At 40.6% G+C, this 72,089-nt stretch overlaps 1 protein-coding gene across 1 annotated transcript; it reads right to left on the minus strand.

Annotated features, from left to right (window-relative positions):
• Positions 1-3,103: 3,103 nt before the first annotated feature.
• Positions 3,104-58,096, minus strand: BASP1 (brain abundant membrane attached signal protein 1). The gene is made up of 2 exons (XM_046672494.1): positions 57,890-58,096; positions 3,104-4,695 (listed from the first exon to the last, which is right to left on the minus strand). The coding sequence occupies exon 2, from the start codon at positions 4,684-4,686 to the stop codon at positions 3,985-3,987; it is 702 nt and encodes a 233-aa protein (XP_046528450.1). The 5' UTR covers positions 4,687-4,695; positions 57,890-58,096; the 3' UTR covers positions 3,104-3,984.
• Positions 58,097-72,089: the final 13,993 nt, after the last annotated feature.

The raw sequence follows: 72,089 nt of genomic DNA on the forward strand, positions 1-72,089 counted from the left end.
AATAACTTCACTGTTATTTTGCAAAATAGAAACAGCAAAATAGGAATCAAAAGGATGGAGATTAATTTCATCAATGCTGAGACAAGAAGTTGGACAACATCAAAATAGTAAATTTTATAAATTTTATAAGTAGCAGACTTTTTTCCCTACAAAAGAAACATGACTGAAATTTGCTGTATGTCAAAGCCTTATAGCTGTAAAGAACAACGTACGATGGGTGTCCAAAAGCCAGCTCTGCCAGTGGATGGTAATTGACGTGCTGAATGTATGTTTCAATGAAGATAATGTTTCAATATATTATGATGTTTCATTTAAGGAAAATTAAGATTTCGGGATGCTTTCTGAAAAAAAACCTTGTGCAGCTGCTGGCACTAATAATTTACCCTACTTAGGCAGCTAAACAACACCTAGATCTCGTCGGCAACAGATAGTTGACAACCAACTCCCTGTTGTACACTAGAACTGGGTCTTGACCCCACTGAAAGAAGACTCTGAGAATGAGGAATGGCATTCCTGGGTCGTGTCCATGTGGGGCCTCTTCATCACTGGCCAGAGATAGGCTGAAGAGGGCCTTCTCTCAGGGTTGAAGCCACGTAGGGCCACACTGGGATGCCTGGTGCACCCTGGCTCTTGGGGATTTGGGTCCATCACCATCACGAACAGGACCTTCTGGACAGGACCTTCCAGGTGGAGGGGCAAACCTGGTAACCTTGGACAAGTTCATTTCAATTCCTGTTAGTTTCCCCTGTGCACTATGCACACAGGCACGCAACCAGTGTTAGACCTGGAACTCTTCATTCTTCAAAGAGGAGATGTTGTGCATGAGGGAGTCAGTGAGCCAGTATGTGGGGAGTTCCCAATCAGTGCTGACTTGCCTGTTAAGAACAGCCTGTGCACTGCCTTCCCTTCATTGCAGATCATTTATGAGGACAGAACAATCTAGGTAAATCCAAAATTAACATGGATATCTAAGTGGTTCCCTTCCTGGCTGAGCCAGTCACTCCCACACATACGACATTTTCTGCTGAATGTACATTTCAAACTACACCTTACTTTTTTTAAGTATGGTAAAATTGAATATCATAAAGCATGGTCAGGTTAAAATTCTGATTTAAATATTTTGGTGACCACACTTCATTGCTTGAACACAATTCTAATGCAGTTAGAAAATAAATAAATAAATAAATATATATATATATAATATATATGTCATATTTTAATTCTCCTATACCCTACCTAACAAATCTAAGCATCAATAAAGAAAAATATCTCCTTGGATTCATTTATCCCTAAACAGCAATTTATATTAATAAATGTTAATGCAAGAGGCTGATTTGATTGTTCTGATCACCAAAAATTCTACTGAACTTTTTAATTTAAAAAAGAGGACACAAAGACTGTGAATATTTCACATATTACTTCCACCAAGCACATTTATCTGCAAAAATTGCATGGTATTTAATATTAGTAACCATTTAAATGGCCTCCATGGTTCACAGAATCTGCTCTCTCCCCACCACCACTGCCAACCCGCCCCCCAGCTATTTTATATATGGTAGACACATCAGCAATCATCTGGACATTCCTCTGTTGTTTTTCTCACCTAAAACAGATGCTCGGTGGTTAATGTGTTTACATATTTCTTGCATGCTGTGCTTTCAAGCATTAAGCGTTCGAATTTACTTCACCATAGAAACAAGGAAAAGCGCCAAACGTGATCAAAGACATGCATTGAACCCAACAGGTATAATATTTGCCTAATATTCAGTTTCACATTTTCTTCTTCCCCAGTATTACCCACTGGCAACATCTTAGGTGTGGTACAGACTGCTCAGAAGACAATTGGAGAGGATTCTTTTCCCCTTTTTATTTAAACATGTAATATAACCTGTAAGAACAAAACCAGGGTCATCTTCAACCACTATATCGCTAATGTCCCTTTGGAAATTCATTCCGGAATACTGGCCTTTCACAAATTCTATAGTAAAGTTCCTATGTTAGAGTATAAAACTGTACTTATTACTCTGGGTAATTACTACCAATCCCACTGCCTCCCAAACCTGCCATTTAACTGACTCAGGCATGAGAAGCCTTCATAGTGGCTGGCGTTATGTTCATTTTTAAGTGTTTTATATTTGAGATTTGATTGCTAATATCTAATTGGAATAGACCCAAATTACTAGCACGAGATCCAAGAGACAAATCCTTCTTTTCTTACTTTAAAGAACTGATGCCCATGCCTGGCCACTCCATGAAAGCCACTGCTTACACCGGTTCTCCAAACCCTTCCCCAAGGACAGACTATACGGAACCTGAGCAAAGTGAGGGTCACCATTCAAGCTTGGAGGAGAAATCAAGGGATGGAAGCGACATCACATCTGTTAGTACATACCCATCCATCCTATAAAATTGTCCCAGGCATACAAACGAACTACTAAATATTTCAGAAGTGAAAGGGGCCTTGCCTTGGAGAGCCCAGAGCCTTTGCCCTCACGTAGGGAAAGCAGTGAAGCTGGAGGTTAGAAGTGGCTTAAAAGGCACAAGTCATTAGTGCAAAACCAGGACAGGCCTCTGGTCACTAAAAAAGCCAACTCCATGCTTGCTCTCACACTGCTACAATCTCATTGCCTGCTCACGACACTCAGGGTCCCTCTGCGGGCCCCATCACAAATATGACAAATAAAGATAATTACGATAAAGCAAAATGATCATCAGTGGGTTCACAACTGACATATGTATGATGTTGTTCTAAGATCTTACAATTCTCCTTTGCCCAGCCTTCAAGATCAAACCTATTTATTGTCTTTTAATGTGTTTTATTCAAAAGATTTGTTCTTTTTAAGTAAACTAACCACACCCACATTTTGATAGGGTACATATCCATAGACACAGTAAGTTTTCAGTTTAGTCTCTTCCGAGATAATTTATTGACACTGATCCAGCTAACTTTTTAAACAAATAATGTGCACAAAAACTTGAGGATCTTGCTTTATACTTCTATCCAAATATATCCAGGAAAATGCCCAATACAGTACTCTGTTCTCTATTGAGGTGATTACCACGGAGAAAGGGGTGGTAAAAGAAAACCAATAGTCTTTATTACTTCTTTTTAATTGTTTAACTTTATTACTGTTGCACCATTTATACAATTACATATAATTTCAATGCATCCATTGTACATTTTTTTTGTTTTTTTATTTTTATTTTTTTTCCATTTTCCAATGAGTGGTGTGTTGGTGTCTGTGACACAGAATGGAAGAGAAACTGGAACTGCAATGAACGCAGACTTTTTTTTTTTTTTTTTCATTTCCACTGACCAATAAACAGAACTACAGGTGCACCCAACCACGGACATGCATTAACTCGTCATGAGAAATCTAGGGAGGCTAAGTAGGATGAGAGAATGTTTGTTACTCCCAAAAATACCTGGGGAGGAAGAATGGAGTATTGGCATCGAGATACATGTGGATAGGCTAAGTGGGCTGTCTGAAAGTCGGCATTCATCCACAACATTAAAAAAATATCAAAATAAGAAAGGCTGTAAATTAAAAAGAAAACACAGAAAATACTGCTTTCATAAAGATCTGATTGCCTTGGCACAGGCCCCGTGGGCAGAATCAAACCATCACTCCCAACTCCCCTTGCAGAAGACAAGATATTCAGATCTTAGCGGCGGAGTGCATGTAACAGCAGTTCGGGTACAAAAGATGTACTCCACTTTCAGACATTGATCTTTAAAATCCAGGACCGATTGGTAAAGTTGAAGGTATATTAGATATTTCCCCACAAAAATACTATTTGGATTCTCCCCACCCCCTCCCTCCCTTGATGGGACAACATCCTTTTTTTTTCTCTTGGGCCATACATATCATTACTTCCAATTTGAAACAAGTTAGTGTAGGAGAGAGAGAGACAGAGAGAGAGAGAGACAGAGAGAGACAGGTTGTTTTTAAGCGCTATTCTTTTTTCCATAGGCTGTCCTTGTTACTCTTTGACTGCTACGGTTTGATCCGAATTAGCTGCCGGGGCCTCGGCAGGTTTAACTTCGTCTGCGGGGGCTGCGGGGGCCTGGGCCTTGGGCGTGGAACTGGGTGCTTCCGTCGCTGCTGGGGTCTCCTTGGAGGATGCGGCAGCCTCAGTGCTGCTGGGTTTTGAGTCTGAAGCCGGGGCCCCGTCACTTTTCGTTTCCTGCGCGGCAGGAGCTGCGGGAGCCTCAGTCTTTGTGGGTTCCCCTCCCTCCTTGCTCTTGTCATCCACCTTGGTGGGGGCCGGCTCCGCAGGGGCCTCGGCCTCCGATGCCTTGGGGGCATCGCCACCCGCTGCAGGACCCGAGGCAGCCGCCTGCTCCTGCTCCCCATCCTTTGCATCCTTCGGGGGTTCTGGCTTCCCCTCGGCCGCTCCCTCCGTCTGCTCCGGCTCTGCCTTCGGGGCATCTTCCTTGGCTGCGTCTGCGTCTTTCTCGCCTTCCTTGTCTTCAGGCTTGTTGGCAGCATCTTGAGCATCCTTCTCCGGCTTCTCCTCCTTGCCCTCCTTCACCTCTGTGGTCTCCGCAGCCGCCTGGGTCTCATTCTCCTTCGGGGTTCCCTCCTCTTCTGTCCCTGCTCCTTCGGCCTTCTTGTCTTTGTCCTTGGCCTTCTCATCATTCACATTGTACCCCTTCTTCTTCTTGCTCAGCTTGCCTCCCATCTTGGAGTTCTGTAACACAACACAAACAGAAGAAAAAGGAGTTACTTGTGACTCTAGACTGAATGTTTGCGTTCCCACCAAATTCATAAGATGAAATCCTAGCCCCCAACGTGACAGTATTAGGAGGTGGGGTGGGAGGATTAGAGCCCTCATGAATGGGATCAGTGCCCTTATAGAAGAGACCCGGAGAGCTCCCTCGTCCCTTTCACCATGTGAGGACGCAGCAAGAAGACAGCCTTCTGCCAATCAGGAAGCAGGTCCTCCCTAGACACTGAATGCCTGCACCTTGATTGATCTGGGACTTCCCAGCCTCCAGAACGTCAGAAATAAATTTCTGTTGTTTATAGGCCACCTGGTCTATGGTAATTTGTTAGAGCAGCCAGAACGAAGACACTTGTCAAGTATGAAAACTAAAAGGGGCTTCAGTTTACAAAGTAAAGAGTTCAGAACACTACTGAACTGTACACTTTAAAATGGTTAACGTGGTAAATTTTGATGTATTAAATACATTAAATATATATTTAAATTCATTTAAATTTAAATTTTATTTAAATTTAATAAATAAAATTTATTTAAATTTATATATTTAAATTATATATAAATGTATTAAATATAAATTAGATGTATTTTGGCACAATTAAAATAAAAGTGAATCATAAAAAAGTAAAGTATTCAGTTACAGAGTGTCTAATTGCAGTAAGTTGAGGAAATAATAAGCTAAGATCAAAGAATTGGTGATTAAAGCCTAAGCTTGTCAATCGTAAAGAGAAGGGCAGCAGTATTTATCTGTTTCCCAATGTCCAATTCAAACACCAAGTATTGAACACTTGGGTACAAAATGGCGGTGGCAGCCATTTTCAATCTATAGCGTAGCTAGTAAAAGGCTTCATAATTTTAAAATATTTTCCCGAGAAATGGCACAGCTGTCATACAGCACAAACCACAAATTTCTAGAAAATAATCTCAAACTACAAACTCCTTTCCAACTCCGTTATTCACACATATGTTCATACAAGCGCACACATCTTCAAAGACCAAACGCAAGGAGGATTTGGCCTATCTGGTTATTAAGTAGGACCAGTTAAAGGAAATCTGTGGCCCAAGAAATGAAAAGCAGAGTCTCTAGTTACATCTGGTTTGTTGGTTGTGTCAGACTTGTATTCATTGTTTTTCAAAGTGTTCTTGGCCTAAAAGAAATAGTTGCAGAGTAATATAAAGCTGTTCTTCATTAGCAATTTCCTGATTAGAATTCACACTAGATATGCAAGTTCAACAGTCATTAACAGCCCTTTTCACTCAAAGTTAAGTCTCCAGCTTCCTGGAGGCTGACACTTTGATTCTGGCACAAGAACTTCTGACTGTATTTGACTCTTGAATTTTTCTCCTCTCATACTAAAGCATTAATCCAGGTAAATAATAAATTTAGCCCAGAACTATTGCCAGAGCTAAACAGGCATTGCTGTTTTTTCCCTTCAAGAGCATTTTTATGGCATCGTATACCAGTGAGAACTCACTGAAATGGTGCCCTTTAGAGGAAAAGTGGTTGCTTTTCCTTGACAAAGTACGGCAGAAATCACACTGCAATATTCCCTTTAGTTCCCACAAATAAGAAAGGTCCAGGAGAGAGAAAGCTTCGCCCTGGGCCCCCGTGGAGGCTATAAAGTAACAGGTGAGACCACCTGGTTCCGGTCCAGGTCTGGGCCTACTTCTGGCAGAATTATAAAGCACGCCTTGCTCAGATGTTACTTTTTTTTTTTAATCATCCATTTAGAACAGAAAATTTGCTGTTTATTCACCACACTTCTTGGAGTCATGATTCATAACAGTGATATAACCTACATTTATCTGATTTAAAAGTTGGGTGTTGGGTAAGCGATCCCTATTATTCAGTCAAAACTTGTCTCAGCACTCCATATGCTAATTTCCTGTCTGCAATGAGTTTAACAGCTGTGGGGGGCAAAGCAATAAACTGAAAGATGACTAAAGTATTGTTCCTATTCTCAAGAAAAGTCTTTATTATGTTACCAAAGAAGGAATTTCTCTTACATATTTTTTTTTTAAAGGGTGGCTGTTGGTCATAACCCACTACAGACTTCCAACGGGCTCTGACTTAATTTTTGTTTATTTCTCCCTCAGAAGTGATAGCAAACATATATGGTAAAAACACAGTTAAATATACTTTTATCCTACAAGCAATCACAAGGCAATAAATGAAAAATAAATAAATTGGACCAGTGTTTTAAATCGTAGTTTATAATTCTTTCATTTCTTAATTACCAAGTATACACGAATGGTGTATGCAAAATAAATTTCAGCTCTGTGACCTCAATATCCATTTTGGTACACTAGGTTAGAGCTAAGAAATAGGAAACCTGACAGGTCTGCCTTTAGCATCATCTCCAATTCTATAATAGAAACCCATATAGCAACTTAGAAATTAAAAGACAAAGTGTAAATGTGGTGTGCATTGTGAACATTCCATAGGAGTTCCGCTCTCTGAGACGCACGGCGTGAAATTCTATATAGCCATCCCCAGAGGTTTAAAGTCATGTTGGTTTACAAACCTAAAATCTACGTTACTAAAATTGGTTCTCTGAAACAGAGTCAGGGCCATTTTCTATTTTTTGTTCTAAGCCCAGCTGTGATTCGTGTCTGGGTAGGCAATGAATGTACATAATCAAGTTGTAAGTAAGAAAGTGTGTCTCCGTTCCTGTTTGTTTTTCAAACACAAAATTAATAAACACCCCTACTTTTTGCTAATTTTTTTGTGTTGGTTATAGTGAGGTACCAGACAGAGGCTTATAAAATCCACTAGAAGCCTGGAAAAGCAGGGTCGTCTGGTTATTTCCCAAGATAATATGGATGAAAACCTTGCCTTCACCCAGGGGTAAATTAAAATTACAATTTGAAATCCATTAACTGCTACCTGGGTGTGGGGCACAATCCTAATCCTAAACACATCACTGAGTTTTTTATGTAATCCTCTCAACAGTACCACGAGGTAGTATGGATAGATACCACGAGCGTCCTCCTTTTACCCATGTGGAAATTCTCACTGGCTGAATTCACGGAGTGGTACTGTAGGGAAAAGGCCAAGTCCAACAAAAGTAGGTAAGGCAGGAAGGCACCATCTCCGAAGTCAAAGGGAACTCCACTAAGAAGCTGGCAACTGGGCAGAGCTCTGGTCTCAGGAATGTCACCCACTCTGGGTCACAAGGTTAGTGCAGCCTGGGGTGAATTGGAACTCAAGACATTGACAGGATAAGGAAGAAATTCAGAACTTCAGGTACTCTCTGCCCCGAAACTTTTCATCACTGCATTTTCCAGAGGAACTTTATATCAAGAACCTTAAGAAATAAGAGCAAGCAATGGGTATATATATATTTCTTTTTTTTTCCTTTCTGAGGAAGATCAGCCCTGAGCTAACATCCGTGCCCATCTTCCTCTACTTTATATGTGGGATGCCTGCCACAGCATGACCTGCCAAGCGGTGCCATGTCCACACCTGGGATCTGAACTGGCGAATCTGGGCCGCTGAAGCAGAACGTGCCAACTTAACTGCTGTGCCACCGGGCCGGCCCCTTCTGTTACTACAAATTTTGAAAGAAATCAGTGTAGAAAGTTGGAAGTTGGAATTTCTAAGTTAAAAATAAAAGAAGCAGGGGCCAGCCCGGTGGCACAGGGGTTAAGTTTGCACGTTCCGCTGCTCAGTGGCCTGGGGTTCGCCAGTTCAGATCCTGGGTGCGGACATGGCACCGCTTGGCACGCCATGCTGTGGTAGACGTCCCATATATAAAGTAGAGGAAGACGCGCACAGATGTTAGCTCAGGGCCAGTCTTCCTCAGCAAAAAGAGGAGGACTGGCAGTAATTAGTTCAGGGCTAATCTTCTTAAAAAAAATTAATTAAAAAAAAAAAAAAAGAAGCAGCTAATAAAAAACACAGCAACCGGTAATCCGCCCTGGAAGTCACTTAAACCTCAATCTAAGCTACAGTGAAAGGACGAAACTCCATGTGTGCTTCTCCACGTTTAGGACATTCATGAGCCTTTGAGTGGCACAGCAAGAACCTCAGACAGATGCTGAGGCACCGAACTCCATGTGTTGATACCGATAATCAAACGCCAAAGTTCATCTCTTGGTCACAACATCTCAAAGGAAAGCAAACTTGGGAGTTGTCCCTTAAAAATACAGGAGAATTCTATGTCACAAAGGCTAAAATTATATGCTTATGGCTTGAAATTAGCTAGAAAATAACTCACAATCAATAACAAGAGAGAGAGAACTTCACTGTGCTTCCTCTGGAAAATGTTGAACAAGAATTATTTCACTGAGTTTTACTTAACCTCAATGTCCTTCCAATCTCCTGTACAATAAGAAATGCCAATCTCTGTGGCCCAGCCCAGTGGTGTAGTAGTTAAGTTTGCATGCTCTGCTTCAGCAGCCCAGGGTTCAAGGGTTCGGATCCCGGGTGCAGACCTACACACCACTCATCAAGCCATGCTGTGGAGGCGTCCCACATACAAAATAGAGGAAGATTGGCACAGATGTTAGCTCAGGGACAATCTTCCTCACCAAAAAAAAAAAAAAAAAAGGAGAATTTAAAGTGAGGCATAAGTATAATGCTTGACATTTTATGGGCTGCAATAATTGTTAGTTTCTTTCCCCATCATTTAATTTTGCAATTCTTAGCTAATTCTGTAAAAACTCCAAGAGAACAGTAGAACGTAGGTTACACACACATACACACAAGTTCTAGAATCAGGCATTAGAAGCACTGTAATTAAAAGACTATTTTAAAAATAAATACTTCAAAAAATGTCATCAAAAAGATTTTTGGTATGTGTGTTCCAAGCATGCTCCTCCTGACTGAGTGTACGTGGATAAGAAGAAGTTTGCACAGTTATCTGTTGTCACCATACGGACAATATTAAAATAGGTCTACTTCTTTGATCTGAATGTTTTACATACTAAAAGTTCTCAAGAATTTAAAGTCTTTTTTATATATTGTCTGTTATACCAAGAAATCGTTCTCCAGACAGAAGTAAAAATTATAGATTAATCATCAAATCTACTTCCTCTACTGGAGTGATGCTAGAAGAAACAGCATCTCATCTTCCCACTACCTCTTCATCACTTGATCCAAGGAAACAAGAGGAAACACCATTTCAGTCATCAGGATGCAAAAAGAATCCAAATTCTTCAGTTAAAACTCATTTACTGCCTCATAATCTATATGTGAGAGGGGAAAACCTTGATTTACACCTTTTCTTGGCTAATAAGCTAAAGACAGGATGTTTACGAGGGAAAGTAACAGTCAAATGCCTTTTTCTTTTCAACCTTCCACAGATGAATTTTTTCTTTTATCAAGACTCAAACAGTTTAATACTCTTAAGGTACTAAGATACAGTGTTTTACGTTGCCCACAACTGTGACTTATTTCCCCCATCTTATAAAACCAAGCCTCTATCTAGTTAATGAAGCCCACTTGGCTACAAACAAACACTCCAGACGAATTAAAGTTCTGCTTTTTGGGGAAGAGAGGAGAGAAAGCGCCATTCTAGCACTGATATTTGATCTAAGAAATCTGGGATGGGAAGTGGAAATATAGGAGGGAAGTGGAGAAAGGTTCGAAGGAGGATCAATGGCGGTTATCAAGCCCGCCAGCTCGGTTCTCTCATTTGCCTCCCCGTGTCAGGAAGCTCAGAAAGTTTGCATCCATGTTATATACACCCACCACCTGCCGAGACCAACTTCAGAGCACTGGTGTTAGCTTACACTACACACTCATTTCTGACACAACTTTTCTTTGTTTACTGGAAGCAAATGACTTTTCCTAACAAAGGACAGTGTGTATTTATGAACTTTCCTGAAACTTCTAAAGGTGTGTATCTCTAACGTCTTCAAACCTAAGAAGGTACATAAAAGAACAACTTCCTAGCTAGGTAGGCTAGGTAAGGTAATGATTTTTTTGTCCTCAGAAATAACTACACGCCTTAAAGTAAGAAACGGCCTAAAAATTAGGCTTTAATTATTTCTCCAAAGCAAATATTTGGAGGATTCTGTTGCGTCTTGGAGCTAACAAGTATTTCTTTTCTTTTAAAAGGAAATCTTGTTTATAAGCTAAGTTCATCTATGAAGTTGAATATTATATATATATAAAGAAAAAAAAATGTGATCTTAGATATTGCCACTCCAGCAAACCTAAAAGAAGATCAGCTCTTACCCTTGAGAGCTTAAATTTTATATAAAAATTTTTTTGGGGGATTGAGGGCAAGAAATCATTTGAAACGTTACATTGTAGTCAAGATACTCTTAAGAAACAGAGATGATCTCTTCTGCAAAGTTTGTCCAATTCTTTATTCCTTCCCCTCCAGGAATTACCAACCAGTGGTCCTGTCAGGGAACATGGAAGATGTTTCTTAGCCATTCAAATCATCTAAGTCCTATTTACTTTGTACACACAATCCCTAGGACACGCTGGGCCCAAATCACTTCCGTACAAGCTGAATTATCACAGAATTTCATTAAATGACCACAATTCTTGCAAACTCTAACAGGATCAACTCATCTAGAACTTTCCTAATATGCTCTTAAAATTTTTTCTCACCTTAAAATATACCAATCTATCAGCATAGCCTACTGAACTAAAATTTAGTCTTTCATTCTGAGAAAACAAAGGCAGATGGGCGGGGGACAAACTGTCATTCAGGAAAAATTTAAATAAATTATAAAGCTTTTCTTTAAGACTTGTGTCAAAAATAAGCCACCTAGCACTCAGTATGATGTTTGCCAAAAAGGGCAAGCACGCTGAGTGCTGGTCCCACCTGTCAGTAATTTGCTATAAGACTCTGAGCAAGTCACCTCCCCCTCTGGGTCTCAAATTTTCTATTCAGCAAGATGAAGATATTAAAGTTCATTCTCTTTCTGAAAAAGAATACGTATGTAAATATATATATTTATATATCCTATGAATGCTTATGGCACTAAACAAAATGCTACGCGTGAGAAAAACGTGGTACAACCAATGTTTTTGTCTAAATGTTTGTGCCCCCCCCCAAAATTCCTACGTTGTAACCTAACTAACCCCCAGGGTGATGGTATTAGGAGGCCGGCCTTTGGGAGGTGGTGAGGTCATGAAGGTGGAGCCCTCATGAATGGGAATAGTGCCCTAACAAAAGAGACCCCACAGAGCTCCCTAGTCCGTTTCACCATGAGGTTGGCAGTCTAAGCCCAGACAAGGGCCTTCACCAGAACCTGACCACGCTGGCGCCCTGCTCTTGAAATTCTACAGCCTCCAGAACAGTGAAAAATCAGTTTTAGTTTATAAGCTGCCTAGTCCATGATACTTTGTTATAGCAGTCCGAAGAGGCAATCAATAAAGTTCTATATTCCTGCTAATTATCATAAAAACTTACACTATCTTGCACTCTAAGATTAAATTGACAACCAGTTGGTTTATTGCTATGATTGGACTTCTTTGTACATAATTTCAACATATGGGAAGCTTGTTAAAAATTAGAATAAAAATTTGTAAAACAGCACCCAAATATTTATCAAAAAATAGATTTTTTTGATGTTTTCCATTACATTTAGGAAATGTTTGCAGAATAATGTGTCAGCAGTGTACGTAACGAATGGGGATGGAACTGAACGTTGACGACATCTCAGATGAAGACAAATGTCAGAAAACTTAGGTGTCATTAGCTTTGCTCATGCAGAACTGTTTCACAGCGTTGTACTTATAGAAGGTGCTCGACTGTTTCTCCTTCACCTACTTTCATGGGTCCTTTACTAACTGTTGGTCCTGCTTGGCAAGACTTGCCCTTTGCCCAAACTCTTTGAGAAAGACTGCTGACTAAAAACAACCAAATACTAACCATTTTCCATTTTATGCCATGCCAAAAGTACTTTAAAACTATCGTTTCAAATACAATTTAAGTCAGTCTATGGGGGACTCATCACAATTCTTACAAACTAACGTGACCTTCAGTTTAGTGTTGTGAAATGTTGAGAAAAACCAAGTGGGAAGAGTTCTTAGGTCCCAATTTATAGAACAATGTATCCACCTCACCCGCTTCAAGTAAAAAAACGTCAGCAAACTTCTGACCTAAATAGAAAGATAGTGGCATGAAACAATCACCAAGCCAGGAAAGCCATATGAAAACAATTTCCTTTTCCTGCGCTGGATCACGAGGGAACCACTTAAATACATAAATTCTGCATTTACTAATCTAAAACGAATTAATCTGCTTCCTGTATATAAAAACCGCTTATAAGACACAAATAAACTCACACAATGTGGAAATTATTTTCTTGCCACCAGGGTCTCCACGACAGTGTTTGCAAATCCTTCAGGAACACACGCTCAGTGCAAATGGAGGCCTTGCCTTCTTCTAAAGCAAGATCGTGCTGTTTTACAGGACACTATCACTCAGCACTTAGTCATAGGTGGCCTCCCAACAGCGTATTTTGTCTGCCAGAAAGCGGCTTTCACCCACTTGCTCCTGGCACCCAGCAGTGCCAGATTCACTTCTTCCCCCATAAATGCGAAAATTCTCAAGTTCCTAACCAGAGATTCCTTCATCCTCAAGAGCTGGCAAGAGATATTTAAAATATACAGGGTGATTTTATTTATACCTAAGTTAATCTTCTCATGGAAAAAAAAAGACAAAGCATCTTGAATTTTTTTGAAGAAAGTGGATTAAATTCCCGAGATAGAATAAATGTTAAGATTGTCTAGTGTCACAAAAATGGTCAAAGTTGCCAAAGTTGAAGGTTTTAGCTTCAGACTTATTCCTTTTTCCTTCCTTGGACAAGTCTAAAGGGGTTAACACATAAGCACTATTATCACCATGCAAATATACCACTTATGTTGGGAAAAACCATTTTTTTTGTTTTGTTTTTAATTGAGCCCAGGAATATTGAACATTTCTTGTAAGGAAAAAAATTTTAATTTGTTCATAAAAGTCCGTATCTTTTCATGATTCTCTTCTATCTTCAGAACCTGATTAAAAAGTTTTATCTAAGAAATCGCTCATGAATTGCTCTTTTTCAAAATCAAGGGATAATTCATTTCTACATTCATTGTAATGGAAAACCCACACAGAACAAAACTAAGAACTAAGACCTCTGACCATTTTTACAGAGCTATCGGGATGCAACATTATACTTCAAAATGTTTTGTTTCAAGTTTATAAAGTGGGAAAGAATTCCAGGCCAGTTACAGGTCTTCAACGCCAGCAGCTGTGCTTCGGGAAGGTCAGCACGAGGTCACGTTGACTTTAAACACAGTGAGGGCAGAGATTCCTCACCCTCACATGCAAGAGAGAGGGAGCGAGCACAAAAGAGAGAGAGAGAATGAGAGAAACAGGAGAGAGAGAAGGCTTCTCATTTTGAATAAAGTCTCTCTTCCCCTCCCTATACTGCTTCTTCTGAAAATCTGCTTCACCAGATCCAATCTTTTTCCGCATTTTTAATTTATGGAAACTGAAGCCAAATATTCTATCTTGTAAGCTTCTCTAGCAGGACACCTTCAAAGGCACAGAAGAATGAAAGGATCCAGCAGTATAGGATTTAAACGTTGACTCGACTCTGCACCAAAGCTAAAGCAATGGTAACAGGAATCAGGAAGCCCAGCAGAAGTTTCCCTGTTCTCCAGTGCTAAGAAAGGAGCCCCTTTTGGCAGGGGCTATTTGCTGTGGGGAGTGGAGTGGCTGAGCTGACTCGGTCCTCTGTAGTCTCTATAGAAGATGGTTCTGCCCCTGCTAAGGACTGAGGTTCTCAAATCCTATGGCTGCTGCCAAGTGAAAACACATGACTCAGCCCCACTGACTTTGGTTTCGGTCAAGAAAACTGCTAGTGTTTCAACACAAAGGAAGGCACAGCCCTATGTACCCAGATGACGTCTAGCCATTATGGAAGTTGTTCTTATGATGTTTCAGTGAAATGTAAGGTTTCTGGGAGCTATCATTTACTGTTTCCTCTCTTTACTCCTTGAAATAATACACTGACTAAATAGTTGGGTATACGCGAGGAAGAAAAGGAGAAACGTGGGATCAAATGAAGCTTTGAGTAGTAGAAACAATAGCATCGTCATCACCAACTTTAAGATTCAGTCCTTTGAGGCAGCTCTAAGTAATACCACGCCATCAGCCATCCTAGAAGAGTCCCTCTAGAAACCTGGGTCATCCATATAGCCTTCAAGAACCCTTCTGCATCTTGGTAGCAAGCAAAATTATTAGTAATTAAATGTTAATGTTTATCTCAGCCTACGTGCTGAATTTTAGATATTTTGATATGCAGATGATCACCACTTGCAACTGCTGATCGTCATTTTGGTAAGACTTTGTTGGTTATATCCATTAGTTAGTGTTGCCCAAGGCTTTGGATGAAAAATGCAAGCCCCAATATGATGAAAAATCGCATTGTTCCTCTTCAGAAAATGCAACCTTGCATAATGACACAGTTTCCAGGCATTGATTACCTCAAAACCTCAGGGGATTACATGCACGGCATTCTTCCTACAGTTACTACATACTCCATGACACCTCCCAAGTCCATTTCTCATTAGCATATTTTTACATTTTTTTGTTACTCTGTCAATGAACAACAACATGATTCTGTGACAATGAAAATCATTGGCATACGTTAACTGGTGTATAAAACAAAACAAGAAAATGAATGATATAGAATTTCTCCATATGATCCAAAAGTTACTATATTTATGACTTCACATGCTATTCCTATTTACACTTTCTGTCTCTGCATTAATAATATCTAGGCACTTTCTCTATAGCACAGTTTGAATCATACAAAGGTCCCATCCATTGCCAAGGTTATATTGTGAAAATACGAATCTGGATTAACCATTTCCTCTAAGACCAGGAGAACAGAGTTCTTAAGGATGACATCAAACAGATTACAATGAAGAAGATGACTCCAAGTCTAGAGCAAAGCCCAACATGAATATGCAGCAGTATGTGTCAGAGCCTGGAGTGTTATTTCTGGTCTGATCCCTTCATGATGTGATCAAGGCAAGAAATAGCCTCCCTTTGATTCTGTTTCCATCGTATAAGCAGAAGAAAATAGTACAAGGATGCTGAGAATGAATCAGTGTTTCTTGACAAAGTTAAATATGTGGCCACAGCATATTAACTGTATCCTGGAACAAGCCATTGTCACTGTGAATTCAAGGCTGCAAAGGTTCAACAGGTTTATATACAAGGCAACCCATTATTGATTTTTTTAAGGTAACATATAAAGTTAGGATTGATTCATGAGTTGCATCTGCAGACAAACCCATCACCAGACACATGGAGTTTATAATTACTCAGGCCTAAAGAACTCAAGAGATTGGTCAAACCAGCTGAAGCAAATGTTGAGACAAGAGAAAGGGAAAAAAAGTTTTACCTTAAGGAAAGAATTTAAAAGAATGAAGAAACACAACAAACTCAAAAAATATTTTCAATAAGAATAGCAAAAAGAAATTAAAACATTAGGCTATGTCCAACAATTTTTATTTTCGACAAATGACTGGACCTTCTCTTTTAAATGGTCAAAGTTTTTGTTCTAAAAAAGGAGAATGAAATAAAGACAAGATAGCCTCTGTGTAATTTTCGTATTCCTACCAGGATGTGTTCTGTCACAAGGATTTGCTGCCAGGTTTTATCAACGCCTAATGATAGTTTCCATTGCTGGAGTTATTGTTCTCAGTGTCTGATTCAGTCAAAGCTTCTATTCAGCAACTGTAACATCACCAACATTCAGGGGATTGGAATGTCCTTTGGGGAGAAGGAACTGTAGTAAGAATTATCAACCCATGTGTAAGCTCCTAAGGCAAGCTTATTAGATATTGAGTAAAATTGTAGAGAAAACATTTTAAAGACAATTTATTCCCTTGTCACAATAAAAATGTACTGTAAGATGTGCAAGAAATATTTGGAAAAAAGTACACACACACTCACACTTCTACAACCCAATTTTCCCAGAGAAGTAATGAAGATAAGTTGGATCTACAAAGTCAGAAAGCCCTCCAATACAAAGAAGATTAATCACAAGTCACCCCTCCATCTTTCTCCTCCACAAAGTCCGGGCTAGCCCCACAGAAGCATTCTCAAAGTATCTTTGGGGATCTGTTATCAAAAACTCAACATGCAGAGTAGCTTCAGGAACTTCAGATGTTCAGAAATTATTCTATAAAAATATACTTGATCTTACTGGGAAAAGAACTTTTTTGAAGGGGGTACTGTTAGCCATGACACAGAACATAAGTGAGCAGAAAGCCTACTAAGTCTAGCAGGAAGGATGAAATATACAGAGACGATTAAAATAAGAGCAGGTTAAGTGTCACAGGAGAGAGAAAAACAAGAGAGTTTTCCCAGAAGAGATGATCTTTAGTTGGAGCCAGGGGATTAGGAAAGTTTTATAAAGAAGGTGGAGTTTGAGATAGTAGAAATATCAAAAGTAGTTATGCATACAGTACTTACTCTGCCTAGGACTGTTGTACTATTTAATCTTTACATATGTTAACCCATTAACTGTCTCATCAGTCCAATAAGGAAGGAATTATTACTTCTCCACTTTACCAGGAGGAAACTAAAGCATATGGGAGGCAAATAACTTAGCCAAGATGATACAACTAGTAGTCTGGAGATGTGGTATAGACCCAGGCACTCTGGCTCTTGAGTGAGGTTTCTTAACCATCATGATAAACTGCCTTGAAAGATAGCCAAGCTATAGATGGAGATGGGGAAGTGGAAAGTGTTTATATCACAGTGAACAAACAGGAAGGGTCCAGTCTAGATTAGAAGAATACCCTATTTACATTAAGAGATAGGTAAGGACTCATTTACCTGGAGGAAGGGATGATGGAATAGAAATCTATAAAGGTTCTCTAATAGAATGTTTGTGTTTAGGTGGCAGAAGCAGAAAACCAGCTCTTAGGGGAGTTATAAAAGGGAAAACAAAAATGTGTCAGAAATCAAAAGAGGAGAGAATTTTAGGAAGCAGTTTGGAGGAGTTATATGCTGCTGCAAAAAAGGTTAAGAAAGATAAGAAGAGAAATTGTGCAATTTGATCTGGTGGTGAGTTGTCAACTACTGACCCTGGAGTGACTCAGGTAGAGGAGTGAAGACATATGCCTCTTTGGAAAGACTCAAAGAGCATAGGAGGAACCAGAAAAGAGATCCACAATGGCCCACATAAAAGAGTGTTGGTAAAGTGAAGGCAAAACCCTGCAATCTTGTCAAGATTGAGCTTTGCTTATTTGTTTGCAAGGATCTGGAAGAACGGATAATATATGTGGGAAGATGGGATGAGACAAAGAATAAGGAGAGAAACTAAAGTGGAAAGAAGAGGGAGAAATAATTGATAGGGCAAGGTTCTGGAAAACTCTGAAAGGTAAGTCAAGATTAAACTTGGCAAAGAGAGACACTTACTGTACAGATGGGGGAGAGAGAGAAAGGAGTGAGGTAAATTCCAAACGCAAAGGTTGCTCCAGACTCAGCAACGGCATCACTCTCTTTCAAGTGAATATAGTGCAAGTTGAATTATTCTAGACCAAAGACTCAATAAGATCTGTCTGTATTAAGTGTCAGATCACGTGTCTTTGACATAGTCATTTATCTTTCGGTACTTTAGGTCTTCATTTGCCCTGTCACTTATCTTCTCAGGTTCTTTCGCATTACAACACTTAGGATTTCTCAAGTACTGGGAGGAAAAGGACAGACATTTCATCAACTAAAATGCTAAATAATTAGCATGGTGACCACTAAACCTGGAGAGGTCTCATTGTGAAACAATCGGACGTGCAAAAGTAAAGCAAATAAGCTCACTGCTTTATAAAAGGGTTTGAGAGATCCGGGGATGCACAGTTGGCGTTCTCAATGTAAGTATGAAAAGGACCTCAGTTGTAAGAACTCCTTTACTATCCTTATTCTTTCCTTATTATGTAGTCTGGTCTTGGTCTTTATGTAAGCCATCCATCTTTGGTAATTTATCTGTATCACCATGACTTAACCCTTTCATATTCTATTGTACCGTGTTGGAAGTTTTAGCAGTAAAACAGATCTAGCCTCACTTGAACAGTGACCTAAAACCTTTCTTCAGATTTACTTAATATATATCTGATGACCCCAGAAGATTGTTTTACAGTTGTTAATGCACGATGGGTACTTGATAAATATTGCAGACTCGTTACACAGATAAACATGCAATTTTCAAATTATAAACTTGTAAGATGTAAGAGTCAATACAACCAGGGCTATAAATTGAGTTATGTAAACTCAACTTCCATTTAGCAGTAGAAATACGTATGCTAAATTATAACTGAAATTTCCACTCCATTAAATGAGACAGGGCCAAGTTGCAGGGCTCACCCATGATGGCAAATTCTATGGCACTAGGACCCATCACATAATTAAAAATGAGGATGCAAAAATTACTGCAATAACATTGACAAGATACTTTTCTTTTAAGTGACCATGTATATATTGTAGAAACCAATTTTTCAAAGTATCTCCTAATTGATTCTACAAGTTTTAACCATAAAACTCTAAATTGCTGCTGCTGCTATAAATAGGGCAGAAGACAGTTAAGCTTGTCTTTGAACACAAAGGTTGACTGAATGCAGATATGCAGAGGGGTTTTATTCCTCTTTGAAATATCCTGCTACATGCAGCAAACACTATCAGAAAACATGTATTATTCATTCTCATCATAGCCTGGTATACTTTTAGAGTTTGCTATGCGTTCACATCATTATTTATTTGCACTTAACGGGTGGTCCTTTCAAAAGCACTGGTTGTAGCGTTCTCAGTTATTACTTTATGTGATTCACCTGCTCTTTTAGTCAATAATGCTAGTAAGTAAACCACAACCAGCTCAGGAAATGCAAGCTGCTGAGGTCACTGCTGAACCACTCCTGTTCTCCACAGACCCAGGAAACTAATGTCTTACCCCCACAACTAATTTAGAACCCTCAAGACAGAATCAAAACTCAGCACAGAGAAAACTTCTAGCAGTTGAGATATTTTTGCTGCTTATTAATGGACTAGACAGACCATCGTGGGCTTGGAGCCATAACAGACTCACTCACTGTAGCCTACTCGACAACCACAGACTGGCGGCCAAGAAGAAGAGAAGATCAAATGCAATTTCACTTCTAGTAATTTCTATCTGGAATCATTAAGACTTAGTTCACACTTTTTAGGACCACCTAAAATTGCCACATATTGACAACTTAAGTCTTTTTTTCCTGGCACCAATAGCAAATGTAGCATTTCCAATCCTAAAGCTATTTCATATTTTAATCACTTCCAATGAAAATTATTCTAAATTCTTTATGTGTCCTTGCTTTTTCAACAAAGAATTTGGTTTTTTTCTTTCTTGTTTTTCTCAAAAGCCCTTCTCTTCAGGATTCTTTTTTTTTTTTTAAGATTGGCCCTGAGCTAACATCTGTTGCCAATCTTTTTTTTCTTCTTCTTCGCCCCAAAGCCCCCCAGCACATAGTTGTTTATTCTAGTTGTAGGTCCTTCTGGTTGTGCTATGTGGGATGCCACCTCACCATGGCTTGATGAGTGGTGCTAGGTCCCCACCCAAGATCCGAACCAGCGAAACCCTGGGTCACCAAAGCATGCGAACTTAACCACTCAGCCACGGGGTCAGTCTCTGCTTTTTTTCTTTTTTTTTCCCCCTTTTTTTTTTGAGGAAGATTAGCCCTGAGCTAACTACTGCCAATCCTCCTTTTTGCTGAGGAAGACTGGCCCTGAGCTAACATCCATGCCCATCTTCCTCTACTTTATATGTGGGACGCCCGCCACAGCATGGCTTTTGCCAAGCGGTGCCATGTCCCCACGCGGGATCCGAACTGGCGAACCCTGGGCCGCCAAGAAATGGAACATGAGAACTTATACGCTGCACCACCAGGCCGGCCCCTGCTTATTTCTTGATGCCATGCTTAGCACAAACGGGTTCAGTAAACATTTGCTGAATTAGGAAAGAATGTACCAAATCCACAGGAGAATCTATGTGCTGTGTCTAGCTTTGAAAGCCTACCTCAATGTTGAATTTACACAGCACGGTGTAATATTTAACGTCATTTGTAATGCAACCCCCTCCTCATGAATCCAAATATCTCTCTCAAAATTTCTCAACCAAACATTCCCCCCAAGCTGTCCATGTTCGCACTGCTCCACACTCACCTCCTTCAAATTTGAGCCTCTTGGCTACTTAATGAGGCACTGAGCAATGAAGAAACACAGAAGGTTTGAGTTCCAGAGTGCTAGGAGATTTCAAAACATAACCGAGGGGTATTCCTTTCTAACCATGGAACTGCTAGAGAACAAAGTCTGTGTCTTTTACCCCCATATCTGATATATGGTAAAAACTCAATACATAGCTGTTCAATGAATGAATGAATGGGAATGAATTCTAATTGAAGCAACCAGAACTTAATACCAATTTGTCCCTTATTCATGATGTGATTTGGAGCAAAGTCACTCAAATTCTCTTATTTGGATATAATGTTTCAAACAATAATTGTGAAATTTGTGTATTCAGGATCATCTGAGGAGCTTGTTAATAATGCAGGTGAGGGGTCTCTTTCCAGACATTAATTAGCGGGTCCAAAGTGGGTCCTAAGAATCTACTTTTTAACAAGTTGACCAGGTAAAGGAGAAGTCAGTGGCTCAGAGGCCACTTGTTGAAAAATATAGACACCTGGCGTTTGCAGTGACAATGAGTCAGCTAAAGCTTTTTGCATCATCTGTAAAAACTGAAACTTGAAAAATCCCCAAGACCAATGTGATTACTGGTGGTTACAAAGCTGAAAACAAGCATGGAAGAACAACCTAGCTGGGTCTCACCTAGGGTAAAGATGGACAGAACAGGGCGGTGTCAACCCCAATGAAATTTCATCAACTACTGAGCCGTTTTGCTTTGAGTTCTCTTTGTTACCAGAATCACGAATCCCTTACAATTACCAGGGCTTATTCTCCCTCCCAGAAACTCCCCAGCAGCCAAGTGCCCCCACACCCCTCTACCACCCTCCGCCCACTCTCCCACACAGCCCTGTCATTAGTGCCTTCGTTTAGCCACGGAGGAGGCACCGCACAAGCAGCCTGCACAGAGGAGCAAGGCTCCTTACCGAAGAGCAGTTTTATCAGCTGCAGAGAAGCCTTCCTGTCTACACCGGGCCTCAGGCGGGCCCCCTGTAATTCCAGCAACTTCTGTCCCTGTTGGTAGAAACAGCACAGTGGCGATTTGGCTCCACAAACTCCCTTCTTACATAATCTGAGGCTTTGATTGTTGTTGAAGGTTTACAGCCTGCCCTGTGAGACAATACTGTTTTCAGAAGCATCCGCTTTATGTAATTAGGGTTCGAGTTTCAGAAAACAGGTTTTTCTCTTTCCGTTCAAATGGAACTTTTGGAACTTTGATGGCCTGCCAATGAGTTTTGAGCCCTGATCCAACATAGTCTGTGGGAGAAAGCGATTGGCAATGGGGTCAGCAGGTCAAGTTCAGCTATGTGAACTTGGGCAGGGAAGTTAGCCTCAGCAAACTCAACCACACCTATAACGAAAAAAGGGGAGGAGGTTGTTACAGCATCAAGCGGAGTGATTTGTAGGAAAGGATATAGTTCAGCTCATGACACATCGTAAGTATTCAGTAAATTTTCATTGACCTTCCTTTAGCTAAAACCATTTCTCAGCCCTGTTAATATACAATAGAGAGTAACTTCGAATTTCAAAATTAAGTAAAACAGAGGTGGAACAAATTACGATATTCAAAACAAGCAAACAAATGGAAATTGATTCAGTTATAATCAAAACAATAATCACTTTCCTTAATGTTTAAATTCTAAATTAAAGCCTGCAACATCCATTACATAATTTGTAGATTTTAAGAGCAAGTCAATGTTATTAAATGGGCAAAATCTTACAGTAATAAGAACAGACGCCTCACGTTGGGAAAAGATGAATGCCAACCAGAAACACCAAACGACTAAGTGAGCCCAGCATGTACCAAGGCAAAAACGTTCCAGAGAAAATCAAAAGGGAGAACGTGCCTTACAATGTTCTTTAAAGCAAGCTTGGGAAAGAGAGAGCCTTTTCCAAACTGTATTTCCATCTTACTTGCTAAGGTAGATTGAGAAGCGGTGGCGAAGGGCCATGCACAATACTCTGTTCTGCCCATTTCACCTGTTTGGAGTTCAATAATAGTTTAAAGATGGAAACATGAATAAACCTTTTCCCTAGGAATATTTTCTTTTTCACCTATAGCTATAAAATAATATGATTCAAACACAAAGTAAAGGAAAGAATGACCAAATATCCCTCCTCAATCTTAGCATAAAATTCAGGCAAGAAGTCAGGCACTTCTCCATTTTTTCCTAGAGGCTTAGAAAAAGCAAGTCAAGAAAACCCAATTGCCTGAATCCATGAGCAGTTTTCTTGGAATTAGGGAGCCCCTAGGGAATGCGGTGTTCCAAGCCACATCAATACCATCTTGGTAACTCAGCCCGCTGACCAAGTGCTAAATACCATCCCAACACGTGGAAGTGAAAACAAGGCATCTATTTAAAGCTTCAATGGAGTCCTTCTCCGTGTGTTCAAGCCACGCAGTAACTTACCCGAAGCACTCTCCTTAGAAAAGGAACTAACACCATTCAGTGTACATGATTTTGTGAACTTGAATCTTTAAACAATATCTGTTCAACTTGGGCTTGAGACTCACCATAGCCAGTACTAGTTGCTTATGGAAAGCCACTTTTACCTCCCCAGGGCTTGGTTATTTCATTTGTAACATAAATGACTAGAATTGTATCCCTTAGGTCTATAATTTTTAGTCTTTACACAAATGTGCAATAAAAATTTATTTATTTAATTAGAGCGTATTGAGCACTGAAATCCACTTATGCATTTATTTCAGAAACGCCACAAACATCCAGGCACTGTCCCAGGTTAACGCTCACGTCCCACAGATCTTTCAGGTCTAGATCACAGGAAAGCTATGCCTCTTAAAAGGGTCAAAAGCAACAGCAAATGCTTTGTGGGCTGGATTCTGATGGTGTGGCTTACACAATTTTAACAGGTACACTACAACAGAAAGTCAATTTATTTTGCAAGAGTTAGAACAGAAAACACACGGGCAGAGGCCCAAATCTTTCCTGATGAGGCTTTCTGGGCTCTCCCTGGGATGTCCTTCAAATTTTTTGTGCACTGTCTGAGATGCAGACCAAGACAGGAACTGCTAAAAGTGGGGTGCTGAAAAGCAAGCGTGGGAAGTCACGCTGGTACCAAAGAAATGAGGAACAAGTAAAACCTCAGATGTCAATAGCAGACACCTCAAGACTCAGTCAGGGACAAACTCCTTCTGATTAGTAGAGCAGGGTCCTACCCTACGCACTCACCCATGTCTCCAGCATGTGGGTGTCTGGAGTTCCCGTCTGTAAACCTACTCTGATCTGTAGGACATTGCTAAAGGGAACATACCTGTGACAGCGTGAGTCTTAAGCAATCCTGAAGTTGTGACAGGTATAGTTGAGAAGAGGCGTAGTGTCTTAATAACAAAAGTCAAAGGCAAACATCTTGTCTGTTTAAAACAGAAGGTGGAAGTGATAGAAGAGGTACTTAATGCGACAAAGTCTATCTGGGTTATATAAGCTGGCAAAACTCAATAACTACTACTCACTCCTGCCACCAACCTTGCCTTCCCACAACTTCCTACCCTGTAACACCATCAGGGTAGTACGTTACAAATTACAACATTTCCTGATTGACATGAGGCACCAGCATGGGGCAAGCGATTTCAAAACCCACAGCACGTTGGCATAGGTACCACAGATTCCATATGACTCTTAGATGTAAGGAGAGTACAGAGGAAAAGCTTGGAAACTAATACTAGGCTATGACTCATGAGTGTTTTAATGGGGAAAATCCTAGTGAACTTATTATAGTAATAAGTGGGTACATTATTTTACTATGCCATTACCATGGTGGGACTTAAATAGACTAAGTTGCAGCAGAGGGAAGGAGAATCTTTGTTAGAACAGCATCCCCCACCTCCTGTGACTATAGACCTGTCTCTCACACCTCTGGACCTTTTCCAAGGCTTTTCCATAAAACAAAAGGATTCAGCTACTTCATTTCTAAGATTTCATGTGTCTGAAACACTCATACAATAAATATCACTATAGAAAAATTTGCATGTCCCAAACTGTTTATACATTTGAAACAATGGGTCCAAATAAATAAATAAATATGTTGCTGGCTAGAATAAATTCTCACGTAACATGAAGAAAAATCAAAGCTATACTTTCAGTCAGTTGGAGGCTAAAAAGAAGCAGAGGGTGAACTGAAATTACCTAAGCCCACTCATAAACGAGGGAGCGTCTATTAGGATAAAGATCAGCATCAGAACATTGTTACTTCCATTGGTGTCAATCGAGATAGGCTGTCCAACGTGCCATCTACCAAAACAAGGACACCCAACGTAGATGACACTTTAGGGTTTATTCTCTCCATTTTATATTGGACCTCGTACTAATTGAAGCCTAAAACATCTTAGGAATCAGTACCAAGCATGATGAATAGTAAAAATTCCTTATTCTACATCACATGATTCACACTTTGTGATGACTTAAACATGGGATTTGCAATTCTTATCCAATTAAAACCTGAGCGATACATACAGTTATTTAAAACTATCATTGAGTTCTTACTCACACTGAAGATCCCTTACAAATTGAACATTTTTGTCAACTCACCTCACTTGACTTAGTCACACAGATTTATTCTGTTTATAATCTAGCTTTGAAAGTAAGCAATGCTAAAATCCAAAGTCCTGTAAGTTATGCAAAACTCTTTTTCCTTGGAATTACTGAAACTTGACTGTCATTGGTGATTATAATAGATTCATAGGATTCCCCAAACCCAGTCAAGTCTCCTCAGCTTTCCCAGTCACTCTAACTTGAAAAGACCTTTTGTACGAGGAGAAATGTTGTATTTCCTGTAAGTCATGAAGAGAGCCATAAGTCAAACAGATAAAACAATCCTCAACAGCAGGGAGAGGGGACATTTGCTAAAGGCGCGTCCTGTGTTACTGCAATGCATGCAGCCTGCTTGGGAGGGAAAAGGCACTTTTAAAGGAACACAAAGGACGAATTACAATTATTTTAGCAAAAATTTACTTTTTCAACTATAAATAAAAGAAAAATAACTGCTAAAAAGAATGGAGAACCTGCTTATGATTCTTTTACAAATTAATTATGCTCATTTGTCATAATTAGCACTTATTTGCATATATGATCCTAAAGTCTTCCTAGTTTGTTCTTTTATAAGAAAAAGGTATTTCCCTTAAAAATCCAGTGTAGTTCAACAACTCTCAAACAGTACAAATGCGGACTTGCAATGTGAGCACATGGGAAAACTAGCAGTGTGCAAATTCTGCTTATAATGTTCTTCTAAGATAGCTATATACATCTGCATAATACACATTAGAAAACACCAGATAAAGGAACTAATATTGAAAAAAATTTTTGTTCCAAAAGCATCTTAAATGTGCTAGTGGTCTTATCATTGGTGAGTAAAATGCATGAAACTTTGCTAATGATGCAAAAGAATCCAGGCTTTCTCTCATCCACAGATTCCAGTCTGTAACCCCACAGATGTCAGGGCACACGTATATGTAATCAGAGCAACTCAACGTCTCAGTTTGGCAATCAAGGCTCTCCATGATTTAGGGGTCGACTTGAAAGTATGGATTATTTTGAGAGATTTAGAAGGACCTCGATAACTCAGAACTTGATCAAGACTACACAGAAGAAAATAAAATAGAGAAACAAAATGGGGACTCTAATTTCATACTTTGCATCTGTTCTCCCAAAACTGTCATTACACTTATAAAATATCATTATAGAGATAAGTCAATTAAAAAAAATTTAACTAAATATTTGAGTTCCAGAAATGAAAAAGAACAATTGACTATTTTCACAATTTTGTCAAACGATTTTACTTGCAGGATTAAAAGCAGAAATTCTAGAATTTAGCTTTCTTCTAGAGCAGGGGTCGGCAAACAGGGCCACCTGCTTGTTTTTGAAAATAAAGTTTAATTGGAACACAGCCATGCCCATTTATTTACATCATGCAGCTGCTTTCATGCTGCAATAGCAGAGTTGAGTAGTTGTGACAGAAATTGTATGGCAGGCAAAGCCTAAAATATTTACTGTCTGGTCCTTTAAAAAAAAGTTTCTTGGGGCCTGCCCGGTGGCATAGTGGTTAAGTTCGTGTGCCCCACCTCAGCAGCCAGGGGTTCATGGGTTTGGGTGCAACCTATCACTGCTCATCAAGCCATGCTGTGCAGGGGTCCCACATACAAAATAGAAGAAGATTGGAACAGATGTTAGCTTAGCAACAATCTTCCTCAAACAAAAAGAGGAAGATTGGCAACAGATGTTAGCTCAGGGCCAATCTTCCTCACAAAAGAGGAAAAAAAAAGGAAAAAGTTTCCTGACCCCTGTCTAGAGTCTTAGACGGACATAGTTAACCAGTGACTCAGTTCCTACTATCAGATGAGAGTGTGATTCAAGCCTAAAAGATGCTACAAAGATTAATCAGGCTCTTCTGGGTTTGCAATAATATTATCAGTAAAGAGGAATGTCACATGGGAATGTTTTAAGATTGGGAAACAAAATAGTCTTTTCTTTTCTTTAACTCTCATCACACAATACTCTGTGTATTCTGACTTCCTGAGAGCAAAGAGACTTAGGTTATAGCGTCAACACAGGACTCATCAGGTCAAAAACTCTGGCCAAGTCACTGAACCTCTCAGGAGGCGTGCTGCTACAGCACAAGATCCAGACCAGAACTGAGAAACTTGCTTGGGAACCAAGCCAGGGTTCCATCCCTTTCTGCTGCACGGCATGGAGTTGCCTAACCTCTGTGAGTCTGTTTTCTCATAAGCATAAAATGGGGATAATCATACCTTTACGTGAGAAAGGATTTATGATAATTAAATAAGACAATACAGACTTCAATGCTTCTCCTGAGCAGACGGCATGGTCTTGTGGGGCCCTGCAGATTATATCACGCCTGGCCTTCTCTGAAGTCAAAATGCTCAACTTGGTAATGCTTCCACAATAGAAAACAACAGTCCAATGGTGGAAGTGAAGCTAAAGAAAGCACGGCTGTTGCCTCCCTTTAATTTTCCCTGGACCCATCTTTCTCATCTTCAAGCCCCTCTTCTGCCCATGACTTCCTTCAAAGGTTCATGGGAACATCACCCTTGGTCTTCATCAATTCAGTTGTCTTGCTTTTCCTTTGGGAGATCTACCTACTTGCACAGTTTCAGGAGTCTTCTGGGATGCTGAGGATTCCTTTGTCTAGTGTCTTCAGCTTAGTGACTGTTATTTCCTGAGCTTCAGTGTCAGGCACACAGTGGTATACCACTGACCCAATGTGGACATCCCTTGGGTACCCCAAACCATCTACTCCATTGCCTAGGCAGAAGTGTGTGTAGGGGGGCGTCTTTCTGGATCAGACTGTACCACCACTACCATCACTCTCACATCCAATTGCTTATGTCCTTCTTCCACTTAAAATCTGCTCATAACTCCACTGCTAAGTGCTAGCAAACAAAATATCATCTAAAGTGTTGTATGTACTTCTCAAGAAAGATAGCTTGGAGTTCCAGCTGCCATTATAAACCATGAGGACAGAAATCAACATGAGAATGGAAGAGCTGAAAGAGGGGCCTGGTATCTTGATAACACCAATGAACTGCCACATTAGCCCTGGAGCCCACCTCTGGAATTTTACGTAAGAGACAATTCAACTTCCCTCTCAGGAAAGCCATTACAATTTTGGATTTTCTGTTCTGTCTATGACACAAAATCTAATTCTAACAGAGAGTAGGTTTCTCAAAACCACTCCTCAAACACCAAAAATTTAGGTTCAAATATCTCAACACATTTGGCAATAAATCATGTGCATGACTCCCCCTCTGCCCACGAGCATCTCTCAAACACACACATTTCTCAGTTATCAGTGTTCAGAGCACGGTATCACTTGAAAATACTAGGCCTGCTCAGTGAATTGTCCACATAAAATATTAAAGATGCCATAAAAAATAAATAGTAACAAAAAATTAAGTTGATTTTTAATACTATAAAGTCAATGCAGATAATGTCACAAAAGAATAGACATTAAAGTACACAATTTGTACAAGGAGCAAAGTTTTTATAAAGAATAAAGTGACTTTGTATAGTGAAGTGGCACATACATCAAATTAAAATAGAAGGCATATCTCAGGATAGGTGGACAAAACAGCCCTAGCAAGAGTGAGTCTTGGCAATTAAAAGCAAAAGGGAACCCTAAAATACTTGTGAATGAGAGGACTTAGGGGTGGTCAAGAAAAGAGACTTCAATCAAGTTGTGGGTGGAAAAAAAATTAATGAAGTAGGAAGGTGCAAAGCCAGCAAAGATAGAGAAATTTTACTATACGGAAAAAAAGCCACTTACAGAGAATATGATAGCGTCTAAATGGAAGTTTAAAAGAGGTAAAGAGGCTGTGTGTAGCAAGTGATTTTAAGTAGGGTTAAAAATATGATGGGAAACTGCCTTAGCATCATTTGAATAGGACTGAAAAGGTCTCATGGCAATTGTAACTAAATAAATTTGGCTTTTCAAATTCCTTCTCAGTTAATCACACCCATCTAGACTTTTGCTAGCCCCACAGCCCGGGAGGGAACTAGCATGCGGAAGGCTCTGAACATTGCAATTCAAGGCAATAAAAACTTTGACTTACTGCTACACGTATGCACAAGAGAGGAGCAGATGACTTCCCACCTTTGACCAAATTTTCTTCTGGGTAAAAAACAAGGCTTCAGGAAGATTGACACTCACTACACACCACATAGGTCAGACCCATCCACCAAGAGGTGAAGCAATGCAAGGTGAGAAACAGAGATGATTCCTGCACCAGATCCTGCAGGCATGGGGCAAGGGTGTCTGAGCTCACAAGGGCCCTGCAAGGTCTAAAAGTTTGAGATCTCAAAGAAATGAAATAGGGCTTCCAAAATACACAAGGGAGACCTCCAGATTTTAATTAATAAGTGTTCAAGTGTTGCTATAGACTGAATGTGTGTGCCCCCACCCAACCCCCCGCCAAAATTTATATGTTGAAACCTAATCCCCAATGTGATGGTATTTGGAGGAAGAGCCTTCTTCGAGGTGTTACGTCGAAGCCCCGATGAATGAAATCAGTGCCCTCAAAAATTAGCATACGTTGTTTAAGTCACTACTCTCTGGTAATTTGTTAGAGCAGTCCAAATGAACTGAGACAAATGTTTACAGTAATAGCTACACCAGCGAGCTTCTACAAGTCAACCCATAGAGATTTATAGTTACGCAAATTATATTTAATTTGGGATGCAAGTGTGTTAACGTTTAATATGATGTGGAGTAAGCCCGCCATAATGAAGAGATGCTAGAACCCATGGAACAGTGGTGTGTGAATAGAAAACGGTAATCAAGAAGCCCTAAAATAAGTGCAACAGTAAGTAAAAGTGCTTTAAAAGCCATGACAAAGTATAACCAAAACCTGGCACATATTGTGGGGGTAAGAGTCATGCAGCGCCTTCATGTGTAATGGGGGCACCCATTAACATGCTCGTTTTAGGACACTGTTGTACTACGGGCTGGAAGCTACTCCCATCCTCCAGTGGAACACTCCTCCTTCCTTCTGAGTTTGAAAGAACACTGCAGTGACTGAACTTGATTTGATTAATCCTCAAGTTTGTGCAATGAGAATGTTCAGTCATAGAATAAACATCAAGCCGTCCTTATGGCAATGATTACCAAACACCACCATCCCCCAGAGGAATGCCTAACTCAAGCTGTAGCAGATATTTTTTTAATGGTTCTGCTGAAGTGACCTCCCGTTTAAATTCTCCAGCACAGTCACCTATAGAATTCATGCCACATATGCACCAACACTCAGAAATAAATTTTAGTTACAAAATCCATGGCAACAGCATATGATGAAAAAATAACCTTTTATTTTAAAGGATGGCATAATTGTTTTTGCATCATATCAGCAGATTAAGGTCACAATCTGATAAGCACACTGATTGGCCACTTTCTCCAGGTAGTAGACATTGGATGTGAACTTGGTCCTTTCATCGCAACGGTTTACAAACAGTGGCTAAATTTAAGTGTGTGCCAGAAAGATTGTTTTATTTATAGCTGAAGTGAGAATTCCGACAATATGACTACAGGCAACCATCTGAAATATATTTACTAGAATATTGACTAGCATGAAACCATATGTTCACGATCCCAGATCTGGAATATTTAAGTGTTTGAACAGAAATAATCATGAACAACTGAGAACAAGACAGAGAAAGCCCCAAGACCCTGAAGCCATTGGCCAGTCCATGCCCAAGACAGCTTTATGGTCTTGGGGCAGATGCAAAGAGATGCCCAATTTCTCTGAACATTAATGCCCTTTTTCCTGGAAACAGTAGGACACTGCTACTGAGACCACAAAAATGCTATTTTCCAAATCCTCTGCAATACATTTATCCTCTGATTCTCATAACACGAAGTCTATCAATTCTTTTAAGTTAAATCTAGGTCACATGAACTGCCAGAGGATTTACACAGCCATACTCATGTACTCCGTTCCTGCCACTGTCTTATACTGAAAGAGATACACTTTCTTGAATTTGACTGAGGGGTTATTCCATCAAACGCAGGCTTAAGTGCGAGCCCAGGAACTGTATAAACCACATCAAAGCTGATTCCCAACCACTGGTACCTTTTGAAGAAGCGGCATTCTTGACAAGAATTACAGCTTCAGATCAGTCTCAAAAGCCCGAAAGCACATGCAACACACATCCATTGGGCTGCCTCGTATTCAACTGATTTCTCCTATAGTTGAATGAAGATGTAACATTTATGTTTTTCAATCCTCTAAACCAAATGAAAACATCACTGTTGGTTGTATATGTGAAGTCAGGATCCAGATCCTTTAGAGAGTCTGTGCATCCCTTTCTCAGAGTGTGAGCACCTGGACCAAAGGCCTCTCAGATCCAGAGGACAGTATGTTGAAGGTCAGAACTTTAATCCAAGTAAGAACCCAATATTCAGAAATCCAAATGATATTTAAAAGACGACCCTCACTTTCAGAAATCTAAATGACTTTTATAAGGTGATACAAGATAGCAGACAGAACATTGGGTGATTCTCCTCAAGGGTCACAGCCAGAGTTCAGATCCCCAGAGGCAGAGAGGGGCCAAAATGCAAGTTTGAAAAAGGTCTTTTACAGAGAGGTTTGTAAAACGAATTGGGACAATGGGCAGTTAGGGAATAAGGCCCCTCCTTGAGATTTCTCCAAGTTACAAATATCCTTAGAAGCTTGTATCTACTTACAGAAACATGAGTTGACGTGAAGCATAGCATCATTTCTCTAATAATGAGTTGCATTTAACAAAGTTCAACTTAAATAGCAATAATTGAAATAACAGCCAGGACCTGACTCTAAATCTAAAAATCCCTTCTCACGTTTACTAGCTTGCATGTAGTTTAGCTCCTGGCACGTGAGTTTCTTTCTCCCCCTTCCACCTAACACCAGCGTGCACTGGAGAGCTGTAGATCTGGGAAGCACAGCGCTGCTCAGTAATAAGTATTTGTGCTCAGAGGAAATACCAGTCCCCCTGGCTCCTCACTGACATCATGCAGGCTCAGTTTTCAACCTAGTTTTCAGGGGTGTCTGGACCCTTGTGATCTGGAATCTCTACCTCGCCAAAGGACTTCTACAGGGGGAGTTCTGCTCTTATCAAGACGGTCGAGACCGTCCTCTGAAGAGCCTAAGCCCATCCTCAAAGCTGGGACAAGTTGTGGCTATTACTTCTGGCTGAAAGACCTCCTCCAAATGGCTTTGAGTATGATGAGGCTCCACCATGAAGACTTCTTCAATAATTCTAGACAATTCCTGCCACATTCTAGAAAATATCTCTCTCTTTCCTTTTCTAGAGTCCTCTTGACATTTTTTCCTCTATCCATACATTTCATTGATATTATTCAACTAATCGGTAATTCACTACTGTCCCCCAGTTTTAAGTTTTTGCCTCCAGGAAAGCGAACACACAAGCGCAAGCATCACACCACGTTCTGAATCCTGGTGCTTCCATTTAATACCTGAGTTATCCTGAGCGTCTCTCCTTTTGCTTCTTGTCTCCTTCATTCCTTTCTCTATTTTTGTCTTCTCCCACCCTGGCAAGTTTTCTCTTTGTCTTTTTTTTTTTTTTTACAGTGAGACAAATGGTAAAGACGAAGGAGATTCTCTGCCTAGAGGGGGGAAAAATTACGTAACTTTCTATGCAGAGCCTAGTAATTTTTAAAGGCCTATAAAACTACAAACTGTATTTATCATTCCTCTCAGAATCTCATATATTAAATTGCAGAGGTGAGAATATTGATAAAAGAAATGGAATTAATAATGGAGGCAAAGTCCTATTCACAGATTTGTATAGATTTATGTATAAACACACCATCCATTCGGCATTCAGATTCAGCATTTACAAAATGTTCGTTGGCAATTAGAATTTAATAGTGAAAGCAAATAGTGTTAACAGAATAGCTCCACTGAGACAAAATAGTATCAATAATGATAAAATAAATTCCATCTTCAAAACGAAGGAGCAAAAAAATAATTTAAAATTTTTTTAATTTTAAAACAATTTTAATATTATTTTTAAATAGTCAATTTTAAAAACTAAAAATTTAAATATTAAAATTTAATATTAAATTTAAAATAATTTATTTGATAACCACAACAGGGAAAAACGTCTTATTTCAACATTACCATTTAACTATCTTTTTAAAAACCATACTTATAGTATCTTCAATGCACATAAACAACATATATATTCGATGTCTATACTTCTATCAAGTCCCATTTAGGATAAAACATAACTTTAGGATCTGACAGTGTACACAGTAGCAGTGTACTGAATGGTAACTCATGGTCCCTCTGTCGTGTGTTCCCTCATTCCTAAAATGGGGAGTTGGAAGAGATGACTCTTGGGATTCAATGTCAGACCCTAACTTGGCAGGAGTTACAAACTAAAACACAGGTCCCCAGATATTCACTGATAACATACTCCTAGGCCAGAATGTGTTTTCCTAAAGACCATTCATGTTTGAGGTTCCATACAGTTTTCACCTGTACACACAAAGCAAATCAAATAAAAGCTGATGCTATACAAAATCCAATCTGAAGTTAAAGCAGATCACTCATAAGCATAAATCCAATTATACTGTCACAAATTCAATTGCTTGTTTGGGAAAAAAATGCACCTGACGTTGGACCAATATTTCACCTAATTACTCTGTCCTTCAAACCTTGGGAATGTATAATGTATATATCCTTATCAAGAAAGTAAATACTGGAAGTACTTAATATATAGATTTCCACCAAAAAGAAAGTTATCTTCTAGTATTTGAGAACCTACAGTATCAAGTAGAAATCTTTGATCCTGTTTTACAGTTTACAGTGTAAGGATATATTTGCAAACAATAACTTTATCTGATTTCACGTAGTACACATAGTACACAGTGCACGTATCGCACTGAAGAAAGCATACCTAATGACCACTCTGGCAAGAGCTCCAGTGCATTGTTTTCTGCTGGCAGAGGATAAATATTCATTGAGGATGTACAAGGTGCAGGGAGCTGGAAATCCAGCCAGGCATGAGACAGATCAGGGGCTGGTTGCATAGAGCTTACATTATAGGCTAACAAGGGAGATAGATTCACACACAAATAAGACAAGTTCACCAATAATGAGATCACAGGATAAGACATAGTCCATGAACAGAGACAGACTCACAAACAAAATAATTACAATTTGTCATAAATGTTTAGAAGAAAACAAGGATCTAGATTAGGAAGGGAGTGACAATAAGTACCACCCCTCCTTGAGGGCTCACTGTGCCTGGAGAATCCTTACAAACACAGCGCAGTTCATTCATGTCCAATCAGACACAGAAGTAACTGAGGCTAAGAAGGTTGGAAGAACTGACCCAAGTCAACAGAGATATAAATATGGCATGGAACAAGGATTTAAGTCCAGGTGGATCCATCATGATGCCCTTTCATCACCTATCATGAGGAGCTGGTGGAGACGTTATGCTACAAGTGTTCCAGAATGTTCTCTTGACCTTTACACACATGATCTGCTCTCATACTCAGATTTTAAGAAAGGTGCAAACTTCTAGGGATGGGAAGGCTTATGAAAATGTCATTTTATAAGCATGTGTTCACTTATTTAAAGATATGCCCTCCTCCCCCAAAACATACTTTTTAGAAGGGAAAAGATGCTTACCTTTTTTTTTGACTGAGTTGATTTTTGTTTCTAAACTTCCACTTCATAGGGATACGAACAAGTTGAACAAATATGTACTATTACAAGCAATGTTAATCATTTTTTGTTATTAAAGATTTTAAAACATGTTAATAGTCATAGTGACATAGCAAATGAACTTACAATCACTTAATCTCCCTTAAATTAAATGAGAAGTCTTGACTTGAGCATTTACTAAAAGAGAAAGTTATGACACTATAATGGTGGATATATGTCATTATAAATTGGTCCAAACCCAGAGAATGTACAATACCAAGAGTGAATCACAATGCGAACTATGGACTTTGGGTGATTACGATGGTCAATGTAGGTTCATGGATTCCAACAAATGTACCACTTTGGTAATGTTGGTGATGGGGGAGGCAATGCATATGTAGAGACGGGGGTATATGGGAAATCTCTGTACCTTGTGCTCAGTTTTGCTACGCATCTAAAAAGCTGCTCTAAAAAGTCTATTAAAAAAGAGAAAGACAAATCCACAGGATCATTCTTACACCCATTCATTGCACATATGAATGTATACTAAAATTTCTCCCTCTCCTTGCTTATTAACTGAGTCATCAATAAAATTTAAATCGAAAAAGGATCTACACATTCGCTATAGTTGATAGCAACTACTAAGACTATTAATGGCGCATCAAAAATGCCTTCTTACTCCAGGGAGCTCCATAATAGGACAGCACCTTTCTCAGATTTTTCTCCTTTCTCTGCCACTCAAGAGAGCATACAGAATGTGAGTGAATAAGAGAGACAAAGTTTTCTTTGAGATAATCACTTACCCTTAAAATGCAGCACACCTCAGATTTGGTGGGGAGACCACAGTATGGTTCACTATCTCCATTAAGAGTTCTTTTATTTGATTTTTTTTAAAAACCTACGTCTGAGTCTCAGAAAACCCCAAGTTTGCATGCTGGCGCCATGTACCAGTTTTGCAACCAGCTCCTGGTTGGTCAATGGGTCTGGAGCCTCTGTTTTGTTTTAGTGAATTGTCCCTCAGGCCCGACTCCCACCCAGCGCAGTCAAAGGGCCTGGAGGGGGCGTCTGGGACACTGGCAGCCCTCGGGGCTCACAGGCACAGTGACCGCTGTGCATGCTGGCTCTGCTCCAGTTCCGGAACAGATCAATGAAAGCTTCAGAATCTCGCTCATTTCCAACAAACACAGCCAATGTGCAGCACTTGTTGAAAGAAGTTAAAGAAAAGTTACCCAAATTGAAGGCAACAAATTCCGATCTTTTTCTTGACTGGGAAACACTTCCGGCAAGTCAAGAGCTTGGAATGTAGACCGAGAAGGGCTGAGGCACACTAGTTATGTGACTTGCTCCTTATTTCTCTATGCCTAACTTTCCTCATTTGTACAATGGGACAACAACAGTATCTACCCTCATCAGGTTGCTGTATCTTAAAATGTCAATCTTTGTAAAGCTTGGAACATTGTCTGCTTGACACATGGTAAGCCTGTGTTCAGTAGTCTGAAAGGTTTTATTCTGCAATATTATAATTAAAAGATTACGAAATGTTGTGAAATGCCATTTAAAAAATAAATCTTTGCATAGTTTCGCCTTCCCTGTAATGATGGTTTTATGTTATCAACTTAGAATCAAAATCACAACAATCCAGGCTTTTTATTTCGTAGAGTCTTTGAAATTACATACCTATTTACAGTTCCAACTACAGGACTACAGATTGAGAAAGAGAAAGTAAACACCACCAAGCTGCTGGGGTGACATTTCCGACGACTCCACTGGTACCAGGGTGGTTACCAGTAAAGTGGATTTTGAATAAGTACAAATTCACAGATTTGGAGGGAATCCAGGCTAGATGATTTTTGGTTCACCAATAGACACTTGTGTTTTCAAACATAAAAGGACATTATCAGATGCAAATACCCCACACATCTCTGAATCCCTAACTGGGTCCTAACAAGGATCAGCCTTACTTTCCACGGCCCTGGAAGGAAGATAAAGGAAGCTGTAATTAATCACTGGCCTGGGCTAGCTAAATTCATCCTTCAGGGCACTGAGGCCTAGATTCCAGGGTGAGTGTGGGGTCATTGGTTATCACCAATATGTGGCTTTCTGTTATATGTACTAATGTTGGCCTATTTTATTTGGACCCTGAGTTTAGTGACTTCAAAAATGGTTTTCCAAGAAAAAACAAAGTCAACAAGGGGACTTTTCACATGTGCGGTACCTTCTTTCAGACAGAGCTAAAGGCAGTGTGTAATATTTAGTGAAGTGTTGACTGATTATTCAGGTAAGGATAAGGAGTTGTGTGGCTTTATTCCTCAACCTATTTATACATTTTATTGGATGAAGCCAGCTAAATTGGCTTCTTATGCAGCTAAAAGGAACAAGCACTAAACCAATCCTCTTTTTCTAGGTGTTTATCAGAGAGCTGGGCAGTCCTCATTTGAGCAGAAAGATACCTAAAAGTTCACCAAAGATAACAAAAGTTGAATAGCGAGCAAGTGATTAATAGTTTACACTCAAAAAGAAATTTCCATATATTCTTTGAAAAGTCACTGTCATATCAATAGTTACAAACAATTGATAATGAGTCATGTTTAAATAGTTTTATCATTTATGCCACACTTCAGATACTTATCAGTAATTATGAACAGTTCATGGTGCTGGAAAATAGGGTGACAAACTGGAGATGGCTTGAGGCAGGAAGAAGAGATGGCAGGAGATGAAGAAGAAACAGTGGGTCAAGTTCAGATGCGAAATGGCTCTGGGACCCTTCAGTACATTCAGTTGCGACTACTTAGGGGCCACGTGAACATTTTTACTCCTAGCTTTCATGGATATCACAGAAACCCATGACCATGAAGTATCACATGTTCAATATACAATATTAATGGTTTCTGCACACTGTTCTGAAGCTTGACATTAGTCTCCATTAACACTTAACTACCTGTTTCATCAAATAAACATCAAATTATCTCCAAGATAAACATCGGTGGGTGTTAGTTGAAAGAGAGACAAGGAAGGCTCAAGCTTCTCCGGTTCCTTTGAAGTTTTATTTTGATTTCAATAAAAATTCAGATAGGCGGCTATGTAAACTGAGTTGGTTGAAAATAGTGACCACTTTTCCTGTAGAAGAAGGGCTGAGGCAATGAGAAGAATCAAACGAAATCTGGGAAGATTTTAAGGAGAAGGAAAGTCCAGTGCTGTTCTGAAAAAAGGAGACAATTGAAATAGAGACCAAACAGAAAGGCACCTAGACAATCGAATGGGTATAATTCACAAAAATATTTCAAGTCACAAACCAAATAAAGTGTCAGTAGAAGTGCCAAACTACTTAGATCCACCCAAAAGAGAAAGTGACTGAGAACTGGGAAAGACAATCATCCCCAGATAAGCATTTATATAATTAAACAGCCTCTTCACACACACGGTACATTTCGTACTGGTTTGGTGACACTACAGGGACTGACTTTAGAAAGCAACATCAGGGAACAACTAGCAAGAGCTAGGTTATAGAACCCTCATTTAAAAACACCGCATTTCCAGGGCCAGCCCAGTGGCGCAGCAGTTAAGTTCGCATGTTCCGCTTCTCGGCAGCCCAGGGTTCGCCAGTTCAGATCCCTGGTGCGGACATGGCACTCCTTGGCAAAAGCCATGCTGTGGTAGGCGTCCCATGTATAAAAAGTGGAGGACGATGGGCATGGATTTTAGCTCAGAGCCAGTCTTCCTCAGCAAAAAGAGGAGGATTGGCAGTGGTTAGCTCAGGGCTAATCTTCCTCAAAAAAAGAAAAAAACGCATTTCCAGAGTCTACACCTGTGCGCCTGCAAGTTCAACCACAGACTTAGGCACTTTTCCTTCTTTGAAATGAAAACTAGGCAAGTCACTACCGTTAAACACGGACCTTCAGTCTATGTTTTAATTCAGAAAAGCATTCCAGAGAGCTCAAGGAAGATTCTTCCTGTCCCTAATCAGACAGCCTTATCGGTCTTCCTTACACACCTCCACGGTTGTTTACTGCAGCTGTGAGCTGGAAGATTCCATTAACAAGCTTTCAAAGGCATACAGAAAAATTCCAGCTCTTAAGAATTTTAGGGAAATTACACAGTAGCACAAGCAGCTTTTTTATAGGGAGAACTGCGATTTATTTACATCAAGACTGCTTATTACGAATTTTTTCTTAAGATAAGGATCTAATTAAAAATATGCATTACTCACCACATTTGAACTATTCAACTCTTAGATATCAGGTCTAAGAGGACTTGATATAAATCTTTAATTCCTATCATTAAAATATTTCTTTTTAAAAAAAAACAATGCCATGAAAACTAAACTCTTAGGACATACTCTCAGGATATATTCAACAGCCATTTAATTATTTAAGAGAGAACATTAACAAAGAGTGAAGATTTTAATTCTTATTTATCAACCAGGAAACTAACTCTCTAAATGATATGCCCAAGACCCCCACAAATGTATACACTGGTTTAAAGACTTGTTTTTTTTTCCTTTTTCTCCCAAAGCCCCCCGGTACATAGTTGTGTATTTTTTTAGTTGTGGGTCCTTCTAGTTGTGGCATGTGGGACTCCACCTCAGCATGGCTTGATGAGTGGCGCCACGTCCGTGCCCAGGATCCGAACCGGTGAAACCCTGGGCCGCCGAAGCAGAGCGCACAAACTTAACCACTCGGCCATGGGGCCGGCTCTGCACACTGGTTTGAATACATCTAATAATAAATCATTTTTGCATTTCTCCCCCAAGATAGAATAATCTCCAAGGTGAATACATTGCTTCATATTGAGCAACTACTCTGGGCCGACTGCCTGAAGTTCTGGGAAAACAACAGTCAAGCAGACAGGGCTCCTGTGTCCAATGCGTTCCCCTGTGGGGCGGAGACGTAATTATTTGTCAATCAGCCATTACAGATGACAGGCAATATATCTCAGCCTTGGGGTGAAGGCTAGAGGAAAGATAAGAAATTCATTACCACTCTTGCGCTAAATTTGATGAGAGATTTAATAAAAATTTTTTAAAAAATCATGTTCAAGAGTCCCAGCTACCCCTGCAAGCTGTTTGTAATTCAGGAGTCAAGAGAAACTAGCAATTTAGGGCAAAAAGGACTAGATATGTAGGGAAATATAATTCCTATGACAAAACATTACTGGAAAAATCATCTGTTATCAACTTAACACCACAAACTTACCCAATTCAGGAAGAAACTCTGGAATTAATACTTTCCAAAGCAGGTTTTATCCAAATAAAATGTTTTCTTTGTATGGAGACAATTTCAGAGTCATTTCCATGCATCCTCACCTCGTGTTCCTAGGGATGACATCTCTCTCTGGAACGAAGGACAAAGACCCTTCATTCCTTGGATGCAAGGAGTAACTTCCCTAGAATAAAGATGAGAAGGATCCTGCAAACCATGTGTGCTTTTCTCAGAATCTTGAAGACAAGAGCAACAGCAATTCTTCCCTCTGTTTCTCAAGCTAAGTAGCCGACCTCATACAGTTAGGCTGGCAGGAGAGACGTTCCCCCAAGAAGTCCTTTAGTTATTCTAAGGATGCTGCCCAAGATCTGAAGCATATTCTTACTATGTTTCCAGAACTAACTTTTTTTTTAATATTTTTTTTCTTGCTGAGGAAGATTTGCCCTGAGCTAACATTTGTCGCCAATCTTCCTCTTTTTGTATGTGAGCTGCCGGGACAACATGGCCACTGACAGATGAGCGATGTAGGTCCGTGCCTAGGACCCGAACCCAGGCTGCCACAGAGGAGGGCACTGAATTTAACCGCTAGGCCACCAGGGCTGGCCCAAGAACTAACTCTTCTTAGAAGGCTTTTCCTTCCATTTATAATCCAAAAGCTCTGTGTTTAGATGGAAATTTCAGACATGTAAATGTCTTTTCTATCGAGTGATTAAGACCTTTGAACTAAATGAAATCAGTCCTGAATTCCATATGCTCAAAAGTGATATTTACATAAAACTCCTTAAATAATCGCTGATTGAACTTGGACTATCTGACATGGCTTAAAGTCAAGCGAAAAAGGTGGATCTCCTGACAGACAGCAGAACAGAGAAAGGACAGAGGTGATACTGATCCAAGTAGTTAATGGAAGAACCATCTGCTGGCTAATATGTCTATCCCATGGATGTACAGACAAACATGCGTCTCTCTGTAATTACTGGGCACTGTACTTGTTTGTCTTCACTGACTGTAAGCTCCTTAAAAGGAAGGAGACAGGTCTTTGCATCCCTCAGCTCATTCAATAAAGAAACATTAATTCTGCAATATTTTAATGTGGTTTGTATTTTCCCACATTGCATTTAATAGAATAGAAAACTCATCAGTTGCTCATTTGAATTGCTTTTAAAAAGCTTAATCTTAGAAATATGCTTACAAATGCCACTGAGCTTTAAATAAAGAACGAATTTACCACAAAAGCAAAACTTGTACCTTTAGTCACATAAAATAAATTCTTCTTTTACTTATGACTTTAAATGTGTAAGGGTTGGACATCATGTGCGTCCAACTCAATTAAGTATTTATAGAGCAGAAATAGAATCATCTTCACACAATTGAAGGGAGGTGAAGTACGCACGCACAACGGTAGACAACTGAGCCCTTGTGGAATGTTCCCTGGAGTTCAGAGATGGCAGAACCTAAACATCTACACCAGTCATGCCTTGGACTTCCTTATTGCAGCCACAGCAACTTTTCTGTTTATATTTCCCAATTTCAAAACCAAAATGACACCTTCATCCCTTCAGCCAAGTCACATCAGAGAGTTTAAATAAAATAAAGGAAAGAAAATATCATGTAGTCAACTGCCTGGAAATACACATCACAAGGTGTATCAGTCATCCAGTTACTCATTTGTGTCATAAATTGCTGCTCAACCATCGATACCGTGTCATTCCAACTAATTACATATTCCAAGTACGTAATCTACAACCTGGGCCAAGGCTTCAGAACAGAACATGAAGTTTGGTATGCAAGAAATCAGCAGTTAGCATGGTGAGTTAGGGATGCTAAATAGTGCATGGGATAAAAACTTAACTGCAAAGAACTGTCACTGCCCTTTCTTTTTTTTTTAAAGATTGGCACCTGAGCTAACAACTGTTGCCAATCTTCTTTTTTTCTTCTTCTTCCCAAAGCCCCCGAGTACATAGTTGTATATGGTAGTTGTAGGTCCTTCTTGTTGTGCTATGTGGGAGCATGGCCTCAGAATGGCCTGTTGAGTGGTACCATGTCCGCACCCAAGACCCGAACCGACGAAACCCCAGGCTGCCGAAGCAGAGCGCGTGAACGTAACCACTCGGTCACTGGGCCGGCCCCACACTGCCCTTTCTACTCTATCACTCAATTTAAATCACACTGACTTGACTCTACGGATTAGATGATAGCTAGCTGATGGCTAGCTCCTTTAGATGACATGTAAATGCCATCCTGTTTGTTGGAGGGGAGCTAAAGGAGTCAGAGCTGCAGAGAATGCCTCTGGCTAATTCATAATTTGAATTCATTTAAAATGAGACCATTTTAAGACAGTATTGATTGAATAGTAAAAGTAGCAAGAGTTGATGGTATAAATGATGTAGATGTATAAGAACGTCTTACAGCCCAACTCAACTCACAGACGTAGACTATTAACAAAGACCCCGCCCTCACCTCAACTATGACTACACTTTGACTATGTAAAAAAGAAATCTTTTAAAACAAAAGTTTTGCAAATAAAACATCAATATCTACAAATGTTTCAGAATAAATAAATTGTATCACCAGATTAGACTTGTTTACTGGAACCCTGCATTATTATTTCATAACTACAGGTTACTTTAGAAATCAATTTCATATCATTGTAAAAAATTACAAACATTTTTTTATTTAATAAGCATTCCATTGCTAAGAATCAACTTTAGAAAACTAGACACTGACCTGTGAGAGATCTCAGGGTTGACACGAGAATATTTATCTCTAATAATCTTAGTTCAAACTAAGGCCAATGATACTCTGGGACAAGACAATGATAGTTGAATGCTGACCAAGAAGCAGTGCGTGAAAATGAGGATGGGGGAGTAAATCACAAATGTTGTCTTAATTGTGTTCATCTGCCTCAAAGAAAACACTGTGATGTTTGCTAAAGGTTCATCGTGAGCTGATTCCTGGATGTGAAAGTAAAGCAGGGGACAACATTCTGAAATATGCCTTCTTTGTATAGCATGACGTCAAACGGCCATGAAACATGCCCTTCTGTGCATTCAGCCATTTGCGGGACCACAGGTTCTGTGCTAGAAACTGAGATCTGAAGAACGAAGCAAGATCCGGACCTGGAGGAACTCACAATTTAGAGTTAGTGGTCACGGCTCAGAACCAGGACTAGATTCACATTTACTTCATTAGGTTTATAATCCACTAATGTGTAAAGATTTAGAACCACATGCACATCAGGGGGCACTTCACAAAGGCCGTTACAAAAATGCGTTGGTTAAGTTGCTCAATATGATTGATTTGGCTGGACCCATGATATTCAGTTACTTGGAAGAAGGATGAGGACCGTAACTACAATCAGCCCCAGCTGTCACTCATTGTGCTTTATTTCTGAAAAGATCTCACAGTGTAATACTACTCGTTTCCCAAAAATAATATACGATTTCATTCTTCCTTGGAGAATGCACCTTGGGAGGAAGTTTAGATGCACGAGCCATTAGTACTAATTACACATAATGTCTCAGGGCTTTAGAACAATTATTACCAAGGTTACTGCCTGGAAACAGAATACTTACACTAATTGGAGTTCATCAGATATTTATCTTCACGGTAAGCACAACTGATGAGGTAAAATTTAGTGCCCATAAATGGAAGCCATCTCAGCCGCCAAAGGTGACTTTCAGAAGACATACGCCCTCCATGAATATAATGTACTGTAGGCAACATTTGATGGTGAACAAATATGGAGTGCCTGGTAGGTATCAGAAGGTTAAAGAACACTGTTATGGGTCAACAAACGGACACATCCCTGCCTCCTGGGTCTTTTCATCAAGAGGAGTGGAGACATTAAACAATCACAGCAGTTGTGATAAATGCAGAGATAAAAATGCCAAGTGCTTTGAAAGGTGTGGGGACAGTCAAGAAAGGGGTCTCTGAGAGAGTGGCATAGAAGCTGAGGAATACTTGAACAGTGAGAAAAAGATTATTCCAGGCAGAAGGAACAGTAGGAAAGAGCTTGGAGCACTGAGAGAACTGAAAGGTGGGCCACGTGGCTGGAGAACAAAGATTGGGTGAGAGAGGGAGAATGAAAGGAAGATGAAGAGGAAAACAGAAGGTGAATGTGCAAGAGCTGGAAGATCAGCAAAGGATTTGGAGACAGTCATATGCTGCATGATGACACTTCGGTCAATGATGGACCGCATATACAACGGTGGGTCCATAAAATTAGGACCATGTAGCCCAGGTATGTAGTAGGCTATACCATCTAGCTGTGTGAAAGTAGTGCACTCTATGAAGTTCGCACAACAAATCACCTAACGATGCATTTCTCAGAATGTATCCCTGTTGTTAAGCGACGCACAACTATATTTTATTTTAAATGTAAGAGGAAGTCATGATACAAAGTCTTAGGCACAGGAATGCCATGCTTAGATTTAGACAAGCATTAAGGCAGTAATCAAGGAGAGAAAGAAGTTTCACCAGGTTCATCGCTTAGAGTAGAGAGAAATGGACAGATGTGAGCGATAATTACAAGGGAGACTTGGTGGAGCTTTGTTACCAGGAAGAGCCCAGTTTTCTGGAATGAATGGAAGCAGATGCGATTGACCAAGAAAGTGAGCACGAAAAGAGGACCATGGACATTGGCTTGCAACTAGATGTAACATAAATTAAAGAGTTAAAATAAAAAACTTCTGCAGGAACTCACATCATACGTTTTATGCAGAAAATAATTTACCAGTGAAATTTCTTAGGAAAGATATTAAATAGAACCAACTTTCAATTATTTTAGGGCCAGTGCTTTATCTGATGTACTAAAACTGAATTGTTATATTCAATTAGACTGTGGATTAAGGAGGTAATCTTGTTAGAGACATAGTTAACACAACACGGTGTGGCCTGAAATTTGAAACAGAAAAGTGATGACTGAATCATCTGAGGGGGCGCAAAGGTTGTAAGTTACTTTTTTAAAGAGTCTCTCAAACGTGGTCAGAGTAGACGCAGCCACATCCACATTTGTGAAGAATGCCCCTCAAAGGATCCCTTAAGTATCACTACTTGTTTTATTGCTTGGAAAGGCCCAAAAATTCATTAGCCTTGATTTTTGTAGTCATCAAAGACTTCATGTGATTCCTGACACTACTTACTTCCCACTCCTAAGTGCCTCGCTGTGCAGAAGCCTATTAAAACTCCAACCACTTCTCCCACACCTGCTTTTGTTAAAGCCTCTATCTTCTAATGTCTTCAAGTCTCCATCCAATAAAACTTGCCCCACAGTAAGTTTCTCCATGGTGAATCCCTACCAATAAGCAAAGATGCTAGAACAGGATTTTAAACCGGCCTACACATCTGGTCAACTAGAATTAGAAGGGTTCTTTACCATTGCCACTATTGGTAGGAGATTTTAAAATAGGCATTCCCAGAATAATTCTATTTTAATTTACTCAAGATAGCTAGTTCTTTACACTACATGCACTAAGTAAATCCTTCTCTCTTCCTTTATTCACTCTCTTGTAATATTTGAGTCCATGGATAACCAAATGGCAAAGTCTTCAGGCAGAGGGAAAGCATAATAATATAATGCTAGAATGAAAAATAAGTTTCACATGTTAATGCCTATTGATTGCTGGCGACTCCCTAGAACACTGTGTTGGGCAAGATTCTGAAGCCTCTTCCACGTGCCCCTGTCCATCATGAGCACAACAGAAGGAGTGGTACCTGCATACACCCTTTGCCATCTACAGGACAATGAAGCCACAGAAATATGACTTTGAATCTCATACCAGGCTCTATCTTTTCTAGCAATGTGAATCTTAGGGAAATCAAATTCTCTGCATCTCATGTGTCAAAAGGGGACACTTATGCTTGCCCCACATGGATTCTTGTGGCTTAAACAAGGGTTTCAAGTGTATTTGATTCTCGTCAGCCACCCCCCACTTCTTAAGGGCAGGGACAAGAGAAGCAGCATTTTGTACAGGAGCTTCAAATGTTCTCCACCACAAACCACTCATCCTAAAATGCAATGTGAATTGTTATGGGCTAAGTTGTGTTCCCCTAATATTTCCGTGTTGAAGCCCTCACCTCCAGGACCTCAAAATGTGACTGTATTTGGAGACAGGGCCTTTAAAGAGGTGATTAAGTTAAAATGAGGCCATTAGGGTGGGCCTTAATCCAATAGGACTGGTGTCCTTATAAAAAAGAGATTAGGATACGCTGGAAGAGACATCAGGGATGCATGAGGGGACACAAGACCCTGTGAGGACGCAGCAAGAAGGTGGATGTCTGCAAGCCAAAGAGAGAGAGATCTCAGAAGGAACTAAACCTGTAACACCTTGATTTTGGAGTTCTAGCCTCAATAACTGTGAGAAAATCGATGTCTGATGTTTAAGCCAACCAGTCCGCGGTATTTTGTTATGGCAGCTCCAGCAGGATAATACAGGAACAAGCACTGGTGCCTTCTCCCACTTCTGTTACTGCACATGCATCTCCACCCTCTCCTACCCCTTCGCTTCCTCCTCGCATGCTCTATTCTCCTTTCTTCCCTGCAAACCTACAAGGAGGGAGTGGTGGGGCCGAGAAACAAGAGGTCATTGACTACTGATCTAGAACGCTGTAGTTTTGCTTCCTGTATCATACTTACCAAAAATCCTGCCCACGCAAGGGGATTCCAGACACTCCTGGGAACAGAAAGGAACGGGGTTCCCCTCTCTCCCTAAAGAAACATGGCTGCAAATGACCATCTGACACTTCCCTCAAGTGTAGCCATTTCCCCCTTTTCAGAGGGTTTTACAAACCTCATTGTAACAAGAAATGTATTGCTCACATATGCCTCTCCCTCTCGAGATTGGACTGTTTAATTAGGTAGGGAGGTAGTTAAATGTGTTATCAGAATCAGATTTAAATAGAAATGTGTGCCCAGCCAATGAAACATCACACTCACCACCGTACGTATTTCTAGCGGTTAGATATTTTCTCTACCAGGTAAACTATGCAAACAATTGCTAACATGTCAGGGCTTGCTGGTTTGCCATGCTGGGTGCTGCTAATACTAACAACTATCCAAATAGCCTAAGGGTTTGGGTTCTGTTTTGTTTTGTTTTTTTAAGATATATCTCCCCCAGTTCACACCCTTTTCCAACAGGAATCACGCCCAACTCCAAAGTGACTTGAGTTTTGGTCACTGCCCTTAGAAACAGCAATAGCATTTTTTGCAGTATTACATCATTCTGGACTTCTTGGCCCTTTATCTGAGATTCTTGGCTATCCCACCACAGAAACGACAAAGGATCCTCCTTTGGTAGTACGCTGATCCCATGGGGATCAATTCAGGAATGAGACTCACAAGGAGTGGGGCTCTTGGTCTAAAGAACGCAAGTTAAGTGGGTACCATGAGCACATCTGTCCTAATTTGCCAAACACTTCCTAGAACCACCACTTCTTCTCCCTTTAACATTGTAATATTTGTTGCTGGAAATAAAGATACAGTCAAAGAATGTGTTACTATTGAAAGCATGGAAGTTTTTAAAGTACCACAAAGTGATAATTTTTAAGCAGGAAGGGTTAATTAACATGGTTGGGTGAGGAGCAGAGAAGTGACGCCTATTGACATTTAAATTTACTTCTTTGTTAAATTCACTTTTTGTTACATTTTCTTCAATCAGAGTTAGTAGTAAATTCAAAATAATATCTTAGAACCATTAATAGAATTCCTTTCCCATTGAGAGTTTATTCCATTTAAAACTACAACTCTTACTTTGGTTAAACCATGTGTTATAATCCCATTGTGTAGTTACTTCTGTCTGCATCATGGCCAGTTGAGTTCCCCTTGGATGACCCCCACACCCAACCACCCAGGAGACTTAACACGGATGAAAGCAAAGCCAAGCTCTCCAGATGGTGGAAATAAAGCGAATTAGAATAGAAAGGGTGGAGGTGAATGGAGTAAACTATCGATGTTTTTGTCTCTTCCAGTAGTTAACCACTGGATTGGATGAGGCAGAAGAGTAACATTCAGATGTGAGTTACATGAAGAAACACATACCTGGGAAACCATCATCAATCTTGTATTAACAACCTTCTGGAGAACATCCAAACATTTGTTACTATTTGTCTGAAAACCAAACACTGAATGTTCTGGAACCAGGTTTCTAAAGACCAGTTGGGTGAGCCCTGGGAATTCAAAGCTTGAGGTCTCAACAAAAGATCACCAGGGCTACCGGTGAAACCCTAGTGCCACAATAAACCTCCTGTCAATAGGGTGGTATTCACCAGGTCTGGGGATCATGAGAAGCCCAGGAGCTACTGCTACCACCAACTGTTAATTGAGATTCTTTCCTTTTTCCTTAAGAAAATGAGTCACTGAGAGAAGATTTCAGAACACCTTATTTAATTATATCAATGTCTTTGGTAAATATCCAAGTGGCCACATAACCTCACCCCATTTTCTTGATGAATTGCAAGCTAAAGAAGGGGAGAACGTCATCTTGAAACTCTTTCCTGTAAATAACTGATTTCTCTAGATATTCCTTTTCCACAATCATTTTAAATGTGCCTAAGGTAAATACAGACACTGTTATCCCTTACTGAAACAGCTGAGGACATTTGAAAAGGTCAAAGACAGCAAAATATTCCTATAGCCCCTACAGTTTCCAAGACAAGCTCAGAGAAGCTTAAGACAATACTTTATGAAGACCCAACAATTCCGAGGAGACTTGTCTTCTAAATTTCCTTAAGAAACAGGGATGTTCTCACAGTTACTGGATGGTTGCTATTGTTTTCCCTTTTGATATACTATTTCCCCAATTAGAGCTTGTTAATACTTAACTTGGCTATTTTATTAGTCTACATGGTACTGGTGTTTTGAACAGCTGTCAATGGATAAATGTTGTAGGTCTTTTCAAAATCACTGTGCCAGGCAATCCAGGAGACTCGTAATTTAGAAAGCTCAGCTAGGCAAAGCTGCTCTCTAACATCTATTTCTTCATAAACTTAAAAAAGAGATTTAATTTCGGTTTACCTTAGGAATATATCCATTTCTGAACCTGCACAACTGTAGTAATTAACAGCATTATAAAAACTGTGAAGTCATTTATTTATTGCAGGTTTCCCTGGAAAAACGTAAATTCATCAAAGCTTATTCTCCACTTTGAAATGTCTAAATAGATCATTTTAAATATGAAATTAAATTTTGTCTCATCTAAAACTAAACTTTTCAGCTTCTCTAAATATAATACACATAAACAGTTTACACTGCTAAAATCAAACATCCAAATATTAAGCTTTATTAAGTGTTTTCTTAACAACTTAAGTACTTTAAGTTCCCTATTTTGGTGACTACTTCAGAAAGTTACAGCTCTTTTAATCCTCTAAATCAGCCCAAATACTATAAATGATAATTCTAAAGAAAAAAGTTTAAACCTCGTGTTTTATTCAGCTGTCAAACCCATAAGCCAGATAACACCAGTAATCGGCACAAAAGTTCATGGCCATCCATCACCTCTCCACAACACTGTGCACACTGGATCTTCCAAAAGACTCCCGATCACTTTGCTTGACTGTTTCACTTGCTCTACAGCCCCCAAATCAGTGTGAAACCAACTGGCTGTCTTTGCAAACGTGTATGCTCCATCCGCAGCCCCCTAACTCTGCACCACTGTTCATCTTAGGAGGAAAACAAAGATATGACACAAAAACTTAGTTTCATGGGTAAAGTTAGCTTAATGCATGCCATAAATTCTTTGGCATATGAAGGAAATCACATGCTTATTAAAGTAAGAAGCAAAGAGAGATGAGTCAAGGTCGAAAGATGGCTCGTAGTTAGGTAATAGGTAATAACTGGAGATAAGGGACACATGTAGTGGATCAAAAGGCAGAAGACGTGCTCTCTTGCAGGAGAGGGGAGAGGGCAGCAGGGACAGACACAGGATCAGGACTGGATTCTCAAAAATGACACCAGGGTAAAAGAATGGTAGGAATTTTTTTTAAGCTGCAGACAATGAGTAAGAGTTTGACTCAATTAGACAGAAGGGAAGGGCAGTAGGAATGAGGCTTCACTGGGAAATAACCCGGGTTTCCACTCAGCTACTAAACTAGATCCTGGGACCTTGAGTGAGCCACTAACTTTGCTAAGATCATTTTGAGTTCCAAAATAACTCATGAGTTTTCAAATCTTCTGTCATGTTGACACAAGTATTTACAAAAGACTTAGGTTGTAGTTAGGAGAGTATTTAAAAGCAGCCACCGACATTCTGTAAATGAATCCAGCATGGAGGCAGAAGGAAAACAGGTTAACCAATTTAGGGCAACTCTAACTACACAGCTGGAAGAGGGTCAAGAAGTATCTCTGATTAGTATCTCAAAAGTAGGCATTTGAGTGACGACTTTCACCCATGAAGTGTAATGAGGACAGTGAAAGGGCCAACCAAGTCCACCTTCCTTTATAGTGCTTATTAAGAGCAGCCACCATCACACCAGAAAAGAAATGACTTAAGAATATTAGCCCATGTGTACTATGACAAGAAGCATTTCTAATCTATAGGTCACAATGTATCTACTGATTAAATACTTATTCTACACTGTATCTCTTCTATGATAAATAATTTTTCATTGAAGAACTCTGTACAACTCTTTGAATGAAAACTGAAGATGTTAATGTGTTAAAAGGTTATCCATTTTATCCTCAAATGTCCGTATTACATAAGATAAAATGGCCAAGGCTTACAGGAAGTGCAGTGTAGCACTGGCAAGCAGAATAGAGCTAGCAGACATGGATTCAAATTCCATTACTTTCTATTTGCTCCACGATCTTATGTACATTATTTAACCCTCTATTCTTCAATTATTCACAGGTAAAATGCTTCTTACAATTTGTTTGAGGGGTTAAAATTCAATTAGAGCATATGACATACAATAAATAGTCAACAAATGTCCAATTTCATCCCTTAACTTCTCCAGATTTAAAAAAACAAAGAACTCTTTGATGGAGGAAGTTTTTTAAAAGATGCAACCACCATATCCAAAATGCTTTCCTATAGTGACTGCCTGACAGATAACTAAAATAAAACGTAATTTCCCTCTTGAATCCATGGGATTCAAGACCCGTTTAAAGAAACAATTAAAAAAATAATAACCAAAATGAGAATGACTTCACTTTCCTTCAAGAGCAAAATCCAGTGTCCGGAAAGCCAAAAACAAATCATTTGGGCAGATCCCTGAACTAAACACCTAAAAGATTCAAACTGATTTCAGGATCAATCAATCCCCAATACCAAATTCCAGAGAACTTCCTTTTTGTTTTTAAGAGGACATAACGACTAAAATCTCTTGGGGACAATTACTTCCAAAGATTTTTGTCAACAGGTGACATCACATTTACATTCCTTCATAATTCAAGCTTCAGTTTTACTCCTGGGATGGGGGTGGTGGGATGTGGGAAGCTGAAGGGTATACTGTGTCCTTAGAATTTTAAATATCTAAATTGGTTTACATTTATCAATCTTAGTACTTATGAGTAAGACACTCCTTTCAAATACTAATGAATGCATAGTGATTTAGGACACAACAAAGCCACGTAATTTTAGGAATCGGAATGAATTATGTCTCTACAGTTGAATCCAAGGTCATACAGTTGAGTCTAGATCTCAATATATCAAAACAGGGAACTTTTCTCTGAAGGTCTCTGAAGTTCCAAGAACTTTCACATTTTTTTTTCCGTATTATACCAATTCAGTATGGAGTCTGGGATTGCACCCACTTTGGAATTTAGAAACTAGTACAAGTGGCCTGGCAATATATTCAAGGTATCATAGCTACACACCTGGAGGATGTTTCTAAAACCACAGACTTCTGTGTTCAATCAAGTCCTGTCCAAGGCACCACCAGTGGCCAGTCTGGCAATAATGACCTCTTTGAAACAAGTATATGAATAGTTACAGACACAGAGAAGGAAGTAAAGACAGCTGGTCCTCTCACCACTTTATGGTGAATGGGCATTCTTAAGGTGCACAGAATATGTGTGAGGCATTTAAGTGTTTGCCATTTTCACTTAATCCTTTCAATAACTCTGTATTGTAACCCCCATTTTCTAGATGAGGATTGAGGCACAGAGAAGCTAAGCAATTTGCCAAAGGTCACAAAGCCAGTAAATGGCTGAGACAAGATTCTTAACCCAGGGAATCTGGCCCCTGAATCCAACTCCACCACCCCTCAGCCCTCTTAATCACTCTTTCTAAATAGCATCCTCTCTGCACAATGTACAAACAATGGCTGAAATATATATTTCACAGAAAAGCTCAAAAAACAGACCAACGAAGCCTAGTCATTCCTCCCTCATCCAAAATAAACAACAAAAAAATCAACTCAAAAATAAGTTCATAAAATGTTTAAGTGATAAGGAGGAAATATATCGCGTAAATGCTTTGCCTTCCCCACTGAACACCGTTTTCCTATATTATCTTGAAATGTTTCCTTATGCCCTGGGTCCCTGTTGTGCTGGCAGATGGTTTCTATTTCTAAATCTCTAAAACTTTCAGGAATTTATTCCTAGACTTCGAAGCCTGCTTAATCACAACCTCCCCTCTAGTCACAAAACTTCTGCTTTCCCTGTTTTTGTGCAAAAAAATCTATGACCTTTGGAAAGCCTAATGTTTTTAAGTTATTTAAATCCTTAGGGTGCAGAAGAAGGAAAACACACTATGAGACTCTCTCTGGATCCCATTTCTGACTTCCAGAGGGACAAAGAGAACACTGTTTAATCACAGTGCCTCTTAAGCTTGTGTCTTCTCAAAACTACAATTTACCTATATCCTGGGAAGAATGTGATTCTGTATCATTATCTTTTACTCTTGATAAGGTTCACTGGACAATTTTCCTCACGTGACACTTAATAGATGTCTGTCTTAATAGCGGTGGAGGGAATGACATTTAACAAAAACCCTCCTTTGGCAAGCTGGGAACTTCTGTGGTTTTAAGGACTATCCCTGTATTTTCCCAAAAGAATTTTTTAAAAAATCTCTTGAGTTATATAAGCAGCCATGGGAAATTCAACGCGGGTGGCCATCCTGGCTTCATTTAATCCACTTTTGAGAAATTCCCATACGGTATCTCACAACAGTTCAAACAGGTATGTACACGAGGACAGTAGTTAGCAATTATGATATCTGAGCATCTTTGGGATTGAAATATCCTATTTCTGACTGAATACACTGAAACCCTCAGGTCTTGATTAATCAGTGTGGAACAAAAATACAGCTCAATATACAGAAATTAGTTAGTGATATCAATCACAGTGGCTGCGTTGAAAATGCAGACTGAAAGTTCAAGCGGCCCCTAAGAGGCAGCCATTGTACTCATACACTTCTTAGCCCAATGTGTGGTCCTTATTATAACCTGAAAATAGGTATTATTATCACAATTTTACAATTGAAGAAAGTGAAATTCAGAAAGGTTTGAAGTAATTTGCCCAAAAAGGCCTATCCAGTGCCTAGAAATTTTGAACCCCAGTTTCTTTCCACTATGCCCCAGGAGATCTCCCCTAAAGAAACACCTCCTCAAAACACATCAAGAGTATTTTCTCTTTAAAGAAAATTCTGACTATTCACAGCCTCAGAGTTATTTCCTGATGTTTCTCCACCATAATTAAGCCAAAGAGTAAAGTTCATGTTGCATTGGGTTATCTAGTCTTAAAAGATGGAATAAATAGAAAGGATTGAAGGAGTTGAGAAAACTTAATAAAATGACAGATTCTGCACCCATTCCCCCGAGAATGTACCACTTGTCTCTAAACTCAGGGTTTTTCCTTAGCAGTTACCTGGTTCCCAGTTTACCAGCTAAAACAATCATTAAGAAGATAATCTTTTGTTAAAGAAGGTATAAAATGAGTAGGTGAAAATTATATATAAGAAAGTTGAGGCCTAAGCAAATCAAAGCGTTTCTTTCAATAGAATCAGACACCAAAGGCAACTGCTTTTGATAAATACTAGTGGACAGGCCTTTTTTTGATAATTTTCAAAACAAAATTTTACAAGAGATCACAAAAATAAGACAGAACAATTTTATAAATCCTTTATTTAGAAAACATCGTTTATTACAGCTTTTCAAGTTCAGTTAATAGTTCATGTGAGTTTTTAAGCCCGTAAATGAACATCTTAATTTAAGATGCTCAATGCAATCCATTTGTTTTAGGGGAACACTGGTAGAAACCGGAAACGAGCTTCTTAGTAGACTAACGAGGCCCCCCTTTCACATCCACATTTAGAAAGAAAACTGATTATTTTCCAAAAGCCAATATGAAGCACTATAAAATAATATTCTATACCAACTAGTTTAGTTTCATATCATTAATAAGATTTTATTTTATAGCACATGTATATATCCGTGTGTGTGTGTGTGTGTACACGTGTATACACATGGCACCTTAATTGCTTTAAAAAATGGTTTTTGGATTTTGCAATTTTTTGCAAAACTACAGTGAATAGCACAGACATCTTACAGTGACCAAATCTCCCCCAAATGTAAGTTTTTCGTACTCCAATTATCTTGACCATGGAATGAAAATGATTTGAAATTATTCTTGAAGTGAAATTTTTTAAAAAACACACATAAACTAAAGAGGCAGAACCCATCACATCTTAGACTATAACATGGTTTGTTCTGGTAAATCAGGAAGATTACAAAGATGGCTCCAAGGAGAGGGAGCCAAAGCCCTCAGGGCTCTCCCATTGGACATTCAAATTAGGGTGGTCTGGTGGGAGAGAAGGCTTTCTTTGGCATGCCCCCTTGAGAGCATGAGAGCCAGTCAAGGACAGAAATGCCACTGTCGACAGAGTCCTTGTTGGCGCATTTCGTCAAAAGGCCCAATTAGCTCCCTTTTTCCATCTGCTGAGACTTGTCAAAGCGAGCTGGATAAAAGAATAAGGTCACTGATCATTTTTAAAATTCCACTGAAAAAGTATCTCGCTCAAAAACATAAGACTCACCGAATTCGGAGTATATTGGTATATATTTGCTATTGAACTTGGTCTATACTCCAATGCCTCCCTCCCTCAGAAACAACGTAAAAGAAACGAAAAAAAACTCCATATAGCCCTCTAAACCATAAAAAAACCACTCCATACTAAAGAACAGAGAGCATTACCAAGCAGCGACCCTACCAAGGACAGGCCTGATACACTGAATTTGGTCAATATCAAGTTTTTATTAAAAGGAACAAAAGAGATGATTTCCATTTTCCTGCCATGTGTTGTCCTTCCACGGTATACCGAGAATACTTAAGCATAAAATTCTTCTAAGCATAATGTACCATTGCAAAAATATTAATATTTAGCTCCTATTTTATACATACAACGTCTTCTTTTAGATGGTAGAACAAACTAGCCCAAAAAGGAATCTAAAGGGCCATAAGCTGGATAATGTATCGCCGGAAAGAAAATCAGCCACCAAAGGTATATATACATATATGGCTTCTGTTAGAAATTGCCAAGAAAAGCAAGCCTTACGAACTTAATCAACCATCTTCATCCTGGCAGCCCTGGCTGCCTTCTTTTTCCCCTGTCAGTGGATTTCCATCTCCATGGGGTTCTCCTTTTGGGATTCCTAATTAAACAATGAGGTGGAAATCCAGAGAAAACAGACAGGGTTGGGATGCTGACAAGGTAACCATTTTCTCTGCTATGGGTCGTGTAGGCCATCTTGTTCGTATAAAAGCCAAAACGTCTTAATTTTTCCAACTAGTGACACTAGGGGCAATACCCACTGTCAGTTTTGAGATCAATGTCCCTTGATCAAATGACCCGCAGCAAAAATCTGTCAGACAAACGGTTAATTGATGCAAATTAAGAGAGCCCATCACTGCGGTGCAGTATGTTAAAGGAAAAAGAACAATGGAGAGCAGTAAAAAGGAAAATAGCAGTGTGCGGCTACAAAAATATTTAATCCAGTTTGCTCTCATCATAAAGGCTAAATTTTTCGTCAGTTGAAATCGCTGAAGAAGGCAAAAGATGAGAGAGAGCCTGGGACAGAAGAAACACACACACGGGGGGCGGGGGAGACTGTCACTTGCGTCCGAGGGTCTCACACAACATTTAGGGCAAACGCCTTTGTTCCTCGGCTTAGGAAAGGACTGGGTGGGTGGGTGATGGAGAGATCAGATGGGGCTGCCGGGGCCCTCCACACCCTGCTCTCCGGCGCATGCGCGAGGCCAAGACAAAGGAATAGGTAATTACAGTCCCGATTCATTCATTTTGCCCGCAGTACTGGGGATCTGTTAGCCCTGGCTGTAATCCCGGCGTGGAGGGGGGGGGGGGGGGCGGGGGTGTTGATCCACACCCCTATAGCAGGAAGACCACCTCGATGCTAGTGTTTGATTTTAACCCGCCACACGTGTGCTAGTGGCCTCGCGGGAGACCGAGGTATGTCAATCCTGTTCAAGGTACTAAAAATGCACCCATGTGCGCTGTGCTAATTTCAGCAGGGTGAAAATTACACAGGCAAAGGCTGTCCACGGAGTTCGTTTCAAGGCGGAAATGTCTCTGGGGAAGCAGATAAGGAGCCGAGCCAAGCGTTCGATGAATATTCATGAAAAGAATGCGGTTTGTAGCCGCGCATTGTGTGTGTGATCGGATCCAGGGATTCTGCAATTTTTATTTTTCGGGAGAGGGGGAGCAGTGGGGCTGGGAGGGGGGAACAGGAACCGGGCGTGGGGTTTCAGCGTTAGCGCTTTAGGCGAAACCTGCTAAACTCCAAACCTTCGCTCACTGCGGCGCTGGGCCGTTAGGGGCCGCGCGCTGTCAGGTTCAAGCTCACACCCTCCGAGCCGGGGCCGCGGGTGGACGCACTCGGTGCATTCTCTGAACCGAAGACTCCAAAAAAGAAAACGCTGAGAGGTAGCCCACAGGTTAGCGGGGAGGCAATTCAGCCACGTCCGAGGCTAGGGCTTTGATCCGCTCAGATGCGCTCCTGGAGGCACGCTGTCGTGTGAACTTCGCATTCTTTGGCCACCCCAAGCCAAGATTCAGGAGTCCCACGGGTCGAGGAAACCCATTTGCTAAACCAAAAAGCCACCTCCTTCTTTCCGATCACACCAGATTCCCGGTATTCTTTCTCCCCCTTACTCCCGCCCCACCCCACCCCCGCCCTCCATCTTCTGCCGCTGCGCCCCTCACACCAAGCGCTTTCTTCCTGGCTCTGAACGGTTCCGATGACAGATACGCTCCCTCCAGCACCATAAAATTGTTTCTTCGGGACTCAGTGCGCTTAAGGGGTTTCTCATTTGGCAATTTCCTCCTTAACTAGCAGCTTGTCTCCCCCTACCCAACCCCCAACTCCGTTTATCAGACTCGCCGCCCCCACTTCCTTCCCACCCAGCGAGCGGCTGAAGCCACCCACCTCGGGGCCCCCATCACCCCAGATCCTCGAAGTGCAAGTGGGCCCTCATGGATGCATCCCACGCCCACCGCCGTCTGATGAGGCCCGCGCCCCCCACCCCGCTGCGACGCGGAGAGAACCAAGGGCCTCGGGGGTGGGGCGGGGTGCAGTGGGGCAACGGAGGCCCCCGGGGAGCCGGCGCCCCGGGTCCGCGGTGGCGGCGGGGCCACCAGGGCGCGCCTCCTTACCGGCTCTGGGTGCCTGTGCCGCCCCTGGGTGAACGCAGTGCCGCCGAGTGGCCCGGATCGCTGGCGTCGTCCGGCCCGGTGCCTGGCCGCTGGCGGAGGCTCTCTCCCCGGCTCGACGGCGGAGCCCGGAGCGAGGAGCGAGTTGGAGCGCTGCCGCCGCCGCCGTCGCCGCTGCCGCTACTGCCGCCGCCGCCGCCGCTGCAGCCTCTGCATTTCTCGCGCTCGCGCTCCCCCTCCCCTTCCTGCCCAGCGCCCTCCCCCGGCGCGTCCGCCCGCCCAGCCTCCCTCCTCTCGCGTCCCCGCCCGCCTCTCTCCCCTCCCACCCCCCGGCCCGGTGCCCCACCCGCCTCCCTCCAACTCCCCTGCATCCCGGTACCCTCCTACCTCTCTCCCCTCCATCACGGTGGTCCCCCCTTTCCCCCTCCCCTCTCCCTCCCTCCCCTCCATCCTTGTGCCCCTCCTACCTCCCTTCATCTGCCCTCTATGCGGGTTTCCCACCCCCACCCCACCTCCCCTCCACTCCTCTCCATTCCCCTGCCCCTCCCCCACCTCACCGCCTCCCCTCCCCCGCTGCGCCGGAGCTGTCCATGGGCACTTCTCTCTCTCTCTTCCTCCCTCTCTCTCTCTCTTTTATTTGGAACGGTTGGATAAGAAGTGCTCGGGTTCTCGCTCAGACTTAAGGGGCTGCCTCGAGAATGACGCCCCCTGCCACCTGCTACCCTTCTCAGCACCCCAACCCCGTCCGTTCGCAACGTCCGGCTGAGATTCTGATACGCAGGCAGGCAATGAGGTTGGGGGTGATCTGGTGGCTCCCCTCAGCCCATCAGAACAGATGTCCGCGGGGTGGAGGGTGGTCTCCAACCGCAGGCACGTCTGGGCGGCGCCCGGGCAGACGAGGCGCGCTCGGCGGGGCGGCTCCCGCACGCCCTGGGCTGAGCCGGGAAGGCTGCGGCTTTGGGCAAGCGCGACCGCCAAGGTTCAGCTGGCGGGGCGGACAGGACAGCCTTGCCCCTGTGAGGATGCTCTCGGGACGTGGGAGAGGAAGGAGGGAAGACAAGAGCCCGAGGAAAGGGACCGTCGGGTTTTTGATGTCTGTGCTTTCATGGAAGCAACCAGTTCTCGGGAAGACAGTTAGCCGAGGAAACCCGCACAGTGCTGCACAGTCAAAGCCGCGGCCAGCTGCGGTGTGCCGGGGTATCCTGAGGGGCTGCCACTTTAACACCGGGACACAAAATAACCGCCAGGGTGGGGTGGTATGCGCACCTTGCTTATCTGTTGGCAAGAAGCAAATGAAAAATAAATAACATGACGTCGTTTACAACGGTAGCTCTTTCACTAGACAAAAGCCAATTTTACCTTCCCGCAAAACCCTTCCGAACCTTGGGAACTTTGATTTGCAGCATTTTGGCGCCCTCTGGCTGTGCGTGGATTGCTTTCATGCTCGCCTACATCGCGACACAGAGAAAACGATTGAGTTACAGGTTCTCCTCCAGAGTGGACCTGCCCTCCTGACCTGGGCACGGATTCGGGGGTAGGATTTCCTCCAAAATCAAGGTGACAAAATGTAACCATATTTAGGGGGACAGATGCCAAAGGTAAGTGCATCCGCATTCAGCTGGAGAAAGGTAAGTCCATTTTCGATTAACAGGGAAAAAAAACTTGTCAGAACTTTATATTTAAATTCAGCGGGACGGCAATGTCAACTCAATACTATCACGCTAGAGATTTTGCAGAGGAAACCCCTGACCAGCCGACTGAACAGGTGTTTACAGCACATACGCCGCAGCATCAAATTGGACCAATGCATGCAAGCTGGAAATTGTTCCCATTTTAGCCAAAGGGCAGTAAGAAAAAAGTGGGGATTCTGTTTGTTTTCTTTTTCATTGTTTCTTTTTTCTTTTTGCCATTGAAATGAAATAACAAAGAAGTAAATATGGTACAAGAACAGGGAAGCAAATTACAACAGGGGCTGCCTCCAAAGCGTTTTATGTATCTGAACATAAATGTTCAATCATTTAATATATTCCGTCTATGTCCCTCATTCCAGCACACCATCTGTGAGGCTAGATTCAGGATTTCTGAACCTCCTCTTTTGGGTGGATAATTCCTTATGGTGGAGCAAGTCTTGTGCACTGGAGGATGTTTAGCATCTTTGCTGACCTCTACCCACTGCGTGCCAGTAGCACAAGTGTGCACACACACACATACACACACCCACACCCCCCCACTACCGCCACCACTACCACATACATGCCACCAATTGTGACAACCAAAAATATCCAAAATGTTCCCTGGGAGGCAAAATTACTCCAGGTTGAAAACTACTGGGCTGTAGAATTTTAAACCATTGTAAACACGTCTCTAAGTTTTTACCCCATCAAATTAGATGAGCATTTGCAATTTTATGCTCAAGACATTTACTGAGTGTATTTGTTAGGCTATCTGAGTAGTTATTTCATTTAGCATTCAGTTTTTAGTCCTCTGATCTTCCAGGCATGGAAATCATCTTAAAATTAGTAAATGTATGTTCCTGTTTGTTTGCATGATAAGCCTCTGGATGTTATCTTCTTCCTATTTACTCTTTTTCCAACTTTTCCCCCCCAAAAAAGACAACGTAAAAGTTAATGGTCGGTACCTTCAGTGCTTCCAGCTAAATTTTCATGATGGAGAAAACAAGCCTTTCAAAGGTGTGATTGGAATAGAGATCACAGGTTACCATAGAAACAAGAGGCAAAAACTTACACCAATGAGACTGCAGGTGTCCCCAATTTTGTCTTCCATCAGATTTAGGTGTTCTCTTAAAAGAGTTTCTTTAAGAATTGTTCTTTAATGAAATAATGATGTAACTGGCTGGTAGTGCTATTAATCTTAAGAATGGAAGCTTTTCCAGAATTTATAGAAACTTACAGAAAGGCATAAAATGGCAGCCAAAATGTTACATCTCAATGCATCACTATCTAAAATCCAATTTGGTGACGTTTTTAGTCTCATTTTTAGTTGTTCATGTAACATCTTTTTAAGGTGCATGATCTTGAAAAAAATTTAAAAGCACACTTAGGAAATTAATGAATAAGCATTTGAAGCTCTGGAGTTTAAAAAATTGTTAAATTGTTTAGATTGTGGACTAATGGACTTGGGAGCATATTTTAAAGGTGCAATTTATGACAAATTTAATTACTTTTGAACATTACACTCATGAAAATAAAAACTTCTTTACTCTCCAAATGGGATGAATATATTTTTAATAAACAAAGCTGTACGTTTTAGATTGTAAATAAACTCCATTGTCATCTTCAATTGCCTACATAATTTGCTTCAGTGAAGCATAACCTGCATTACAAAAAGATTTATCAAAAAGATAAAGTATTCAGCCCCTACTGATTTTTGCTGAAGGATTTGCCATAGAATTGTTTGCAGTATAATGGACTCATTGTCACCTAAATTACTCAGCAGTTTACAAAAACTTCAATGTGTGTTCAGCTTTTCAAATCGTATTTGTTGTGTCAGTTGAGACATCTACAATAGATTATTATATATACCTCCTCTCTCCTCCAAACGTCACCCACGACTCCCCCTCGGTACCTCCCATATCACCCATGGAGGCCTGGTATCTCCCTCAGTTCCTCATCCTTTCCTCTTAAATAGTAAAAAGAGGAATAAGGTCCCAAATAAAAGATGTAGCCCAACATGAATGAAGCAAAAGCATGGTGACAATAGTGTCACTCCAGTGTCACCCCAGCCACCTTTGCTTGACATCTTTTTGGCTAGCTCTTCGGACAAGGCCACTGACTTAACCCAAACCCTTGGAGACTCACGGAGAATCTGATAAATTCAGCTCTACTAGTAAATATTGGGTGGAGGACCAAATTACTGTAATTTTTTCACAAGATCTCACCTATAAATTGCAAGCTAAAGGCCAAACAGCCACTATTACATATGAAAGTGTACAGCTTTTTTCCCTTAAACATACTGATGATTTTTAATCAAAGGAAAATATTGAAATCTGTATGTTTACTTTCTCTTTCTCCCTTCCTACCCTCCTCATGGTTACAACCTCACCCTTCACATAGCCAAAGTGAAAGGACCTCCTTTGTTTGGATCAGTGGCTCTCAGGCAGGGGCTCTTTTGCTCCCCCAGGACCTATGGCAGTATCTGGAGGCATTTCTGGGAAGGGACTGTTAGACTGAAAAGTGCTCCTGGCATCTAATGGGTAAAGATCAGAACTGCTGCTGACCATCCTACAATGCACACGGAGCAGGCAGTTATCCAGTCAAAAATGTCCATGACCAGGTTGAGAAAACATGGCTTAAAAGAGCATAAGGCTGGGAAAGACCTGAGTTTTTTTTTTAGAGCACCAGCTGCAAGGGGAAGTGCTCTTGCTGTGGTTCAGGGTGTCCTTCTCAGGCAGCAGGCTTGGAGGTACAAATATTTAACAGGTGTTCCTTTGGACAGGGGCTTGCAGTGCACCCTGACCCCTTCATTGACCGCTTTCCTGGACTATAACACAAATCTAGGCCGTCACTTGAAGAGCAATGCCAAAGATTAACAGCAGGGATTTTGAATTCCACTCTCTGTTACTACACGCTGCGTAACTGGAAGACAACGGCTTAACCTCGGTTCCCTGTTTCTCTTTGCTCTCCATGTACTGGAAAAGGATAGCTGGGAAACCTGAGCAACGTGTGTTTACTCAGAAGCGCTGGACTTGAAACGGAAGGAGCAACCTGGCCTTGGCAAGACACTAGGAGCATGTTTGCCCAAGATAAAAGGCGGATAAAAAACAATCTTATCCTCTACCTGCAAACTTCTCATTCCCAACTCTCTTCTCTCTTTCACAGACCCATAATTTCCCCGCCTATCCTTTCAGTCCCAAAATACTTTTTCTACTCACCAGCATTTTCTATTAAGAAAATACATAAAACCAACGATAAAAGGGTGTTTACCTCACTAACCAGCGAGGGCTTTTTCCAGGCAGTGCCTACCTGTTTCTACAGACACAGGGCAGGGGATTAAAGCAGAGGGACCTCAGTCTTGGGAAAACGGTTCTCATTCTTTGGCTACCTTTCCCCCATAATCACCCACTAAACCCTTCAAAGAGCAAGTTGCTTTACAATGGCAGAAAGAATGTTGTAGAACAATTATTCACGTGACTCCACTTTGACTAAATGAGACTTAGAGGTTCCAGTGTTAGATAGCATGAGCCTGAAGTCTACCCCCATTCCTGGTTACCACCTGCTTCCACTCTCAGATCAACCCCTCTTGGTAATTAAAATATTTTTACTTTAACTCCAGTGCAAGGAATGGTGCCCAAAATAAATTGGTAAGTGCAAAAGCAAGTTGCCAAACAGAATGCAGAGGATGCACATTTTTGCTGTCAATTAAGGGATGCTGCTTTGCCTACTTCTCAAGTGCAAATACTGCCAAGATTCCAACATCTCCCTAACTCTGCTCTGTGGACAGACTCCCCAACGGATGCCACAACCCTCTTGCTTCTCAAGTCCAGGAATCCCCCACTCAGAGAAGCTCAACTCAGTGTCAGAAAGAATGATTTCTCCCTAAACAAGAAAAAATAGTAAGAAATGAGAAACCCAGACTTAAAATGTATTAAGGAAAAAGCTAGTATAAATAGCTGAGGTTATCCAGAAACAAAAACAAATGAGCAAACAAAACAGCTCTTTGTGTCTGTAGTTTTCAGGGGAACCGAATGCCATCTATGACAATGAGGTGGGTCATCCCAGTGATGGACCAGGGTACTTGAAACAACAGGAGAATCATGGCTCCTGTCTTAAAGCATCAGTGTTCCTGGAGGACTTGGAACAAAAAAGAAAAGCAAGTTCATTGCAGTTAAACTGTTCATTTGATGAAAATCAAACACAACGAAAGACGTCAAAAAACTTCTTTGGTGCCTAAAGCAAGTTGCTAAGCAGTATATATAGTATTGACCCATTACATTATAAATACATGGGAAATGTCTGCCAGATTTTAGCCCAAACCCTTACCAGTAGCTCTCGGTGGGGATTGGTGTCATTTCAGAGGTGGGATGGAGGGTTGCTCAGCTTTCTGATATCATGTTGTAAGGCTCTGTGTTGAATGAATGTTTTTGCAATGACTGTTCATTACTTTGGGATTCAGAATACGTAATTTTGTGCATTGCTCAGGAATGTTCTGTCCTTGCTGAGAACTCACTCCCTGGAGACTCCTTGTCAGCTGTCCCGTGCTCTGGTTTTTAACACCGTACTTCCGCCTCTTGCATCTCTCTGCTTCTTCTTAAATTAGTGGCTTAATTTGGGTGGAGAACGTGGCCACAGCCTTGGCATTCTCCTTTTGGCTCTGACCAGGTCTTTGGGGCGCCCCACCCCAGGCCACTACTAATGCAAAAGAAGCGCCCCTCCCAACTTTTGAGATAATTGTAGGAACAAGAAGATTTTAGCCTATGGTTAGCCCCTACTACACCATCCATATATGAACTTCCTTTTTGCATTGATGGACCCATAATCAAAGACAAAGTTCTGTTTTCCATATAACATTGTTTTTTATGTCTTCCTCGGTGTATCTGAATGATCTTATGTTACCCAGCATTGCTGCTGATCCAAAACCACTTAAGGATTTTATCTTCTATTCGAGGCCAATTATCTTCCTTTCTGTTTTTTACTCCTAATAATGCTGCTGTGACAGCTTTAAACACATAGTTCTTATCTTTGGAAATATTTCCTCAGTTTAAGTTTCTAGAAATGTGATCCATCAATCAACACTATGCTGATTTTTGCACCTTTTTCCCCTCCAGTACAATTAAATAAATTGAGTACAAGCGAAAGAACCCGAGGGAACTCGTTTCCCCAGGGCTCCAACACCAATACATTTTACAACTTTCTAGAAGTGCAGATGGTTTTAAGTTGCAGATGCTAAGTTACAGAAAGGATTAAACTTTGTTTTTCCAGTGTTGATTCATTGTTTGGTTTTTGTCTGATGTGGCAGTTTCAGTCTCCTCTGAGAGAGTCAATGTCAATTCTATTGATGAAAGTCTTCTGTTTATCCATTTAAACATTTTTTCGAAGGGAAAGTTGATTTTGTTCTTACAGACTGGTTCTCTTTGACATCTGTTGAACTCCTTTGGAATATGACTAGAGAGAGAGTACATTTTTTTGGGTGAGTGGGCAAGCTTAGCTTTTAGATAGTAATGGTTTCAAATCCTAACTTTGCCTCTGCTTTCTAGCTTTATGACTTTGAGCACAATCTTTCTTCTCTTTAAACCTCAGTTTTTTCATCTGGAAAATGGGAATAGTACCAACTTCATTGGGTTGTTCTGAGGATCATATAAGAAAATGTATTTAAATCTCTTAGCTAATTCATAAAACACACTCAGAAAATGTGTCCTAAAAAAGCTAATTTTATAGGCCCACCAATTGGACCATTAAGGAAGAGATAAAATAATAAGAGTTAAGTACTGACCCAGGCCAGAACACTGAGGATGGAAGAGGCAATCTGAGCCAGGAAGAGTTTTGAGGGCAGTTGCTCCCTATCAACCAGCTGGATGGACTCAAAGGTGCCATAAATGGCTCCTGGGGGACACCAGGAGGAGCTCCAGGCTGGAAGGTCATGGGTCTGATGTCCTGCTAGGCACAGCTCCCTTCCTTGGTGGGGCATGCCGAAGACGCAAACCTTTCTCCGAGGCTGAAAAAAATAGGGTTGGCCTAAAGAAAACATGTAACTACTGATATAAAAGTTTTAAAATACCACCTACTGCATAAGTCTAAATTTTATACTGTATTCCTTAAAGTTGTTATTAATTGATCATCTCAAAGATACCAATAACTTGTTTTTAAGAGAAATTAAAAACTCATGTTAAGCATAGAGTCCCTGCCTTCAAAAATATACAATATAATGGAGAAGCTTGTGATCTAGAGTAGGAGTCAGCAAGCTTTTCCCAAAAGGCCAAATAGTGAATATTCCAGGTTTTGCAAGTCATGAGATTTCTGTCACCGCTGCTGGCTCTGCCATTGTTGCAGGAAAGCAGCCACAGACAATGTGAAAACAAATGGACATGGCTATGTTCCAATAAAACTTTATTTACAAAAACACGTGGCAGGGTTGGCTTGAACACAAGGGCAGCAATTTACCCACCCCTAATCTAGCTCATCAATAATTTGATCCTGCAGAAATCACTCCTATACTGTAATAAAGTGAGTTTGAAACTGCCTTTTAAAAATTCATTCTTTTGTGTGTGTGTTTGTTTGTTTGTTTAAGACTGGCACCTGAGCTATCATCTGTTGCCAATCTTCTTTTTTTTCCTCCTTCTTCTCCCCAAAGACCCCAAGTACATAGTTGTATATTCTAGTTGTAGGTCCTTCTGGTTCTGCTATGTGGGACGCCGCCTCAACATGGCCTGATGAGCGGTGCCACGTCCACACCCAGGGTCTGAACCGGCAAAACCCTGGGCCGCTGAAGTGGAGCGTTCGAACTTAACCACTCAGCCACAAGTCCAGCTCCAAAAAATTCACATTCTTTTCATATGCATTGTTTTATTTTTCTTAAAAATTACTCTGGGGCAACAAATACATGCAAACAACAAAAAAGAGCTCTCTAATTTTTTAACATGCTATATACAGAATTTCATGTGAATATTCTATATTCGCAAATCATTATCTTTGCTTTCCACCAAGATAAACTCTATACATTCTTTTGAGTCTTCAAATCCTTTCAGATGTTTTTTCATTGATTCACAACATTTATGACTCTCTGACACATAAGGTGATGAAAACTTCCATTTAATCCTGATTTCCATTAAAGGGCTTACGCTCCCTTCTGAGGTTTATTTTATTTTAATCTCTTTAATTTCACATTTATTGCCCCAGTAATTGAAATACGGCTTGAAATATTTGTCAGTCTAGTCTGGAATTATCTCCTTGTGGAGAAGTAAAATGGGGAACAGAAAGCAAATGAAGCCAGCCAACTAGAAGAGAAGGGAAGATAATACATCTTAAAGGGAAATGAAATATTAAGCATAATAAATGTCAGGCTCAGCGTAGGACATTTTTCTGAAAGGAACATTTTAAATATTGTACAATAAAATACTTTTCCTTCGTGATATAGGATTTCAGATGAACTCTGGTTAAATAAATAGACGCAGATCCATTTCCACTTATCTTTGATTCATTCCTGGCAATTGAAGTTAGTAATTTTGAATCTGACTTTAATTCTTACTCTATCATCAAATGGTGAGAATTGTTCAAAGGTTTAAGGCTAGTTCAAATCTAAAGTGCAGTTGAAACAACAATGTTTTGAGATTCTGTCTTTTTACATCACTTTTCACGTTTAGAGCTGACAGAAACCACGTTGTCCAGGAATGCGCAGCCAGCACTGCCTCCCACATCCAGGGTGGACGTCGCTAATCAATCAGTATCAGTCAGTCACAGCATTCTTTCCGTGGCCAAAAAAATTCTTTGTGATGCTATACCCAAGATACCACTGCCAATTAGATCTCACCCCAAGGCTGATATGTAATTGTCATCTCAAACATAGTCTCAATCCCTCATTTTACAAATTGGGCAGCTGTAAGGTTAATAAATTTTCCCAAGTGCTGAGCATGATTCCTATCAATTTAATGCCCTTTCTACTTCTGTTTTGCAAGTACCAGATTACCCATAGACCAGGGCGGGTGGGCGTTGACATTATGCGATATGAGTTTATATGCAAACTAAACATATTTATCATGCACCATCCAAATGCCAGAAACTATTTCTGAATGCTTGGAATTCAGCAATAACCTAGGCAGATGAGGTTTTTATGGGCACGAGGCGTGAAAACAAAACTTTTGAGAAGTTTTATTGTGATGGGAAGCAGAGAAATGCAGCATTAGCTAAAGATTCATTGGGATTGAGGAAAGAGGTTTTTTTTTTTTTAAGTGGAAGCCATTGGAGCATTTGTGTTTGTTGAAGGGGATGTGGAAGGGGGAGGAATTTGACACTGTAGGAGAAAGGGGATCCTTGAGGATGCACAGTCCTTAGGTCCTTGAGAAGGCAAGAGGTGTCTGGATCCAGAGAATAGAAAAGCGAAGAGCTGACCTTTCCAGCAGCAGGGATTTTCGCTCACAGACAGCATATAGGGAAGATGGCACACATGTGGGTTGCACGTTAAGGTTAACAGGTGATGAAAGTGGACCACACTCCGAATTTGAATTTCTATGCACAAGTCCTCATGCTGTAAGACGTGAGCTCCAGGAGGGCGGGGATTCACTGCTTTAAGCTCAGTTCCTGGAACAGTGCTTAGTACACGTTAGGCGTTCAAATAAAATTTACTGAAGGAAAACAACTCCAGAGCACTAGTATTGCCAAGTCTGATTTTCCAAATCACCACAAGGTGGCAGGCTCGTTCAAGAAAACACAGTGTCGTCTGGTTGGCTAATTTCTACAGCATAATAAATGCTAAACCCAAGGAAGTGGTGACTTTTTAATGAGCATTCTAATAAACTCGAAAACAAATCATAACATTATAGCATAAACGGTGAGAATTATTCAAAGGTTTAAGGCTAGTTCAAATCGAAATTGCAGTTGAAACAACAATGTTTTGAGATTCCGTGTATGTACCTACTTGTCTTGTGACAGACGACTTTTTGCAACCATGGGAAAGGAAATAAAATGCAAAGACTGGCTAGGGACACAAGAGTTTAAGATATGCTTCCAGTGATGCGAAATTATTTCTTCTTAAAATCATTTTCCCTTAAAACAATAACACTGACTGCCTCTCAGCTTTTTCTTACATTTGGCAAGTTTCAGAGTCACAGGATGAGGATAAAACACGAGAGAATCCTCAAAGTGAAACTGGATCGTCTTCGAGACCACCTAAGCAGTCTGAAATCTAGATTTTAGAACCTAAATTCCATTAGTATAAATAACAGTAGACGGGCCCTTTTGTAAAGAAATCTCTTGCTGTTATTCCTCCTAAATAATATATTAATGTTTTATTTTTCTTTCCCAACTACACCCTGGAATAATAACATACCGGTGAAAATTAACTCTTTCCCTTTTAAAAAAGTGGCATACAGGGTTTGAGTCAACATTTCTGCATAATTACCTCCTTGACGCTGTGTTTTTGTTTTGTTTGGCCAGTTTTGTCTTGTCCATGGTAGATTGTATTATCCAAAATACTTGCTACCCTTTCTGGTGGTGGATTGTACCTCCCCACCCACTGACGTCAGGCTGGCCGTGTGATTTGAGCTATCCCTCCATGAAACAGGATAAACCCCCCTGACCCACTAAGGTCAAGAATAACCATGTGAGCTGCTTTGGCCCTTCAATCAGGGGGAGAAGCGACATGTGTCACCTCTGAATAGAATTTTTAAGAACCAGTTCATGGTTCACCATCTGTTGTATCCCTTCACCTGGGACTACCAATTTCCACTCAGGTGCTGGCCCACTTTTTGGGTCCCTGGTTATGCAGCCCTATGATGGACATGTCATGTGGCTAAGAAATTTATGTGTGTTGTCATAAGCCTCTGAGATCTGCGGACTGTTTTTTACTGCAGCACAACTTACTTAGTCTAAGTTGACCAACACAATGTCTTATATGGTGGTTGTATGAATAAGTGAACTAATACCTACAAAATACTTAGCCCCATGCATGGTATATATTAAGCAATGGATTTATTAATATCATTGGTCATCATTCATTGATTCATTTTACCTGTCATATTCATGATATAAACACATTTAGGCTTTATCTAATTTGCATTTCAAGGTGTTGGCATCATTGAGAGGATTAAAATGAGATTTAAAGGCCAAGAAAGAGGCTAACATATCTTCTACATGGAAAGTGATGGAAGGTGCAGATGAGTAAGGGAAATTGACATTAACTGTTCAATTGACACTGCTGCTCTGCCTGTGCAGCCTCTATTATTCAGCGGGTACACATGTCTTTGACCACTAACTGCAACCAATGAAAAGAAATCATTTAACCCAAGATATTCTAATTTTTAAATTCCATTCTATTAAATAATTTTGTTCTCTCCACTTATGATAGTGAGTTCTTGGCATTGAGGAAAGGAAAGCACACACTTCCTGCCCATCCTAGGGCAGATAATAAAGCAAAGCCTATGTGGTGCCAAATTAGAATTATTTTTACACCTCCTGATGTTTCTGCAAGAACACAGTCTAATGTCCCAAGGAATACAAATTTGCTTTCAAGTTGGTGATGACTTAGTGTTCCTAACACAGTTTTGAATGTTTGCCTGTTAACAGCCAACTTCCTGAGTGATGTAGGTTCTGACATGCAGTTCCTGTGGACTCTTTCCACCCGATCAAGCATCACAAACTCCACCCCATTAGACAACTCACAACAGTACTTCTTCGATTGGCCTCTTTAATGAAAAAGAAAATGGCTTTGAGAGAAATTAATGTTTGCCCTACAGAGACTTTAAAGGTCCAGGACTTCCGGGTGGGAGATGCCCAAAGGCAGAGGAGCCGGGCAGGGGATTGGTTGAAAGTTTCTATGTGGAATGAATGTCCCCCCCTATTCCCTCTCAACCATTTGTTAGAGGCAACCACCTCCACACTGCCTGGCCCCTGCCCTTGACTGGCATATTGAACAAAGTACCAATAAAGCAAGCACAGACGACAAGAAAATGGCAGAGCGGACACATCCACACTTCAGCAAGAGGTAAAAGCCATAATGATCAAATCCCCTCTGACAATAAACTGGACAAGAGTTTAAATGACCAGGAAGATGCATTGTCATGAGGGTTTGCACCCACTATTATTAAAGAGGAACCTCGCCCTAAATGTAAAATCTGCCTTTAGATGACAGGTAGTGACAGGATTGAGCACCATGACTAGCAAGACATCCAAAAAACACTTTCTACTTCAACTTCAACTCATCTTTGAAAGTTTTCTCTTGCCATGTATTTTATCATGTACATAGTATTTGCATATTATTTATATGGCATGTTAATTTTTCCCCCATTGAATGTGCAGGATCAAAAGAGCTTCCAGGCCACTGGGGGAATTTCATAAGGTTTGGGGACTGCAAAATGCTGTGCTCAAAATTCTGCCGGAGGGAGAAGACTTAGCCATATGGGGATGGGTTCCATGAGTATTCACAATAGCGCAGGCATGAAGCAGTAATGAGCTAAACAAGATTAATCTATTAGCCCTTGAGTTGAAATGATGGAATAAATTTGAGAAATACGCCAAAGGATCAAGAAAAGAGACAGGGTGGCTGGTTTATTAAGGGAGGGCATTTGTCATTACGTTGCCTGCTAAATACAGCTCTCAACAGCATAAAGCACAGTAATTACTACTAGCTTTTTGAGTACATTGTTCCTTCTTTGCCCCAGGCGAGTATATCTAATTCTACTTAAAACCCTATTGTCAGGGTCACAGGGTATCTAGGAGTACTTTCTTGGTACTCTTGGCCCAAGGGAATAATTTAAGTTTATTAAATTATTAATAACGTCCCTATTTAGTTCCTCCCTATTTCTCAGGTGCTTTCACGCTAATTGGATGTTTAAGGCATGAACACGTGAACAATAGTTAGCGCTTCTGCGCGCTCACCATGCTCCTCATGCTGTTCTAAGAACTTCACACATATTACTTCACTTGATCCTCACCTGAAAACTTTATGAGTTGGTACAATTATTAGACCCATTTCACTGATGAGGAAATCGAGGCCCGGAAGAGATAAATAACTTGCTCACAATTAATTAATAAAACTGAATTCCGACCCAGGGAGTCTAGCTCCAAACAGCACACTAAATGCTACAAGAGTATAATTTGTGTAATTCTTCTAAAACACCTTCACATGACTCATATTTCCTTTTGAGATGGCAAATCAGGTAGAGAAATAGACGCTTCCAATTCTAGACACAGCCCATAAATTGACAAATAAAATGTAATGATTAGAATACACAAAATGAGCGAGCTCAGTGACCTAAAAGGTACAGTAAAATGTTGCCAGCTGAAGTAACATTAAATATGGGAATAGGACTGACTAGCACTGTATAGGAAATATGTTGAACATGGTCTTGGAACATTAGTTTTCTGTGGCTACCTTAACAAATTGCCACAAACTTGATGGCTTAAAACAACAGAAAGGTACTCCTTCCTAGTTCTGGAGGCCAGAAGTCCAAAATCAAGGTGTTGGGAGGGCCATATGCCCCCTGGGGCTCTCAGCGAGAATCTGTTCCTTGTCTCTTCCAGCTTCTGGTGGCTCA

This window comes from Equus quagga, chromosome 9 (assembly GCF_021613505.1).
Source record: "Equus quagga isolate Etosha38 chromosome 9, UCLA_HA_Equagga_1.0, whole genome shotgun sequence".
In the NCBI taxonomy this organism is placed as follows: domain Eukaryota; kingdom Metazoa; phylum Chordata; class Mammalia; order Perissodactyla; family Equidae; genus Equus; species Equus quagga.

Excerpts from the sequence above, each read along its gene's own strand:
- BASP1 (XM_046672494.1), bottom strand. The coding sequence starts at position 4,686 with ATGGGAGGCAAGCTGAGCAAGAAGAAGAAGGGGTACAATGTGAATGAT.